Source organism: Henckelia pumila, chromosome 2 (assembly GCF_033568475.1).
Source record: "Henckelia pumila isolate YLH828 chromosome 2, ASM3356847v2, whole genome shotgun sequence".
Taxonomy (NCBI): domain Eukaryota; kingdom Viridiplantae; phylum Streptophyta; class Magnoliopsida; order Lamiales; family Gesneriaceae; genus Henckelia; species Henckelia pumila.
The window spans coordinates 133,010,865-133,062,620 of NC_133121.1; the positions used below are offsets into that span (position 1 = coordinate 133,010,865).

The 51,756-nt window shown below is 38.1% G+C and overlaps 2 protein-coding genes and 1 long non-coding RNA gene across 5 annotated transcripts; all 3 read right to left on the reverse strand.

Moving 5' to 3' along the window:
• Positions 1-12,529: 12,529 nt before the first annotated feature.
• On the reverse strand, positions 12,530-13,646 carry LOC140878443 (uncharacterized). Its single transcript, XM_073282045.1, has 3 exons — positions 13,449-13,646; positions 13,185-13,349; positions 12,530-13,066 (listed from the first exon to the last, which is right to left on the reverse strand). Exons 1-3 carry the CDS (start codon positions 13,644-13,646, stop codon positions 12,530-12,532), a joined length of 900 nt encoding a protein of 299 aa, XP_073138146.1.
• Positions 13,647-25,174: 11,528 nt separating this feature from the next.
• Positions 25,175-26,134, reverse strand: LOC140878444 (uncharacterized). Its single transcript, XM_073282047.1, has one exon. The coding sequence runs from the start codon at positions 26,132-26,134 to the stop codon at positions 25,175-25,177; it is 960 nt and encodes a 319-aa protein (XP_073138148.1).
• A 6,109-nt stretch (positions 26,135-32,243) lies between these two features.
• LOC140883654 (uncharacterized) lies at positions 32,244-34,431 on the reverse strand. 3 transcript variants are annotated; one of them, XR_012150439.1, is made up of 4 exons: positions 34,241-34,431; positions 33,975-34,042; positions 33,368-33,540; positions 32,244-32,538 (listed from the first exon to the last, which is right to left on the reverse strand). It is a non-coding gene; the product is annotated as an uncharacterized lncRNA (long non-coding RNA). The 3 variants fall into 3 exon arrangements; XR_012150438.1 differs by having other exon boundaries at positions 33,368-34,042; XR_012150437.1 differs by having other exon boundaries at positions 33,975-34,431.
• Positions 34,432-51,756: the final 17,325 nt, after the last annotated feature.

Sequence of the window (51,756 nt, forward strand, 5' to 3'; positions counted from 1 at the left end):
TAGAATAAGACATTATCAATAAATCATGTAAGATTATAAATATAGTATTTAATGTAGTTTTACCTTGTCAAAATATTGATATTGAAACCTATGCAATCATTGCAACTAGTGTTTTTTTATTATTATTCTTGTGCAATTATGGTTTGTTTCTTATCATGAATTCGTCTTATTTTCTAACTCATGTATATATGTATGTCAAGCAATATTATTTATTATGTATTTGTTAATAAGTGAGAAGTTAATTAAATTAAATATTTATTTTGTAATTTCTTATCTTATGTGTTGATTATTTATTTTGTGACTATTGATTTATGAAATTTTTTTTTAATATAGATAATACATTCTAAACCTTAATTTAAATTATTGCGCAATTATTTTTTCCTTTTATATTTTGAAATTTTATCTCTCACTTTTTTTTTCCATTTGTTCACATATTGTCAACTCCTCACCTTAAGTTGTGTAGTTTCATCAATACTAGTTTCGATAAAGTTAATAGTTCTTTTATCAAGCACATCTCGGTTTACTATGCACCATAAAAATTTTTCAGTTCTCCGTGCTTAACAAAAATGTCACCGACCAAGGTAGTCGTCAAAGGTTAATAAACCCAAAAACAATGACTCCATAAGAGCCCAACGACGAACACGAGTTCCCGGATACCTCACCACCTATAAGGTGGGTTTAGGACTTCCCTTTGAGACAAAATCTTGACAGAATGATCTCCTCTCAAGTACACACCAGTTAAGCATTACAAAGAACAACATACATCAACAAATACGTGAAAGATGATAATCATGCGAACGTCAGTTTCACGAGTATGTGATCCAACACCTCACGTAGAGACCCGACATCATGTCAAGTCAAAGACCTATTATGGCTACACTTCACTCGATTCAAGATCGTGATCTAACTAGGGACTCTTAAGATAAATTCTATTATTTTTCCACAAAATCTATTCTCGAACATCTTCATTACATGAATTCACTAGAGAGTGGGGGGCTTATGATGGGATGGAATCCCAATTTGTTAATTAATAAAATAAGCCCAAATTTATGAGCCTAAGACACAATGGCCCAAGCCCGCGAAGCACTCCTAAAACATCTATAAATAGATGCGTCTCTCTTATATTCAAGGTAGATTCTCATTTTTCTCTCTAACTTGAGCGTTCTTATTTTGGAAGATTATCATTGTACTCTTTGCTGACTTGAGCGTCGGAGTGCCTACGCCGGAAAACCGTCCGGCGCCTCTGACGTTTGTTTGTGACGCAAGTGACGATCCGCGAAGTTTCAGCTTACGCTACGCGTTCACCTTACGCTACGCGTTTACCTTACGCTGCAAGGCACACCTTACGCTACACGTTTATCTTACGTTACGCATTCACCTTATGCTACTTGTTTACCTAATGTTGCAAGGTACACCTTACGCTACGCGTTTATCACACGTTGCAAGATTCACCTTACGCTACGTAAGTACCCTATGTTGCAAGGTTCAATCTACAGACCTTACGTACCAGTACTTCTATTTTTTGGCTATATCAATATCTATCTTCTATCTATCAATTATTTCTAGAAGGTTTCAAGAAGGTTTTCAAGAATTAAAAGTGTAAGACTAAAAGGAAAACCTGAATTTTTCGATTTCAATATGTTTCCCAGAGATTAGGGGGCTGATGTGAATCCTTGGCTTCATGTTTGCAAAAGTTTACCCATACCCTTTTTTGGAGGAGCGAAGATTAAAGAGAATGAATGTTAGTGATTAGAGCTTGGAGCTCTTGGCTAAGTCATTTTCGGCCTTCAAGGCTTTATTTTTGTCAAGTTGTGATGGATTCAGTGATGATGGGCTCAAAGTCATTGCCACTTATTGCACGTAAGAGTAAAACCAGTTTTAGAAAAAAAATTTCTTGAATCTGTGATGCTAGTTTAAAATTTCTTTGGTTTCCTACAAATGTAAGTGTGTTTATTTGCATTTGATATGTGGCTTTAGATGCTGACTATTCAGATTCATTCAAAATTTTATCTTCTTGGTAATAAAACAAGGGTCTTTATTATGCTTTTAGTTGTTTGCAGAACATCGGTGCCTTTAGTCAATTCCTTTTTATTGGGATTATGTGAACTTATTAGCGTCATTGAAGCTATCAATTATATGTTTATTCTTGAAGCAATTATGTTAAATGATACTTGTAGTTGATGCCATTTGGCTTAATAAAATGATATCGGAAAGATCTGTTTACTGATGTGGCTGAGAAATAAATGAGGTAGTTTTGAGGTAAGGAAATTGGCTGTAAGATGTTTCTCCATTTTCTCATTTTTTGTTTGTCCGTTTGTTTGCTGTGGAGAACAGATGGATTCTAGTGGAAAGTTGAAGTGATCTTGCTTTATATTTTTGTTTTTAAGGTAAGGATATTATTGTTTTTCCTCTTTATATGAATTCATAGGGGGATTTTATTATTATTATTTTTTTTTTTTTTTTTTTTTTTGAAAATTCAGTTTTGATTTCTCCCAAATTTTGGGTCATTTTACTTGGACCAAATTAAAACTGAAGGCCAGCGAATAACAACAAAGGAGCTGTGAAATAATGCGAGGATAAAAATCTGTTGTTCAGCAGCCATAAAAGTTATTATTGGTCAATTTTTTTATAGGGATATCTCCTGTCATAATTTAAACTAAAAATGAAGGGAAGCTTTCACCTTTACTCATAATTTTGGATTTTCAAAGTGGTAGAGGTTTAAGTGCTGGAGAAATTGACTTGTCTTTGTGCACTATCGGAATCTGACTGTTGTAGTGTATTACTTGCTTGTGATAAGATCGTGTTTAGTTTTGTAGTTTCCCTTACGGATATATTTTTTATTTTTATTTTTTTAAAAAAAATAATTTTATATAAGGTATGCTTGTAACAGTGATGCATTAACCTTGAGTGTCATTCATGGCTATCAATTGCATATTTTGTTGTGCTTGTGTAGTAATTGCATGATATACAAGTCAATTATCACTTGAGCATTTGTACCGAATAAACTTGGAGCAGCAAGAGGTTTTTTACTGGATAATATGTTCTCTGTTCCTTCTTGCTCTTGTTTTATCTACGTTTGCTTTTAAATTTTTGTTATTAGAACAGGAAGCGCTTGGATTCTACTCTCCAAGATTTAGAAGAAAAGAAAAACAACAAGAAAGAAGCGGTTTGTAACCGTCTAACTTTTCAAATTAATTTGAGTTCTATAGGAGTGTTTATATCATTTTTGTTTTTTCACATGCGATTAAGCTTTCTAATTTGTTAATTCATCTCTTACTTTTGTTCAGTTTTGTTTTTTCTCCTTATGAATTAGATTGCATAAATGTGTTCTATATATCTTCAATTTGCAGATATTTATAGTAAAACAAAAAAATCCAATCTCTACATTGATGAGTTTAGGTGTGAAATTGTACTTGATGCTCGATTAGAATAACAGTCCTTGCAATGAACTATCATTTTGTAGGTGACTAATGATAATTGAGATTAAATATGCATCCATGAAATGACCGAGTGGTAAATACTTGATAATTTGTTATGAATGGTTTTGATAATTTTTGTGTTATAAAGGACTTATCCTTCAATTTTTCAAGTAAATACTCAATGATTGGTTCTTCCTGAATTTTTTGACTATTTTTCATGTGAAAAGGACTTATCCCCGGGGATCATTTGTTTTCTGGGATTGGTTTTGGGAAAATGAGTCCAAAAGGATTGATTTATAGCTTTGGTGCTAAAGGGACTGTTGTTCTGGCCGAGCACACTGCTTATTTAGGAAACTTCAGCACAATTGATGTACAATGCTTGCAAAAGCTTCCTTCTAACAGCAGCAAGTATACTTACTCATGCGACGGTCGCAAGTTCAATTTTATCCTTCTAACAGCAGCAAGTATACTTACTCATGCTTGCAAAATCTGTTACATTTATTCTTTTTTTTTAAGTTTACTTATGCAAACTATGTTCTAAAGGTTGAGCAGAGGCACATGCAATACCATCACCAGATGTAGATTTAATTTCTTTGTTCAAATAAGCAGGTGGAATTGGATCTACAAAGGCAGGTTTAGCCATAGATCTTTAAACAATCTCGAAGTAATTCCGGTGTATAAATTACTCAATACTGGGCCAAATCAAATTTGCAAGCAAAAGTTTAGGTGAAGAAGACAGCTTTGGGACATGATGAAAGGTTCAAGACTCAAGTAGGTTGATAATCAGATTCGACATCAACGGACTTCCAAGTATATCAAGATTGATGAATAACTTTTTTCTAGTGTTAATTGAGTTAGAATTCGATTATTTTATTTTGTATTGTCTTTTGGGTAGTATGATAAAGAAACTCGTGTATTAACTCTACGAGTTGATTAGACTTTAAATGGTGTTTAGTTTGTTGTAAAAACTTGGTTCTTCATTTGCATGAATGAAATTGAAAGTTTGTGTTTAGTTATTCGTTTTCAATTCTTCGTTTAGTTTATTGAAGTTTTTGTTACATTTGCATCATATGAAGCTATGTATGATCAGATAATGTGGTACTGTCAGCAGTTTTGCACAGCGTGCGTTTTGAGCTGTTGATATCTCTTTCCGCAGCGTGCATCGCCGACTGTTGATGGTACTTTCCGCAGTGTGTATCAAGCGCTGCAGATGGTACTTTCCGCAATGCGCAGGTGCATGTTGCGGATGTGACTTTCTGCAGCGCGCAGATGCACGCTGCAGATTGTACTTTCGCAACGCGCATTGCACGCTGTCAATAACTTCTACTATCAACAGCTTTGAATTTTGCAGTATGCACTACGCGCTGCCGAAAGCAAATTTGCCCGCTGCGGAAAGTAGTTTTTGTTGTAGTGAATTCTATCTATCTATCTACTATAATAGTTGAGTCCATCATAAAAAATATTTTTAGTGTGGCAAAACACACCAAATATCCTTCCACTTTTACCTCCATTATGCAATAAACAACTGTGTGCTTATTTATTTATTGACATTTGACACTACCATAACACAAATCTCAATTCCCACTCTTTCTCTTGCATTTCACGGGGCCGGCGGTTTAATAACTCCAATTTCAAATTTTGAAAAACTATTTGCGTCAAACAATTCATACCACACAATCTCATGTTAGTTTTAATATTTCATTTTCATTTATTTATTTTAGTTTTTGTGATGGGTTTTTTTTTTACTCCAGTTAATTGTCAAACTTCTCTTATATTTGAAAAATGGACAAGAAGATTACAACGAGAAGAAAATTAAGCACCCTCATTTCCTAGACTTGCTATACCCACGTCAATATTTCTCTTTTTTTTCAATATTTTCATGTGAAATCTTCATACGTGAGTTCTTACAGCATTTGCGTAATACATGTTAATTATTTGGATTTTGGCTATATTTTTTTTATTCCTTTTTCTTTGACCAAAATTGTTGCTTGAAGTTTGATGTTAACGATTGAAAGTAGGTCAATTTGCACACCAGTTGTTTGATATAATGTGTCAAACATACAGTATAACTAACAAGTCTTCCTTTATTTTGACAGTGTGTAGAGTGTACGTACCAGGAGACTTTAGAAAGCATTTGTTATTAATTGTGGTGTTGACAAAAGGTGCACAATTTTTTCTTAAAAAAGAAACACTCATTCTTACAAGAATTCAGTCGTTTTTTGTCCTTCCCGAAAATTGAAAAGAAACCATTCACGTTAGGATCGTAAACAGATAACTCTAGACTCTGCCTTACGTAAAGTTGCCAGAGTACAATGATATTCCACAATCAAGACAATTGGCTGAATCCCGTGAAACCATTTCATAGAAGTTCATTGATCAAGTTCCTTGCCAACAACTATCGACTCCGATCTCTTTTCATTTGTTTTGGGTATCACCAAACCTAGTCTTTGTCAATCACACTAAAGCAGAGCACCCAATTATGGAAGAGCCTCCTTAAAGGAGGGTAGGTTAGTCAATCCGGCCCGAGACGCGTTCGTTGACAACGTAGGAATTCCTACCTTTTCATATTATCTATTAAGACTTTTGTATAGTGCAGACATGAAATCGAATAGAATGAAACTACAATGAAGTTTTTCTCAATGTTGTTTGCAATATGCAACTCTATCCGTTTTTTTCTTAGTTTTCTTTGTTCAACATACTTTATTCAAAAGGCTTTTAATGTATTTTTCTCGGTGTTGGTGTCTTTAATTTATGTCGTGTTGAGGTTCTCAATGTTGTTTGTTCAACCAAAGGTTACTTTGAGGTTCTCTCTCAGATTTGGTGAAGTTGAACTATCACTAAACACTAGATCGCTGGATATTAATTTGTTTAAAAAATAAATAGGCCCTGGATTTGTGGGCGATTTTTCGTTACACTTTAGTGAGACACAAGTTTGTAGCTTCATTGTATTCAAGAGATGGTTGGGATCGAAACAATCGGAAGAGAATCTTGCATGGAAGCCAAGTTCCGGAACTTTAATTACTCTCGAAAAATATGAACATAGGGATTTTGTGGGTTTTCTCACAAGATATTTATTGTATAAAATATAAGGATATTCAATAAATATATTGTATAAAATCAATTTATTGTGAATAAAATTTTAATTTTATCCATGGGACAGTTTTTTTGTATTTATTTTTTCTCAAGTACAACAGCAAATAGAAAATATTTGGATGTTATATTCTCATTTACGCTGTTATTAATTTTTGTCATTATTCTTTCCAATAATTTTAATCAAAATTCGAATGTTTAATTGTTTTTAGTGTTTAACTGTATTATTTATGTAGATGTAGAAAAATTAAGTTATTATTAAATTTTTTGATTTTTGATTATTTTTATTAACTGCTTGGGTGTTTTTTTTCGTTATTAATTCACATGTTTGAATTTATATAAATGTGTGGTGTTTATATAAATACATGATAAAGTTAAATTATTTATTTATAGAATCAAAATTTTTTAAATCAGTGATTGATTGAGTCTTGACTCTTGATTAAAACAAATAAAGATTAATATATTACATATATAATCCAAATAATTAACAAAAACTCCACATTAAGATGGGGAAGAAAACATCATCTACATATATTTTACACCCTCCCCCAATTTACATTAGTCTTCTTAGGCCAAAAATTCCAGTCAAAGCCCTCCATCATATATACATATATTTACATATATATGCTTGATTGGTATATGAGTTAATGAGCCTTCTTAAAAATTCATGTTTTCGATTAACCAATATTTATTTTTAGTTTATAAATTCATTATTACATATTAGATACAAATTTTTATCTCCTAAATATTATGATTATTAATTAATCAATTTAAATATATGTCAATATTAATTTGATAAAAAAAATGTAGTGTTACATGTCCAATTAAAGTTATGACCGTTTTCATAATCTCGTTTCTTGATAATTCAGTATGTTGAATAATGTTTGAATTTAGAGAGAATAATTTTTTTGTTCATTAGCTTTTCTTATTTTAGTTTTTGATCAATTAAGTTTTCAAATTTTGATACAAATGCACTATCTTTGTTCTTGAAATTAGGCTTTCCGTTCTATAACTGGACCAGTAGGCGATCCCGTTAAACATTAAAAACCGTCGCTCAAAGCATACATAGTATGGCTTCATGTATGGTTAGTTTGCAAATAGCCGTGAAAATGTAGAGATAACAATGTGAGCTCTCATTTTTGTATGCAACTCAAACATGGTGATCGAGTAACGAACAAGGGCAAACGCCATATTGCAAATATATTTCCCGATCTCATTAAGCAAGGAAAGCTCTACCCCTCTACCAAACATAACATATCTTCTTATCAGCTTGTGTAATATTTGACATCAAATGTAATTGATATACCTCAATAAAGTGATTTCCTTGGATGAACTGAAGAAACGCCTCCAACAAAAGATGAACTGCTGCTGACCTGAAATCACGAACAAGAGTGTTAAGGGGGGGCCGGAAGGTGTTCCGGCGTATCCCCTCCGACGCTCAAGTCAGATGCTAGGATAGCGAAATATAGAGAGTGGTGTGTGCACGCGAGTGAAAATTAGGATTCAAATAATGAAAGTGAACTTGATATTTATAGGAGAGAGCTCCGTATTTACCGCTTACCTTCCTTATCTAGAACCCGAGAATCCCAGGATCACGATCCCGAATATCTAGGCTGAGATCTTGCCCGAATCTTGTTTTAAACACTGATCCTAACATCCTAGCTGGCTCACCAAGGTTGCCAAACAAATCTACCGAGCTATCTCCCTGCTGACATCAGAGCTGAGCTCCCGAAATTCCCGACCTGCCATGGCCGAGCTGAGCTCCCAAAATTCCCGACCCGAGCTGGTAATGATGGTGGAGGAACTTGGCCGAGCTCCCGAGCTGAGCTCCCAAAATTCCCGACCCAAGCTGGTAATGATGGTGGAGGAACTTGGCCGAGCTCTCGAGCTCCCGACCCGAGCTGGAAATGGTAGAGGAGCTTGGCCGAGTTCCCGAGCTGGACTCCTGAACCGGTTTTGGTTGATTAGAGATGTTCCTTTTATATTAGGGTCATCGATGAGCTGAGGTGGTTTCCTATTCTCGGTATCACAAGTCCCTCCCATAAAAGTCGAATTGAGGTCTAAGACTCGAAATTTGTTTTATTCTGAGATGACCCTAAAAGAATGCCGACCTAAGGTGCCTGCTGAGCCCTGCTGTCATTCTGACAATCATTAACGGTAACTTTTTGAATTCCAATGAGTCTGAGCCGTACACCTGTCCAAATTCAACGGCTCGATTTAACCCGAGCTTTCTATAAATAGCCTCTTGCTGTCAAAATTTCATTTTCACTTTCTCCACTTCTTCCTTCTGTAAATTCTCTCTTGAATTCTTTTTTTCCAAGCTTTTCCGCCTTCTTCCCTTTTTCCAAGTTTCCGAGCTTTCTAAGTAAGTATTCCTTTCATGGCTACTTCTTCCCGAGCTCATTCTGGAAGCTCTGACGAAGTATTCCGTGAGGTGGATCGATTTGATTCCCTCGCTCTAACTCCCGCAGGAGAGCCTTTAGGCCAGGACCCTGCTCATGCTTCCCCTTCTGCTCAGGAATGACCTGGGCAATGACCCTGAAATCCCCGTGATGCCGTGGTTTGAGCAATACCCATCCGAGCTAGATGCTTCGGATGAGGACAGGATAAGAGCTCTCTCCCACGCCACGGATAATTATGAATTCATCATTCCTGACCCTGAGGCCCGAGCTGACCATCCTCCGGAGGGGTATTATACCTTTTACTTAGATCAGTTGGAGGCCGGTCTTAGGTTTCCTCCCCACCCCCCCCCCCCCCCCCCTCCACTTTCAATAGCTCAGCCGTTACTATGAGCTTCATTTAGGGCAGTTCACTCCCAATTCCTTTCGCACTTTGTGTAGTTTCGTTGTCCTCTTTAGGACTTTAGGATATGATGTAAATTGTTTTACCATTTGTAATTTTTTGCTTTCCAAACGTTCTGAGGAGGGCCCCTTCTACTTTTCTTGCCGACCTAACTGCAAGTTTTTTAAGGGTTCTCCCAACTCTAACAAAAATTGGAAAAACTCTTTCTTTTTTGTTCATCCCTCCGATGATTGGGATATATGCTCAACTTGGAGGGATGCTCTCCCCCTCTTACCTGTTCCCGCCCCGGGCTTCCGTAAAGGGGAATTGTTTACTAGAGCCCAAAGGGCTATAGGGGGAAGGTGCTTTGATACTTCTGCCCTTCTGGCAGAAGATCTGCTCTGTCACCATGGGCTCAGCTCGGCCGATGTTTCGGTCCGAGGAAATTTAGGTATGGCCCTTCCCCCGCCCTTGCTCCTACTTGTTAGTCATATTACTATCATTATTTCCTGAACTGACCTTTCTTTTTTTATATATATAGAAAAAAGAGTCATGGACGCTGCCATGAAAAGAATGCTGGGGAAGAAGAAACGGCTGCCCCACCTGGGAGCAAGACTGAAGGGAGCTTCGTCAAGCCTAAAGCCCTTTCACCCCAAGCTGCTAGTAAGTCCAAGCCTTCTGCCCCTCACTCCAAGGGCTCAAAAGGCGGGCCACATCCAGCCATCGCCCTGAAGTGGTAGATCTGGACTCTGGGAAGTCCTCTATTCCAGAGGTGGTGCCCCTCCGCCAGTTCAGGGCGGATAAACCTCAGACTCCCGTGGTCCGATGCAGGACCAATTTCTTTGAGATGTACCACGATGCCCTGCGCATCGTGGGGGTCGGCCCTACTCCAACGGCTGGATCAGTCCTCCGAGATATGATTTTCCAGGCTGACGCCGATTATGTGAAGAGCATTGGATGGGCTGAACTGATGCAACGCTCTAACACTGCCTCTGCTGAGGTAAATTTCACTTAGCCTTTATTTTATGTTCCTCATTTATGCTTGCATTTACCTACTCTTCTTCCTTTCCTAGGCTGTCGTCCTGAATGCCGAGATGTCCCTCCGAGCTTCCATTGCTCGCAAGCAGCTTTCTAAGGAAACCCGGAGTTATGAGACTCACGTTGCTGAGCTTACTCAGGCTGCAGAAGACCTGAAACTTGCTTCTGAGAAGGAAGTGGCCAATATCCGAGTCCAGATGGAGGAAATGAAGATGGGCTTCCAAGCTGAACGACTGAAGCATCAAAATGAATTTCGGGTCTCCGAGTTGCAGAAGGAAAATCTTCGGAGCGAACTCAAGGGGTCCCAGGATCAACTTGCTCAAGCCCTTCAAGAACTGGAAGAGTTCTGATCTGAGCTGTCCAAGGGAGCTGAGGGCTTCAAGGGGGCCTTCCTGAAGTCCGATGAATTTATGGACGAGGTGGCTGCCCAAGCTTATGGCTATCTATCTAAGGGGTTCGAAGGTTGTACTCAACAGTTCAAGGCGGCAGGTTACCCTCCTGAAGGAACTCCCTTAGACTTCCTGGACCCAGATGGGTTTGCTCTTTCCCTCACCTCGGCAGAAGCAGCAAAAGAGGGTGGGGGTGAGGATGAGCATGGTGAGGATGAGGGTGAGGGCGATAATGAAAGTTAGTTCGGGGTTTTTGTGAATGTAAAAATTTAAATTTTTTGCCTTCTTATGCCAGTTCATTTGCTTTACACTTTCCTTATTATTATCATAATTCGAACTGACCTCTTTAATCTCCTTCGGTGAGCCGAGCTATGCTCCCTAAGGGTAGGTAAGATAAACATCTAAACTAATACTAACACTCGAAGGTGAACTGAGGTGAGCTGAGCTCCTCAAGGGGAGCATAATAAACACAAAATAATACTAACACCCGAATGTGAGCTGAGCTGAGCTGAGCTGAGCTCCCGGAAGGGAGGCAAAATAAACACTTAAAAATGAACCAACACCCGAAGATTTGCTGAGCTGAGCTCCCAGAAGGGAGACAAAATAAATACTTAAAAATGAACCAATACCCAAAGGTGTGCTGAGCTGAGCTCCCGGAAGGGAGGCAAAATAAATATTGAAAATAATACTAACACCCGAAGGTGAGCTGAACTGAGCTCCTCAAGGGGAGCATAATAAAAACAAAATAATATTAACACCCGAAGGTGAGCTGATCTCCCTGCAGGGAGCAAGATACATACTTAAAAATAAATTAACACCCGAAGGCGTTGAGTTGAGCTGATCTCCCTGAAGAAAGCAAGATTCATACTCTAAAACAAATTAACACCCGAAGGCGTTGAGCTGAGCTGAGCTTCCTACGGGGAGCAAGATACATACTTAAAAATAAATTAACACCCGAAGGCGTTGAGATAATCTGAGCTGCCGGAGTCGAGCCGAGCTGCCAGAACCGATCTGAGCTTCTGTAGCCGAGCTGAGCTGCCGGAGTCGGGATTCTGACCTAACCTGACTTATGTTCCCAGATTGCCTGAATTGGCTCCCGACCTGACCTAGACGATGTTACCCGAGAGCTTGAATAAGCTCCCGACCTGACCTGGATGATGTTACCCGAGAGCTTGAATAGACTACCGACCTGATCTGGATGATGTTACCCGAGAGCTTGAATAGTCTCCCGACCTAACCTAGATGAGGTTACCCGAGAGCTTGAATAGACTCCCGACTTGATCTTCCCCTGCTCCAAGTACTAAATGTGCTCAAGTTGAAATGTGACTAAGGTGATGAGCTGAACCAAAGTCAGGGGCCTAAGAGGCGTGACTAAGGTGATGAGCTTAACCAAAGTCAGGGGCCTAAGAGGCGTGACTAAGGTGATGAGCTGAACCAAAGTCAGGGGCCTAAGAGGCGTGACTAAGGTGATGAGCTGAACCAAAGTCAGGGGCCTAAGAGGCGTGACTAAGGTGATGAGCTGAACCAAAGTCAGGGGCCTAAGAGGCATGATTAAGGTGATGAGCTGAACCAAAGTCAGGGGCCTAAGAGGCGTGACTAAGGTGATGAGCTGAACCAAAGTCAGGGGCCTAAGAGGCGTGACTAAGGTGATGAGCTGAAGACATGAGCTGAACCAAAGTCAGGGGCCTAAGAGGCGTGACTAAGGTGATGAGCTGAAGACATCAATATTTCTGAAAAAATAACTGCTTATAGATAAACATAGAAGGTATCTTGCATGGATTACAACTTAAAGAAAAATTGAACTTGCAACATTTAAGAGTAATATTTGCGTAAATTGTAAGCGCTCCAAGGTCTCTTCAGCATCTTCCCATTTGAATCCTTCAAGTAGTAAGCATCCGAACTGAGCCTCATCACCATCTTATATGGTCCTTCCCATTTAGGGTCGAGCTTCCTGACAGCCACCTCCTGAACTTTTCTCAGCACCAAATCTCCTACCAAGAAGCCCTTTCTGCGCACCCGACGATTATAGGACCGAGCTATCATGTTCTTGTACGCCTCCATTCTGATGGCAAAAGCTTCTCTCTTTTCATCCAGGAAGTCTAAGTCTTCCATTCTCTTTTCTCCATTCTTCTCATCGTAGAAAATGATCCGAGCCGGCTCTTCTCCAATTTCTGCTGGCAAGACCGCCTCATTTCCATAAACCAGACTAAATGGAGTCTCTTCGGTCCCAATTTTTGGCGTAGTACGATATGACCATAACACGCTAGGGAGCTCTTCCACCCAATTTCCTTGAGCCCTTCCCAAGCGTGTCTTCAAACTTTGTACTAAGGATCGGTTAGTCACTTCCACCTGACCATTGCTTTGGGGATAATGGACAGAGGTGAAGTGTTGTTGGATCTTCATCTCTTTACACCATTCTTGCACCCGAGCTCCTTGAAATTGTCTTCCAAATGAGCTTCCTAGGTACCCCAAATATGCATACTATATTCTTCCATATAAATTTCAGCACTCCCCCTTCAGTAATTCGAGCCATGGCCTCCGCCTCCACCCACTTAGAAAAGTAATCAATAGCGACCAACAAGAATTTCTTATGGGCTGGGGCCGAAGGGAAGAGACCCATAATATCCATTCCCTAGTGATCAAAAGGACACGCTGCCACGATTCCTTTCATTAACGCTGCTGGCTGATGCTGAAGTCTGCTATGTCGCTGACAACTGTCACAAAAAGTCACCAAATCTATGACACCTTTCAAAATAGTAGGCCAAAAATATCCCGCTAAGAGAACCTTATGGGCTAGAGAATAAGACCCCAAGTGATTGCCACAACACCCCTCGTGTATCTCCTTCAAGACATAATGAGCTTCCTTAGGGCCTAAACACTTGAGAAGAGGTCCAGAAAATGACCTCTTATAAAGAACTTCATCCACCATCACAAAGCGGAGACTCCTCTACTTCAACCGATATGCCTTCTTTGGATCCTTTGGTAACTCATCCTTCTCCATGTATTCCAAGAGCTCTTTTCTCCAATCACTCTCCTCCTGAGCTAATGGTACGAGCTCAGTAGAGGGTGTTAATTCCACTTGCACAACTACCTCCATGTTTTTCCAGTTATGAAGTGAACTAGTCATCTTGTCAAGAGAATCTGCTTTTTCATTGCTTTCCCTCGGAACTTGTTCAAACATTGCTTCATCGAAGAGACCCCGAGCTTCCTCTATTGCCCTCATGTATTCCTTCAACTTTTCATTTTTGACCTCATATGTTTCATTCATCTACTGAGCTACTAACTGCGAATCAGAGTAGAGGTGCACCCAAGCTGCCGCGGCTTGCTTTGCTGCTCGAAGACCGATTAACACAGCCTCATACTCTGCCTCATTATTAGAAGCTTGAAAATCCAACCTAACTGCCAATCTGATCTCATCTCCACGAGGGGAGATCAAGGGCACCCCCACTCCACATCCTTCCCTATTAGAAGAACCATCAACGTATATTTTCCAAAAATCCTCTACTTCCCTATGTATCGTTTTGGCCAGGAAATCAGCTAACGCCTGAGCGTTAATAGCTGACCTTGGTTCATACTAGATGTCATACTCACTGAGCTTCGTAGTCCATTTCACCAATCTTCCCGAAATATCAACTCGAGTTAATATCCTCCCAATGGGGCTGTTGGTCAGCACCACAATAGGATGTGATAGAAAGTAAGGTCTGAGCTTCCTTGCTGTCATAACCAAGGCCAACGCTAGCTTTTACACCTCCGAATACCAGAGTTCTGCACCCTTAAGGGCATGTGAGAAGAAATAGATAGGGTGTTGAGCTGCTCCCTCCTGCCTAATAAGTACTGAGCTGACCGACCCTTCCAAAGCTGATAAATAGATGTACAATGGTTCACCAGAAATTGCCTTAGCCAACACAGGGCGTTCAGCTAAATAGCCTTTTAAGTCATCAAATGCCTTCCCGCATTCATCATCCCATTCAAATTTCTTAGCTTTACGAAGCACTTTGAAGAAAGATAAACTTCTATGGGCTGATCTTGATATAAATCGAGACAAGGCTGCTATCCTTCCTGCCAACCTCTGAACTTCTTGCAAATTACGATGAGCAGACATGGATCGGATAGCCTGCACCTTCTCAGGATTGGCCTCTATGACCCTCTCAGTAACCATGTACCCCAGAAATTTACCTCCCCTAACTCCAAATACGCATTTCTTCGGATTGAGTTTTACCCGATACGCCCTCAAAGTCGAGAAAGTCTCCTCCAGATCGGCCAGCAATCTCACATCATCCTGAGATTTCACCAGGATATCATCCACATAGACTTCCACATTTCTGCCAATTTGGGAGGCGAACACTCTGTCCATTAACCTCTGATAAGTGGCCCCTGCATTCTTCAAACCAAAAGGCATCACTCTGTAACAAAAAGTTTCATGAGAGGTAGTGAAACTTACTTTGTCCTGATCTTCCTCCGCCAAAGAAATTTTGTGATACCCCTGATACGCATCCATAAAGCATAAGTACTGATGACCTGCCGTAAAATCAACCAATTGATCTATTCGAGGCAGTGGATAACAATCTTTTGGACATGCCTTATTTAAGTCTCGAAAATCAACACACATCCTCCACTTGCCTGAACTCTTAGGGACAAGGACCACATTTGACAACCAGGTAGGGAACTGCACTTCCCTAATGTGACCTGCCCTAAGGAGCTCATCCACCTCTTTCTTAATAACTTTATCTTTTTCCGGTCCAAAGTGTCTCTTCTTCTATTTTATCGGTCTCACTCCCGCAAGAGTGTTGAGTCGATGATGTTGGAAAACGTGTTCAGATCAATTAAAAATTGATACCCGGTGCAGCGGAAGTTTAAAATTTTATTTTATTATATGGAACGATTCCATATATGGGTATCAAAACTTTTACGATTAAATTTGTTCAAGTAAAAATAAAACACAGTTAAATTTTTACCTCGTCAAGCAAAGGCTTGATCGTGGACTCCAACAGAATTTAATCTGCTCTTCTTGTAAATCCCGGGAACCGATGACAGTCACGATCTATCTCCGAAATTAGATCCACGAACGAAAAACAAAAACCCTCTGATTGACTGCACTAGAAATCAATCAGAAGTTTTACGTAGAGAATAAACAGATATGATCTGTTAATTCGATTTGTAATTTTTCACAAAAATCACAAGTCGAATTTTCTCTAAAAAGGGATAGAGGATTTCGAAAATCCCCTTGAAAATTCTAGAGTGTATTTTTGAAAATTGCAATATACAATGTGTCTAATTTTCGAACCCAACACCTTTATTTATAGATAATTTCTAGTTATAATTGTATCAGGACTCTAACTCCTTAAAGCCCACAATCCATAACTTAATCCCAACAAGCCAAGCCTGTTGTTATAGAAATTAATATAAAATTCATCGTGACTCCGATTGATAAACTGATTTCACCAATGTGCACAGAAACAATTTCTGCATCTTTTAGAGTCAAGATAATTTTTCTGAATTCTAATTCAGTGATTTCCAAAAATGCTCATCCCTATGTCATTTTAGGAAATCTCACTCCCTTTAGTTAAGAAGTCCAACTTCTCTTTCATTAAATTTAACTATCTCTACGGGGTTTTAGTAATCCATTACTTGTGTAACCCTCAATAGTTTAGGAATACAGCTAGCCGTGGGCTCACAACTCCTTGTGACTCGGAACAACAATTTCCGACTTACCCATCGAATCATGGTAAAAGCGCCTAGCAACATCGCCCCATGATTCCCTAGGTATTACTGATAGTGACTGCAAGAACCAGTAGATTTTGGTTAGCATACAGTACGGTCCCTTTATTCAAATATCCCGATCGAATCAACAACCATTGGTGCATCGAGAGTCGTTCGAGATTCGATAACTATGCTTAACATCTTGAAGATCTATTAGTGACATCGCATGTGTTACTAGGAAAACCCATTAACCAAAAACACATCATGTACTCTGGCCAGAGATTCGTCACACTAATATCTCCTCAGATCGCATAGGATATCCACAATCGCAAGTATGTGGTGAATCCTTGACAACAAAGCATCGACTCCTATATGTGTCGTAACTGTACCCAATCCCGACACCTGATGACCCCAATAGAGTCGGTAAACGAGTCAAAGTACAGTACTAGCATATAGAGTCTCAATGGTGTTTCAAGTAATAAGGACTAATGGTGTACAACCAAAACCGCGGACTTTATCCACTCGATAAGTGATAACCACTTGGAAAGTCCGAATAGGGTAGTTCGATCATTCATCATATGAATATCCATTTGCATGCTTTGAACATCTCTATGTTCCATACCAATGAAACATGGTACTCGACATCGCAAATGCTAGTCTCAATCTCGAGCGATCCTTATCCTTATTTGCGGACGGCTCAATTGACTAGGAACAATTTAGAATATACAGTGACTATAAGATGTGTTTCATGATAGCCATCCCCATGTGCTACCACATCTTACATACGCTATAGTATATTCAAGGTCTTTATCAAAAAAACAATAGTACATCATAATATAACAATATGAAGAAACATAAAGTCAATGCCATTATAAAAGTGTAAATTATATTAAACAAAATATTGTTTTACATAGAGTCATAAAAGCCCTTAGCCACAAGTTGGCTAACCGGGCACCCACTCTTTCAATCTCCCACTTGCCCTAAAGTCAACTAGTCATACTACGTAATCCCATTGCTTCGCGATGTTTGTCAAACAATGGTCCTGGCAAGGGCTTAGTAAGCGGATCAGCGATATTGTCTGTAGAGGTCACTCTCTCAACACTGATGTCTCCTCTTTCCACGATCTCCCGGATGATGTGGTATTTCCTGAGTACGTGTTTGGACTTCTGATGAGACCTTGGTTCCTTTGCCTGAGCAACGGCACCCGTGTTGTCACAGTACACCGGGACTGGACCAACAGCTTCAGAAATTACACCCAACTCTTGGATGAATTTCCTTATCCAAACCGCCTCTTTAGCAGCAGCTGATGCTGCAATGTATTCTGCCTCAGTGGTGGAATCCGCTGTGGTGTCCTGCTTGGAACTCTTCCAAGAGACAGCACCGCCATTGAGCACGAATATAAATCCAGAGGTTGATTTTGAGTCATCCACGTCACATTGGAAGCTAGAGTCGGTATAGCCTTCCAACTTCAATTCTCTCCCTCCATAAACCATGAATAAATTCTTAGTCCTTCGCAAGTACTTAAGAATATCCTTCACGGCTTTCCAATGCATTTGACCGGGATTGGCTTGGTATCTGCTCGTGACGCTCAGAGCATAGGCCACATCCGGTATGGTAAATATCATCCCATACATGATACTACCTATGGCTGACGCATATGGCACGTGTGTCATCTTCTCTATCTCTTCGTCAGTCTTGGGACACATAGACTTGGATAGAGAAACTCCATGACACATAGGTAGATGTCCTCTCTTGGACTCATCCATAGAAAACCTTTTCAATATGGTGTCGATGTAGGTTGATTGAGTGAGTCCTATCATTCTTTTAGATCTATCTCTATAGATCTGAATTCCTAGAATATAGGATGCCTCACCTAAATCCTTCATCGAGAATCTACCTGATAACCATATCTTTGTTGACTGCAACATCCCTACATCATTCCCCATGAGTAGGATGTCATCAACATAAAGTACTAAGAATGTTACCGCATTCTTAACTACTTTTTTGTACACGCATGGTTCCTCCGGGTTCTTGATAAAACCAAAATTCTTTATCGTTTCATCAAATTTCTGGTTCCAACTTCTTGATGCTTGTTTGAGACCATAGATTGATCTCTGAAGCTTGCATACCTTATGCTCGCTTTCCATGGATGTGTATCCCTCAGGCTGCATCATATAGATCTCTTCCTTAATGTTTCCATTAAGAAATGCAGTCTTTACATCCATTTGTCATATCTCATAGTCATACCATGCTGCTATGGCAATAAGGATTCTTATGGACTTGAACATTGCGACTGGTGAAAAGGTTTCATCATAGTCAACTCCTTGTCTTTGAGTATAACCTTTTGCCACCAATCGTGCCTTGTAGGTCAATACCTTTCCATCAGGCCCAAGCTTTTTCTTGTAGATCCATTTGCATCCAATTGGAACAATTCCATCGGAAGGATCTACTAAAGACCAAACTTGGTTAGAATGCATCGAGTCTATTTCCGATTGCATAGCTTCAAGCCATTCGAATCCGCATCAGAAATTGCTTCCTTGAAGTTTCTTGGATCACATCCAATGTCGGGTTCACTTTGATCCCCTTCAAGAAAAAGACCATATCTAATAGGAGGCCTAGAAGTCCTCTCGGATCTCCTAGTAATAGGCGTGTCTTGTGATGATTCTTGAGGTGTAGGATCGCTATTTTGTAACTCGGGTTCTTCTCGAATTTCTTTGAGTTCCATCATCTTGCCTTTCTTATCCAATAAGAACTCCTTCTCCAAGAAGGTGGCATTCCTTGAAACAAACACTTTTGTTTCAGCAGGATGATAGAAATAATATCCGATTGAATTCTTCGGATACCCTACAAAATAACATAAGATGGATCGACTATCCAACTTATCTCCCACTGTCTTCTTCACGTAAGCAGGACATCCCCAAATCCTCAAGTACGAATACTTAGGAGTTTTGCCATTCCATAACTCGTATGGTGTTTTATCTACTGCTTTAGTGTGGACATTGTTTAACAACAATACCGCCGTTTCAAGCGCGTAGCCCCAAAACGAAGGTGGGAGCTCAGTGAAGCTCATCATGGATCGAACCATGTCCAACAAAGTTCGATTGCGACGCTCCGAAACACCATTAAGCTGAGGTGTCATAGGAGGAGTCCACTGAGAGAGAATCTCATTCTCTTTTAGATAGTCCAAAAACTCGGTACTTAAGTATTCTCCACCTCGATCCGATCGAAGTGCCTTAATACTTTTACCTAGTTTGTTTTCTACTTCAGCCTTGAATTATTTGAACTTTTCAAATGCTTCAGACTTATATTTCATTAAATATAAATACCCATACCTAGAATGATCATCAGTAAAGGTAATGAAGTAGGTGTTGCCACATTTAGTACCAATCCTAAATGGACCGCAAACATCTGTATGGATCAAATCCAACAGATTTTGACTACGCTCAGGTTTTCCTTTGAAAGGAGATTTAGTCATTTTTCCCTTTAGGCAGGACTCACAAGTAGGTAGAGAGTTAATATCAGACATATCAAACATGCCCTCTCCCACTAGCTTGTTCATCCTCCTTGAGGAAATATGACCTAGCCTAGCATGCCAAAGGTTTGCCGGATTTTGACTATCGTCCTTCCTTTTAATTGTTGTTACCGGTTTATCAACATAATTAATTGGAACGTCTTTTAATTTTAAGCTATATAGATCGTTTTCAAGTTGTCCATTTCCAATCAAACATTCATTCTTGTAAATATTGCAAATCACATTCACAAAATTGCAAGAAAAATCATCTCTATCAAGCATAGAAATAGATATAATATTTTTGACCAAATCCGGAACATATAAAACATCTCTAAAAAATAACTTAAAATTGTTCTGCAAAACTAAATAAATGTCTCATATGGCTTTGGCTTCGACTCTAGAACCATTCCCGAGCCTTAGCTGGGTCTCACCCATCCTTAGCTTACGACTTCTTGTCATCACCTGCAAATCATTGAAAATGTGAGATCTACATCCGGTATCCAATACCCAAGAAGAAGTATTAAGCAAAACATTTATTTCAATGTAAAACATACCCTTTGCAGTTTGCAATTGTTCCAGGTATTCCTTGCAGTTACGTTTCCAATGACCGGGTTTCTTGCAGTAATGGCAAACGTTTTCATCTTTTATCCCATTTGAAACCTTGGCCTTTCCCTTCTTATTTGGTACAATCTTCTTGGGCGGGGCAGAACATTTCTTACCCTTTCCACTTGGTCCTTTCTTAGAGTTAGAAGAAGAGCCAACCAAGAATACCGGTTTATCCTTCTTTAGTGTGGCTTCATATGTGACAAGCATATTGACCATCTCTTCAAGGGTGGCCTCTATTTTGTTCATATTGAAATTCATCACAAAACCGTCAAACGATGAAGGAAGTGATAGAAACAACAAGTCCGCGCTAAGTTCATGCTCCAAAGTCAAGTCGAGTGTTACCAACTTTTCAATGAGCCCAATCATGCGCACCCCATGCTCACGGACCGAAGTCCCATCTCGCATGCGGCTCGTCATGAGCTCTCTGACGGTGGCATACCTCTCTGATCTTGACTGAGCTCCAAAGAGTTCCTTGAGGTTCTTGTGAATGTCAGCAGCATTCACGGTATCCTCGAATCTCCTTTGAAGCTCATCAGACATCGAAGCCTGCATGTAGCATTTGGCCTTGATATCATGGTCCCACCATAAATCAAGTTTGGCCAACTCTTCCGTACTTGTATTAGCCAGGGCTTCCTTCGGAGGCGGCTTCTCTAACACGTAGAAAGCTTTTTCCGAAGTAAGAATAATTTTCAACTTACGGAACCATTTCGTATAGTTTGCGCCAGTCAATTTGTTTTGTTCGAGAATTGAAAACAGTGGATTACGAGAAGTCATTGTAATAGTATACTGAAAAGGAAACAGACAATAATCAATGATTGTTTAATTAATTTACTAAGACATAAAATATGGCGAATTTTAATTTTATGAACTACACTCCCACTATTTTAACGATTTCACTACCCTCTAGTGAAAATGGAAAACTGTTTTCCTTAGTGAGAACATGGAGTCCAATTGACAAATCATGATCCCGAATAATATCAGTCAACCATAATTTTCAAAAGGTAGAGCCCAATTACTTCCAAAGTAACCCCCATGTTTTTACCTCATGTCCAATAAGGGTCCAATAATATGACGTCGTTTATTGTGACATGTCAAGATAACCCATCAATATTAAGTTGTCATGGACGGTCGCCATGTGGATCCCCAATAATATGAGCCAATCCCATGGGAGTTCCACCCAACTTACAACATGTGTCGATCCAATGTACAACTTTTCGATGAACGGGCCCCCCCAATAATATGAGCCGGACCGTATCCGCGGGTAGCATCTCATACATTGATCGTTGATGGAAGGTAGGAATATTTAAACAATATTTAAATTCCCTTTTTATTAATCTTGATATCAATTTTAAATCATATTTAAAATGAGGGATTTTTAATTTTGAAAATTTGTCTCATCATGCAATTTATGTATGCTTGCGGGATTCATACAATTTAGTCTAAACATGCATACATCAATAATATCATATATTATTTAAGGATGATCGATCCCATTAACTAATCGACCCGTGGTTGCCAATCACGAGTCTAAGTCCAATCCTAGGTGATATGCAAGTATGCAATGCAATCCTATTACATTGAGCTTCCAATTTACATTTTTTCGGTCTTCATTGTCTGCTGGGCCCACCATTTCTTCAAATCTTTGTCTCCCACTAAGTCTAATAAATTTACAATAAATTTCGATGACAAATATGGGATACATTTTTAGGGGTGGGAACGGGCTATAAACCAGGCCCATTTTTATTACATATGACAATCATATTGGGCTATAAACCAAGCCCATTAATAAACACCAACAACAATAAGACAAATGTAAATCACCTAACATACACCTAAAATATTGGTCATGGCAATCGATCATCCTTTATCCATTAATTAATTCAATAATTAAATAATTGGATAAACATGCAAAGGCATCATAATTTAAAAGATAAAATCATATTTTATCTTATCCATCCATAAGATCATATCTTATCATCAATTGTACCAAAATAATTAATTTTATAAAATTTAATTTAACGGATAAAATTTATAAATTTTCCAAAAATTCAAATTTATCCAAAAATCAATTTTAAAATTTTCGGACTCGAACAATTCGATCCGATGCCTCGTGAACCAATCAAAAACAATTTTCGATCGGATCAAAAACTAGAATTTCAAAAAATTAAAATTTTAATTAAAAATAATTTTTCCGGGCTGCCCGGGACAATCCCGGGCAGCCCGCGCCCCAAAAAGGGGCCCGGGCTGGGCAGCGAAGTTCGCTGCCCTGGGCAGCGACGTTCACTGCCCGATTTGCCCATTAAAATTCAATTTTAAATTTTCGTTTTGTTTCAAAAACCGAGGCTTAAAAATTTTGTACAATCGATTAATTTAATCGTTTGATCTGAGCAACCTGTCTCTGATACCACTGTTGGAAAACGTGTTCAGATAAATTAAGAATTGATACCCGGTGCAGCGGAAGTTTAAAATTTTATTTTATTATATGGAACGATTCCATATATGGGTATCAAAACTTTTACGATTAAATTTGTTCAAGTAAAAATAAAACACAGTTAAAATTTTACCTCGTCAAGCAAAGGCTTGATCGTGGACTCCAACAGAATTTAATCTGCTCTTCTTGTAAATCCCGGGAACCGATGACAGTCACGATCTATCTCCGGAATTAGGTCCACGAAAGAAAAACAGAAACCCTCTGATTGACTGCACTAGAAATCAATCAGAAGTTTTACGTAGAGAATAAACAGATATGATCTGTTAATTCGATTTGTAATTTTTCACAAAAATCACAAGTCGAATTTTCTCTAAAAAGGGATAGAGGATTTCAAAAATCCCCTTGAAAAATCTAGAGTGTATTTTCGAAAATTGCAATATACAATGTGTCTAATTTTTGAACCCAACACCTTTATTTATAGATAATTTCTAGTTATAATTGTATCAGGACTCTAACTCCTTAAAGCCCACAATCCATAACTTAAGCCCAACAAGCCAAGCCTGTTGTTATAGAAATTAATATAAAATTTATCGTGACTCCGATTGATAAACTGATTTCACCAATGTGCACAGAAACCATTTCTGCATCTTTTAGAGTCAAGATAATTTTTCTGAATCCGAATTCAGTGATTTCCAAAAATGTCCATCCCTATGTCATTTTAGGAAATCCCACTCCCTTTAGTTAAGAAGTCCAACTTCTCTTTCATTAAATTTAACTCTTTAAATTTAACTATCTCTACGGAGTTTTAGTAATCCATTACTTGTGTAACCCTCAATGGTTCAGGAATACAGCTAGCCGTGGGCTCACAACTCCTTGTGACTCGGAACAATAATTTCCGACTTACCCATCGAATCATGGTAAGAGCGCCTAGCAACATCGCCCCATGATTCCCTAGGTATTACTGATAGTGACTGCAAGAACCAGTAGATTTTGGTTAGCGTACAGTACGGTCCCTTTATCCAAATATCCCGATCGAATCAACAACCATTGGTGCATCGAGAGTCGTTCGAGATTCGATAACTATGCTTAACATCTTGAAGATCTATTAGTGACATCGCATGTGTTACTAGGAAAACCCATTAACCAAAAACACATCATGTACTCTGGCCAGATATTCGTCACACTAATATCTCCTCAGATCGCATAGGATATCCACACTCGCAAGTATGTGGTGAATCCTTGACAACAAAGCATCGACTTCTATATGTGTCATAACTGTACCCAATCCCGACACCTGATGACCCTAATAGAGTCGGTAAACGAGTCAAAGTACAGTACTAGCATATAGAGTCTCAATGATGTTTCAAGTAATAAGGACATTTGGTGTACAACCAAAACCACGGACTTTATCCACTCGATAAGTGATAACCACTTGAAAATTCCGAATAGGGTAGTTCGATCATTCATCATATGAATATCCATTTGCATGCTTTGAACATCTCTATGTTCCATACCAATGAAACATGGTACTCGGCATCGCAAATGCTAGTCTCAATCTCGAGCGATCCTTATCCTTATTTGCGGACGGCTCAATTGACTAGGAACAGTTTAGAATATACAGTGACTATAAGATGTGTTTCATGATAGTCATCCCCATGTGCTACCACATCTTACATACACTATAGTATATTCAAGGTCTTTATCAAAACAACAATAGTACATCATAATATAACAATATGAAGAAAGATAAAGTCAATGCCATTATAAAAGTGTAAATTATATTAAACAAAAGATTGTTTTACATAGAGTCATAAAAGCCCTTAGCCACAAGTTGGCTAACCGGGCACCCACTCTTTCAGATGAACCATAATTTCCGCACTAAACCCTGTGATTTCTGACACAGACCAAGCAAAAACATCCTTGTTCTTCTTCAAGCAGTCAACCAATCTTTGCTTCACTGATGGGACGAGATCAGCAGCTAATTTAACAATCTGAGCTCCCGGGCTTAATTCCACCTTCTCATGACCTTCTTCAGACATCAGAAGAAACTTCTGACCGAACACCCTCGATGTCCGACCTACTGAAACCATTCCTACCTCCTCCTCTTCTTCTTTGCATCAAACTTGACCTCATTCACATAACACAACCGAGCTGCCTTCTGATCACCCCAAACAACTCCCACTTCTCTTCCACTTGGGAACTTTAACTTCTAATGATAGGTGGATTCCACGGCTCGGAAATCACTCAGGGCAAGGCGCCCCAATATTCCATTGAAAGAGAAGGGTGCATCCACCACCGTGAAGCAAGCCATTTTGGTTACTCTCTGCTCTCCATTTCCTGGAGATAATGGGAGCACTATCTGTCCCAATGGTTGCAAAGCATGACCCGTAAACCCATACAACTCCGTGGTAATTGGGTCCAAATCAAATCCTTCCAATTTCATTTGGTCAAGGGTTTCTTTGAAGATAATGTTCACCGAGCTTCCAGTATCCACAAAGATGCGAGCCACATCATAATTGGTTATGGTCAAAGTGACCAATAAGGGATCATTATGAGGTATCACCACATCCTTTAAATCTTCCATTCCAAAACTGATGTTTGGATCAGCAGGACAGCTGAGCTGAGTATTTACCTCGAAATTTTCCAACCTGCGCCCATGAGCTTTGCGAGCCCTTCCTGAGTCTCCATCTGTAGTGCCTCCTGAAATCATATTAATCATGCCCATGTGAGGGTGATTTGAAATTTGCTCAACTCTATCTTCCTGACCATTTCGCGGAGCTCTTCTTTGAGGATCAGGTTGGTTTCCCATTTCATTTTCCTGATTCCTCCACTGAGGAGCTCTACCCTGACGAGGAGGATTTGCTCTTTGAGTCAGTTCAGCCCTGATTCGAGCATCCTCAGAAATAATTCTTTGCACCTCCTCCCCTAACCTCTGGCAGTCATTAGTGAAATGTCCATATTCTTGATGAAAATTGCAAAATTTATTAGATGGAGGTAACCGTGGGCCTCTTTCAGCGTTTCGGGGTCTTGCAAGCACCTGTCTTTCCTCACATACCTGCATCGCTTTTTCCAAGCTTACTGAAAGAGGTACATAAGGATAAGGCCCCTTACCCCTACTTATCTCTTCTGCAACCCTCTTCCTTCCTACTTTTGTTTTCCCTTCTGCCATTGCTCCTAACTTGGCACTTGTCTTACTCCCAGCTGTTCCTTCCTACCTCATTTGCCTCTGCGCATCCTCCAAATTCACATACTTCTCAGCTCGACTAAGGATCTCATCGTAAGTCAAAGGAGACTTCTTGACCAAGGATTTGAAAAACTCTCCTCCCCTCAACCCTTGAGTGAAAGAGTTTACCAAGGTATCAGCAGTGGCAGCAGGTACTTCCAGAGCTAATGTATTAAAGCGCTGAACGTACTCCCTCAATGGTTCCACTTCAGATTGCTTCAGATTAAACAAACCGAGGGAAGTCTTCAAATATTTTTTGCAACTTGCATATTGGTGTAAAAAGGCTGAGCTGAAGTCATTGAAATTTTGGATGCTACCGGGCTGTAAGAGGTTGAACCATTGCTGAGCTGACCTCACCAGGGTAGTGAGAAAGACCCGGCATTTAATTGCATCCGAATATCTATGCAACAGGGCTGCATTTTCAAACCTTCCCAAATGTTTCTCTGGATCTGAGGTCCCATCATACTCCCCTAATGTGGGCTGCTTGAAATTCGCAGGGAGTTCTTCATCCAGAATAGCCCGAGCAAAAGGGCTTTCCCTCTGCATAGGCCCAGGACGACCTCAGACCTGCCGACCTAATCTCCTGATCTCTTCCCACACCGCATCCATTAGGTTTGGCTGACCTACAGGCGGAGGGGGAGGAGGTGGTGGATTTTGACCTATGGCCACTTGCACCGTTTGAGTGATGAACTGGCTGAGCTGATCCATAGTCATATCCGCCACATTTCCTCCTCCCCTTCCTCTTCCTCTTCCTCTTCCTGCCATATCAACACCTTACTTAAATTTCCCACGGACGACGCCAATTGATATATCTCAATAAAGTGATTTCCTTGGATGAGCAGAAGAAACGCCTCCAACAAAAGATGAACTGCTGCTGACCTGAAACCACGAACAAGAGTGTTAAAGGGGGCCGGAAGGTGTTCCGGCGTATCTCCTCCGACGCTCAAGTCAGATGCTAGGATAGCGAAATATAGAGAGTGGTGTGTGCACGCGAGTGAAAATTAGAATCCAAATAATGAAAGTGAACCTGGTATTTATAGGAGAGAGCTCCGTATTTACCGCTTACCTTCCTTATCCAGAACCCGAGAATCCCGGGATCACGATCCCGAATATCTAGGCTGAGATCTCGCCCGAATCTTGTCTTAAACATTGATCCTAACATCCTAGCTGGCTCACCAAGGTTGCCAAACAAATCTACCGAGCTAACTCCCTGCTGACATCAGGGCTGAGCTGAGCTCCCAAAATTCCCGACCTGCCATGGCCGAGCTGAGCTCCCAAAATTCCCGACCCGAGCTGGTAATGATGGTGGAGGAACTTGGCCGAGCTCCCGAGCTGAGCTCCCAAAATTCCCGACCCAAGCTGGTAATGATGGTGGAGGAACTTGACCGGGCTCCCAAGCTCCCGAGCTGAGCTCCTGACCCGAGCTCCCGACCCAAGCTGGAAATGGTAGAGGAGCTTGGCCGAGTTCCCGAGCTGGACTCCTGAACAGATTCTGGTTGATTAGAGATGTTTCTTTTATATTAGGGTCATCGATGAGCTGAGGTGGTTTCCTCCTCCGGGTATCAGTAATCACTAAAGTAAAATATACTTAAGCAAGTAGTTTTAATACTTCTATGTACACTATGTTTTTTGTTCGAGCGTCATCTTTGTTATGTATTTCAAGCCAATATTGAAAATAATATTCTTATATACACTATATCGCATATATGTGTGTTCTTGATAAATAGCATTAACGATTGGTCATCAAAGATTATATCATTACATATATTATGACAGACCTTTCATGATCTTATAATTCATCCGGAGAAGACCTCATGTTCTTGCACGTGAAGGTACTTGGAGGACTGCGAAAAAATTTTGATGTTTCTCGTAAGTTTTGTATTTCATGTTCATTTATTCCGAGCTAAGGTCTATAATTTTTTTTACATTCATTGGATCATTGATTATTTCGCTTGAATTGAACCAATTTCATTTACATATTTAGTCATTTCTTTGGAAGAGATAAGATAGACATAATAAACATGCGATATAATAAACACCCCATCAGCTAAAGTGAAGGATAACATAGATTCTTCAACTTTATTCAAACTGTTAGAAAAGAAAGCAGAGTCTTGTACAATAGCTTATACAAATTGCATAACACGAACGATGATCTTGCAATCCGGACACCTTGTAGACTCAACCGTATGCGAAAACAGTACTCTAATGCATCCCACAAAAGATTGCCTACGCAAGAATTGTTCGATAGCAGGATAATCTCTTTCACGACATTGAATCTCAAAATACATCTCACAGTGAGGATTGCATCCACAATCGGGACAATTGTAAGCCGAGCCAAATCGAGATTTAATAGATTTATTATGAATATTATGACCGCTCAAACCTTGCAAGCACAAAACATCCATCGATGCCCTTATATAGATAGGATAAACCAATAGGAACGTGAAATGACGAGACTCAATGAGCAAAGTAATTTGACAGTGTGTTGAATGGTAAACATTCATGCTTGTTTAATTTACTTTTAATTTTAATTAATGAAGACAATGGCCAATGACCGAAGAAGCCTAATATAATCTAATCCATTAATCGTCAGCTTTAATGAAGACAATGACCAACGAACAAAGAAGCCAATTTAATCTAATCCAGTCGTAAGGTTTAAAAAACCTACTATACCCCTAAGTCTCTTTGCTAATGAAAAGCAAGCATATTACAGTAAAAGGATATTAGTGATATTTCACCATTGCAAACATTCATGCTTTTATAAAGGTAATAATAATAAATAATAATAATAATTGCAAACATTCATGTTTTTATAAAGGTAATAATAATAATAATAATAATAATAATAATAATAATAATATTATTATTATGGGAAAATTGCTTTTTTGGTCCTGCATGTTTGTCACTTTGCGATTTCAATCTTTTATATTTTCAGATTTCAGTTTTAGTCTGCTATCTTTATTTTTTGACAATTTTAGTCATTTTTCCGACGTGGAGCTGACGTGGCACCGATTCAGTGCTGATGTGGAGCTGACGTGTACAATGTCACGTAAGTATTTTCGAATAAATAGGACCGAAATTGCAAAAAATTGAAACATGCAGGACTAAAACTGAAATATAAAAATTTAGAGGACCAAAATCGCAAAATGACAAACATACATGATCAAATTTGCAGTTTTCCTTAATAATAATAATAGATTTATATAAGTGACTTGTACAAAAACACAAGTGTTCCCTGCTACCCAACTTGAATCATTGCATCAATTATTTGAAAATGTGATCCAATTTTGATATATGTATGTACCGTGTGCTGCATTATATATTATATTTTCTCTTCATCACATTTTTCATTTTGATATATGTATATACTGTGTGCTCTCCAAAAAAAAAAAATCGAAGATGGGTTGGACATGTTGAAGAGGTGAGAATTAAATTATTGAACAGGTTAAACAGGTAAAATCTGTTTGTTTTAACACTAAATTAGATGGAAGGATTGAAAAACGAAGAACTATCACTGAAAACACGATGACCAAATCAGGAACGAGACCTAAAATTAGCGACTAAATTGAGAATTATCTCGAGTCAAAATTAAAATAAACTCATACAGTCGTTCACTTGCACCGGCTAAACAAGTCGTTCTGTCTATTTTAACAGCTAATTAGACGAAATGACTAATTTCGAAAAGCATTCTAAAATTGAAAAACCAAATTGAGTTAATTAAAAAAATAAGAGATGAGATCGGGACCACGTTAAAAAATGAGAATTGTCCCATCAAAAAATCATTTTCCCTCTATGTAATGCAAGAATATTTTGTTAGATTTTGCATTTATTTCTAAATACATTCGACAAATTTTAAATAAAAATAATTAATTGCATACAAAAAGATTCCTAGTTTTGTTTATTAAATATTGAACGATAGTAATATAAATCTAGTACTGTTATTCACTTAATTTCAAAAGTAATTTATAAGTGAAACAGTAATTTGCACAAAGTCTGGTAGTCTTCAAATTTCTTACTCTAAGTCTCTCCATCTTTATAATATAATAATAAATATTTTTCTTAGAAAGGATCATGAAACAGACGACAAAATATTTCCATTTATTCGCGATCTAGGCATTTGGTGGACCTCCGCCTTATTTTGAAAAAGAAAATGGCTATTATGTAATTGGGATCGTTTACTGCGACAATACATTTATATTTCATTGACTAACATTTTTTTAAAAATGAAATATATAATTAAAAAGTTCGATAATAGTAATACATAGAATTATTTTCTAATATTTTAAGTTTTATTTGTCGTAAATTTATAATAATTGTTGGACTTTAAACATTTGTGCTTTTATGTGAATGAAAAATTGTGCAAGAGATTGGACTTGTTAAGTGGATGGATAAGTGAACGAAATGATAAGTGTCCCACACTGAAAAATTAACTTGGAATATGTGATGTTATATTATGTTATATTTTATGAAGATGTAAGAATAATTAATTAAGATGCTCTATTTTCGAGGCCAGTGACACAATTTATTTTGAAGAACCATTTATTAATTTTTAAAATATATTGTATTGTTGAATTTTAATTGTCCCATAATCTCTCCAAGTTGAGTACATGGCATGCTATATTTATACGCCCACGCATTCAGATGGAACTTCCCTTCCAATTCAATGTTCATGCATGCTGAATTATATTCAAGTTTGACCTCCAATTTCATGCCATAATATATTGTGTTTCATGCCATAATGTATTGCATGTGATGTACGTGATATCAGAAACCTGAATTATTTATTCGTTGTTATATCATCATAATTTTTTCGTTGTTATATCATATTTTTTAATTTTATATCGTCATTTTTTTGATATCATATTAATACTTCTATGAAAAAAGTTCAAATTGTTCTGCATATGGAAAAAATTAAGGAAAACCGTGTATATGTGCGCACACATATACACATTTGAGTAGGCTTTTAGAAACACCAAAGTTATAATTAGAGTAAATTTGTAGGAAAAATAAGTTTTTTGGTCCATTAATTTGTCCATGTTTTGGTTTTGGTCCATTAACTTTTTCGATGTGAGTTTTGATATACTAACTTTGCATTTTTAGTATTTTTTGGTCCAATTGCATACGTGTCAACTTCTGATTGATCAAGTTAAAAAAAAACATTTATTATTCAAGATGAAAAATATTAGAGTAGCTAGGAAATATAATATTTTTTTTAAATTAACCTCTTTTCAAGTTTGCTTGAACTGGGAAGTAAATGTTATCTTCGGAGTACTTCCAAATTTATTATTAGAGGTGTCAAAATGGGCTAGGTCCGTCAGGTTGGCCCGCCCCGCCATACAAAATTGGTGCGTTTGGTTGGCAATTTCCCAACCCGCCTAAAAGATGGGCCGGTCTGCCCCGCCCCGCCTAACGGTGGGTTGTGGTGGGTTGCGAGTTGGCCCGCAAAAGCCTGCCAATTTACACGTGAGTCCGTCGGATTTGCCCGTCCCGCCACCTAAAATAGGTGGGTTGGGTTGATGTTTTCCCAACTCGCCTAAAAGATGGTCCGGCCCGCCCCGCCTCGCCTAATGGTGGGTTGCGACGGATTGTGGGTCGACCCGTCCCACTGACCCGTTTTGACACTTCTACTTATTATGTCAATTATCACTACAAGAAATTTTATTTTTTGCGACGTGATAGAACGTCGCCATATGTAAGCTATAAGCATCGCGGCATATTTGGTGACGCAAAAACGCGTCGCCACGCTGCGTTGCAAAATGTGCGTAGGCAAATGTCAGGTTGATCTTTCGCGACACCACACTTGTCGCGTCGCCAAAGGTGCTGACATTTCGTGACGTGTTTGTGGCGTCGCAAAATGTGTATTCACCGGACGGGGCAGGTGTTCGCCGGATGATATTGTAAACATTCCGCGACACTTGCAAAGCGTCGCGAATTGTTTTTTTTCTAGAAAAAAAAATTGTATTTTACATTTGCCGTCAAAATGCTTCATAAATGTTTTTTTTTCAATTAATATAAAATAAATCAATGAAATAAGCCAAATTTAATAAAAGTGCAATTTACCATTAATTAATCAAATATTTTTCAAATATAATCAATCATGTCCAAAAACACATTATTTGTCAAATAACCATTAATATGTTGCAAACGAGAAAAAACTTGCAAGAGGCTGGTGGAGGTAACAGAGGAGATCGAGACAAATAGCATGTTGGTGCAGACAAGAAAAATAAGCACGACCTGCCGAATATGCTGAAATAATGCCACAAATCTTTCATGTTGCCCACTATAGTTTGTTACTCATCATCTCTCATTTGTTGGCCAAATTTTTTCACAAGAATCCTAATGCTTTGAGCCTGAAAAAATTAATGAAACAAGTTAATATCATATAAATTGTGAAAAATATATATATATTGAAATAAAACTTACAACATGGATCTTAACCCATGGAAAGAATATATCAGATATTAAACTTCACTTCTGAACTAATACAAAGTCAAGAACTTAATCAAAATTTTTAAATGGATGAATTGAAGCTGTAAAGTGAAATCAAGTAGAAAGCAATGCTAAATTGCTAATCAAGCCTACCATAATAAGGCTCCGTTACCATACAAATTAAAACTACAATTGAATCAAAATTCAAGGGAGCGGGAGCGCCTAAACATACTTTATATAAGGATAGCATCAGTGTAATAAAACTAGAACCATTATACTTTGGTAGCTAATTAAGATGCTTAAAATGATCAATATATGTACAGTGCATTAGCATAAATTGCACTACAGTGATTATTGAAGACAACCAAGATCAAGAATAAAGTATCAAAATATTCTAAGTAAAAACAACAATTGAAAAAAAGAAAGGACAACAATAATTATATGATATCGTGAATCCTGAAAGTTTTAAAGGCTCAGAGCCTAGGATGTGGAGTTATTTCAGATTTTTTTGGCATGTGACATGCTCCATCACATTATACAGAACCAAACTTGAAATAGAACTGAAGATGAAGGATATTGTTCTATTGAAAACTTTGTTGTGCAAGGCTTTGCATGGTCATTGCCCAACATTCTACCAGAAAAATAACAAAAACAAAAAAAAAATTGTTGTTTACCGGTGCTTCAACAAGATTATAATGAAAAATAAGGCATTGAAAACAGAGAAACAGAAGTTAAGCCAATGGAACCTACCTCAGTTCTTTCCCAGCACGCTGAATCATGATCGAAACTAGCGTATTATTGGCCTATGTGGCTACTGCGGTGAAGTCAATGTTGTAGTACAATGAGTCTACAACACACTTGTGGAAAAACGAGCATGCAGAGGCAGCTTTACATAAGCATTGAGTATCAAGGGAAGAAAATACCTGGACAGTACATGAAGTTAAGAACTCAAATGAGTGAAAGGTGGAAATTAACTAATCAAGTAATATTTGCATCAACTTTGCCGAAAACCATCATAAATATTTTCTCTATCCCAAAGCACGGTAGCGTGTATAGAAATGCATTTGAATTTTGAACCACCACTGTTTAGATGACATAAATGAATCTAGACATAAGATTAATATAAGCCAAAAAATGTTAGATGACATAAATGAATCTAGACATAAGATTAATATAAGCCAAAAAATGTCCTCTTCAAGTAAAAATCACATAACCAGCGATTCATTTAAGAACTAGAATAATAAAAAACATAAATAAAATGTGTCTCAAATCTAGAAAATCAGCTCAGCGAATCAAGTTTCACGACAGTTATATGAATTCATTAAAAAAAAAGATGTAAAAATAGATTGAGCCTTACCTAAATATTTGGCAGAAGTTAAACGAATTCTGGCAGCAAATAAATGCACAATCTGTACAAAAGAAAACCTAAACCAACAAATAAATGAATTTTTTCATTTTTTCAAACCTAATTTCTGTAACTCGTCTTTATCGACATACCTCATAAACATAATGGATGAAAAAGAAGGAAAAAACAGAAAATTTGGCTTCTGTAAGAACTAATTTTTACACAAAAGATATAATCTGAATAAAACAAAACTTAAACAAAATAAATTTAAAAATTACCAGTAACAGAGGCAGGCGGCGGACGGCAGGGAGGGTGGCGGGAAAGGGGTATTTGCAAAAGAGGAAGCGATCGTTCTGGAGGCCATTGAAGGGGAGGAAATCAGGCGGTCGGTGGCCAGGGTGGGAGCGTAGGAGCACTTAATGGTTGTTGAAAATTTCTGGCGGAGAGATTTAGGTTGAAACATGGGCGAAGCCAGCTTGGGCCCAGTGTGGGCTGCTGCCAACATTGGGCCCAAAAAAAAGTAGTTGTATATATACGTGTATGTTCAGACCCAATAAATTATATATATATATATATAATAGAAAATTCTAATGCAATTTATGCAAAAACTAAATTTTTTTTGAAATTTATTGATGATTTGATATGTCATTAACATGATCTTATTTAATATATAGTGTATATATTATGTATAAATTGTAAATTCAAATTTATATTTTTAAATGCTATTATTTTACATGTTTAGTTATTCACATTAAATCCAAAAAATGTAGCGACCTAACCCGGATCCACTACCTAATCAGAGTTTAGAAGCATAATTAAACATGCATTAAATAAAGTGTTGCGGAAGACTTAAATAAAAACAGACCGGCAGAATACAACCGGTTAAATAAATTCGATTATACAACCCAATCGAATAAATAAGCTAAAGGTAAAGACCTACAGCTAATCCTGCTGTCCTCACTGGTCTCTGGCTACTCCAAGCCTCTGGTGCTCAATCCTGCACCTACAACTGCCCCGTCGAATGGGGTGTTCAGACATACAGAAACACTGGACGTGAGCTCTAAGCTCAATACGAAAGCAATGATATATATAATATATGCAACACATAAGTGACTTTAAAATCAAAGGTTAAATCACTTTGCTCCTGGCGCCTGGAATACAAAGTACCGGGCAAGAGAGCGACTCCGCGTGGTACTCGTATATTCCCAAGACACGAATCCTCAGGAAGAATCGCCTCGACTGATGGAAACTGTCATGACTCGCATCGTACTCGATGCAGTCTCCGTAAAAACATATGCATGTGCTAAAACCGTAAAACATGGTAAAACATATAGCACATACTCATGCAACATATAATATATATCATGTTGGACATCTCAGTCAGTACTTACGTACCTCACTACAGGCAAATCCTAGCAGTCCCACTCTAGGTTCCAAGCCTATCAACAACTCTACAATACAAATATCCATGCATCATTCAATAAGCTCTAAAAGCCTTAACTAAGCTATTGCGTACTCCTAAATAATTTAAGGAGACCATAGTTATACCTGCGTCCGTCGTCAGCCCACTGATGGCGACTATCCCGCAACTAGGGGCACACCCCTGCTGCAGATCCACAGCTTCGAGCACTGCTCCGCTACACGAGCACTGCCCCGCTACCATGTCAGACACTGTCTGACTATACTAAAATATATTTCCTGCTCTAACTCTAAAATAAGAGTACCCAAAGCCCAAAATAGAGCTACTAGGGCGAAGGAGAGGAATTCAGAATTGGCAAGAAATGAGAAGCTCGGACCCTATATTTATAGACATCGATCGGAAGTTCCGTTCCTCGATTGGACGTTCCGTTCGCCACGTGTCAATTCGGTCCACATGCAACCACACACCTGTCACCGACAGTCATCGGAAGCTCCGTTCTTGATCGGACGTTCCGATCGTCGATCGGACGCTCCGATCCTGGATCGTTGCTTCCGATCCCACTCGAGTCTTGGGACCCTCTAAACCAATTTCGAGTGTCCTGGATCCATTTCTGGGCTCCGTTAATCCTTCTGGAATTTCCTTAATCATGTTTTACTTAACTCAAACATGATTACATGAATAATTACTCACTAATCGTTAATCACGAAAACCTCGAGAACATATAAAAGACCCTTGCCTGAGTGCCTGGTCGTAACTACTTCCAACATACTCAGACTCTTGTTGAATCAACTTCCAACTGTATAAATGCTAAATCACAATAGCATTCTCCTAGCTGGAAACCACTGCATTACTTGATGACAATTATCCTCGCTTGACACTAACGTACCACAGCACTGATACGTCTTTCGTCACAATCACGATCTTACTGATCACAAAGCATACAACAATCTGCTTGATCAAGATTATCAACCCAAGTAAAATCTAAAACTGACTAAGACCAAGTCATAACCTGACTGGCTTACGATATTCGTCGAATCACTTAAACAATTCTAACCATCCACTGGTCCCCAAAAAGTTCTCAATGCCCAACACCTCTAGTTAGGAAACACTAATCCCAACACTGTGCTGACACAACAAAGCTCTAATTCTCTTCAAGAGAATCTAATTGACACAGGGTCATACTGCAACATAACTGCTTAACATGATTCCATAGACTGATTATCCTCCCCATGCCTCACCGAAGCAAAACAGCTTCCCAAGGGCAACACTGGGAACTCAGACCATCCAGTCTAGTACAAATCACAGTTCATGTTTCGTAGTATACCTCAGCACTCTGCTTATGATGAAAACATCATCACTCACCAATAATGATGCTACGTCATTTTCAGCCTCTGATGATCAACATCATCTCAATCATAGGTTATTCACCCATGGATTCCATCGATGGACATCCCCCGATAATTATACATACTCGCAATCACTGTATACAAATCAAGACTAAGGCAAGTTGTTGTGAAAATTTCCTCGCAAGCGTACGAGTGTCAAGTTTTAATATAGTGAATAATTCAGATATCGATCCCACAAGGAGTAAAATAAAAATAATCAGTGCTTGTAATTAAAATATTTTAAACTTTATCTAGAAAATCAATAATCAAGAATTTTGCAATAAAAATAAATAATCAGTAAAATTTTGATAGCACGCACACAACTTTTAGATTAAAATCAATCAGAGAAAAATGGTCTAGAGGTATAGATTTCACCTGGTTTTTCAACAACAATCAATCCTAATTAATTAATCTTCATGAATTTCAAAGAATTAATAGCCAAGAACACTTACATGTATTATTCCCTCTCCCAAGTGCCGAATAAAATATATCAACTATAATTCAATTCCAATATCCCTATTAAGAATCTACTTGCAGTAATCAATTCAAAACTATGTTCTCTTTAAAAGCTCTGTTAAAATTATACACTCTCCCGAGCGATATAAATAATTAACAGTGTATTTTCCAATGGTCATATTCAAAATCTCCTCTCCCGAGTGCCAGATTTCAAATAAATATAACAAATCAATTATTGATCAGATAATTGAAAAGACAATCAATTCTAGAAAAAACAATTAATCTAGAAGAAACTCAATTCAATAAAATCAAAAATTCATGAAAGTGTCTACACCAGGTTCCATCCGACCTCTAGACTCTAAAAAATTAGTTCATAATAAAATTCTGAAAACAATAAATAATAAATTCAAACATGTTCAGAATTAAATAAATAAAAAATAAAGAAATCAAATCCGTCGTCGACGTCGTGTCCGATCGATCAGACTCCGTCTTTGTTCTTCAGATTAAGCTCCAAATTCCTTCCCAGAAATTCGCGATCAATCTCTCTGATGTGTACTGTGTAATTGTTGTGGCGGCCCTTCTTTTCATCTGATTAGAAATCCCTTTTTATATCATACACCAAAAGCCCAGCAAAAAGCCCAAGAAATATAAAAATTTCCTTTCGCTAAAATATGGCGACGCGCGCCCGCCTCATAATTCACGCGCCCGCGTATAGCCCTCTGGAATAAATTCTTCACGCCTCTCAGAACTCTGTGCGTTTGCTCCTCTCTTAAGCGCTAACGGGAAGCGCTGAACTTTTAGGCCCATTAAGCCCATCACTGTTCCTTATCGTTTCTTTTCTCTTGTCTGACTTTTTTCTTTTCTTCTTTCTCTTCTCTTCCTTTCTTTAATTCTTTTCTTCATTTACTCTCATAAATCTCATTTTTCTTCTCTTTTCCAAATAAATCTTCATAATCTCCTACAAACACAAAAATAATAAAACACCCACATAAATCTGCTCGAAACAAACAATCAATAATTAAAATCATATATAAATTAAGTGTATAAAATACACTTATCAAATACCCCCAAACTTAGACTTTTGCTAGTCCCGAGCAAAATAATTAAAAACAAAAACTAAAAACTCATTCTCTCAAAAACTCACAAGACTAGTCAAGAAATATTATGGAGCAATGGCCTCGGCAATGATTTCAAAATTATCAAATCCAATCATATCACACCCAACTAACACTTGAAAGTTTCAATCATAACAAAATAACCGCATAAACTCACAATCTCCGCAACTCAAGTTCAAAACACCCTTATCCAAGTTCAATTCAAACATTCATAGATCATGAGGACTTTTTAAGGTAGAATAGGATCAAAAATAAGATATTGAATCAAAAACACTCACAAATAGGTAAATTCAAAGAATAAGCGTGTGTGCGTGTTTAGATCAAAATTCATAATCATTAAAAGCATCAATCAACAGTCCATAGGCTAAATTCTCGCAACTCTTCTCCACTAGTATATTGGGCAACTGAAACTCAGTCAATAGGACTTAATCAGCTTATAATGTAAGGTTTGGCTCATGGCTACAAACGAAGGAAAAGAATTCAAAATAAGGAGTAATTTATATTTATGCTTAAACTCTAATTACGAATCCTTTTTCATTCACAATTTCACATTCTTTCTTCTTCAATTCACTTCATTTTTTTTTTCAACTTTCTTCATTCTCAACCACAGTTTTTTTCAACTTTTTCACACCCTTTTCAACTTTCATTTTTTTTTTCTACTACCTCTTTTCATTTTTTCTTTTCAAATCTTCCACCACACCATTCCCTTTTTCACAAATAAAACTAGGAGCATATCACAATTAGCATTTAAATTACTCCCTTAAATGTAGAAAATAGTATATAAGCTATCAGGTAGTCAATGTAGGACCTTGAAATAATGACGAATGGGGGTTTAATCACACGTTTACACGCATACCATTCGATTTTCAAATAAAGCTCAAAAAAGGTACTAGGGATAACATATTAATAGGTAGCTTGAAAGGCTCAAACGCATTCAGAAAAATCGCCTAAATCATTTCTAATCTCATTTTTGCCCGTATTTAGCCTCGAAGAGTGTCCGAACTAGTTCTAGACATGTCTCAATCCACAATTAATTCATACAAATTTCAATCAGTGCAGAAAAAATAATCATCAGCAGTTAACGATGATTTTCACAAAAATTTCAGATTTTTCGTACCTCAATGTACTAATATACGCGTAATCTCAAACAGGCAACTAAAGATAAATTTTTTCAATAAAATCAGGCCCAAAAATTTCAAACAATGCCTCAATCATGTTTATGTCTGTATGTCTCAAAAATCAGATTCAGGTATTAATCACAGAGTATATAAGAAATTGTTCATCTAATTGGTTTCATTTTTTTCAAAAAAATTTGTCAGACAGGTAAACAATCATGGATTTCAGTTATAGCACAAAAAATAATTTTCATCAGCCATGCATCCAATTATTTTTTTGACTTCTCTTAAACTCAACTCAACTCAACAAAAATTTTATCTATGAATGCACACTAAAAAAAATTCAACTACTCAACTATCAACTAAACAATTAATCTGTGAAAAATTTCTCGCAAGCGTACGAGTGTCAAGTTTTAATATAGTGAATAATTCAGATATCGATCTCACGGGGAGTAAAATGAAAATATTAGTTCTTGTAATTAGTATAGTCTAAAATTTATTTAGAAAATAAAATTTTGAGAATTTTGCAGTAAAATAAATAATCATAATGATTTGATAGCACGCACACAACTTTCAGGAATAATCAATCAGAGAAAAATGGTCTAGAGGATAGGATTTCACCTGGTTTCAACAACAATCAATCCTAATTAATTAATCTTCATGAATTCCAAGTAATTAATAGCCAAAAACACTTAAGTGTATTATTCCCTCTCCCGAGTGCCGAATAAAATATATCAACTACAATTCAATTTCAATATCCCTATTAAAAATCTACTTGCAGTGATCAATTCAAAATTATGTTCTCTTTAAAAGATCTATTAAAGTTATAAGCTCTCCCGAGTCAGATAAACAATTAATAGTGTAATTTCTATTTGTCCTATTCAAAATCTCCTCTCCCGAGTGCGAGATTTCAAATAAATATAACAAATCAATTATTGATCAGATAATTGAAAAGACAATCAATTCTAGAAAAAACAATTAATCTAGAATAAACTCAATTCAATAAAATCAAAAATTCATGAAAGTGTCTACACCAGGTTTCATCCGACCTCTAGACTCTAAAAAATTAGTTCATAATAAAATTCTGAAAACAATAAATAATAAATCCAAACATGTTCAAAATTAAATAAATAAAAGATAAAGAAATCAAATTCATCGTCGACTCCGTGTCCGATCGATCAGACTCCGTCTTTGTTCTTCAGATTAAGCTCCAAATTCCTTCCCAGAAATTCGCGATCAATCTCTCTGATGTGTACTGTGTAATTGTTGTGGCGGCTACTCTCTATGTCAGACAAAATTCCTTTTATATCGTATATGAAAAGCCCAGTAAAAAGCCCATGAAATATTAAAAATTTCCTTCCGATAAAAATTTCCAAGTCAGAATTGGCGACGAGCGGGCTCTCCTCAATCCAAGCGGGCGCATTCAATCTTCTGTTCTCCTTTCTCACGTTTCACTTAACAAGCGCGATAGCTTTCCCTTGAGCGCTAAGTTTTAGCGCCATCAAATTTCTTAGCTCATTAACAAAAAGCCCATGACAATTCTTATCTCTGTACGTTGTTTTCTCTTCAATTTTCTTTCTTCTTTTCTTTTCATTTTCTCTTTTAATTCTTCTTCCACTCCTCTCCAAATAATTCAATAATTATTCTTTTCTCCACAAAATTCCATAATTCACTGTAAACACAAAAACATTAAAATACCCACATAAATCTGCTCGAAACAAATATTTAACAATTAAAATCATAACTAAATTAAGTGTATAAAATACACTTATCAAATATCCTCAAACTTAGATTTTTGCTAGTCCCGAGCAAAACAATTCAAAACCAATAACTCCTAAAAACTCATTCTCTCAAAAACCAACAAGAATAGTCAAGAAATATTATGGAGCAATGACATCAACAATGATTTCAAAAAATATCAAATCCAATCATATCCAACCTACTAACATTTGAAAAATTCAGTCAGAACAAAATAACCGCATAAACTCACAATCTCCGCAACTCAAGTTCAAAACACCCTTATCCAAGTTCAATTCATACATTCATAGATCATGAGGACTTTTCAGGATAGCATAGGATCAAATATAGGACATAAATAAAAAACAATCACAATTAGGTAAATGCAACGAATAAAAGTGTGTGCGTGTTTAGATCAAAATTCATAATCATTAAAAGCATCAATCAACTGTCCATAAGCTAAATTCTCGCAACTCTTCTCCACTAGTATATTGGGCAACTGAGACTCGGTCAATAGGACTTAATCAGCTTATAATGTAAGGCCTGGCTCACGGCTACAAATAAAGGAAAAAAATTCAAAATAAGGAGTAATTCATATTCATGCTTAAACTCTAATATCGACTCCTTTTTTCATTCACAATTTCACTCTTTTTTCCTTCACTTCATTGATTTTTTTCAACTTTTTCACAACTTCTTTCACAACTCTTTCATCTCTTTTTTTTTCCTACTACCTTTTTTAATTTTTCTTTTCAAATCACCACCACACCATTCCTTTTTTCACAAATAAACTAGGAGCATATAACAATTTAACATTAAAATTACTCCCTTAAAGGTAGGAAATAGTGTTTAGGCTATTCAGGTAGTCAATGTAGGACCTTGAAATAATGGCGAATGGGGGTTTAATCACACGTTTACACGCATGCCATTCGATTTTCAAATAAAGATCAAACAAGGTACTAGGGATAACATGTATAAAAAGGTAGCTTGAAAGACTCAAATGCATTCAGAAAAATCGCCTAAATCATTTCTAATCTCAGTTTTGCCCGTATTTCGCCTCGAAGAGTGTCCAAAATAGTTCTAGACAAGTATCAATCCACAATTAAATCATACAAATTTCAATCAGTGCAGAAAAAATAATCATCAGCAGTTAACGATGATTTTCAACAAATTCAGAATTTTCTCGTACCTCAATATACTAATATACGTGTAGGCTCAAATAGGCAACTAAGGATAAATTTTTTCAATGAAAATTAGGCCCAAAAATTTCAAACAATGCCTCAATCATATCTATGTTTGTATGTCTCAAAAATCAGATTCAAGTATTAATCACAGAGTATATAGGAAATTGTTCATTCACTTGGTTCCATTTTCTCAAAAATATTTTTCAGATAGGGACACAATCATGGATTTCAGTTATAGCACAAAAAATATTTTCATCAGCCATGCATCCATTTATTTCTCAACTTCTTTTAAACTCAACTCAACTCAACAAAAAATTTTATCTATGAAGCACATATATGAAACTCAACTACTAATCAACCAAATCATTGCACAAAATGATTCATCCCCCCCAAACTTAACGTAATCATTGTCCCTAATGATTAAAAATCAAGAAAATGAACAAGGGACTCATACCTTCGACACCGAGCATCAGGACTCGGCGTCGTCAAATTTCATGTAAAATAATTCGCAACCGCAATAATTGGAGAAGGTGGTGAAGATATACGACTGAGCATCCAATTCAACCTGAAAAGAAGACATGCACACGATTAAAACACAAACGTAAAGCCCAAAGCAATATACGACACTTCAAGCATAAGAAAAAAAAAGCTCGCGCGTATTAGATGTGGTTGTAGGACTCGATGCAAGATTGCTCTTATTTGTGCGCAAGTGGAGATGGTTGGCATAAGATGAAGCGTGATTGCTGCACGAAGTAGAAGCTAGAGCTGCACGATTGATGATCTTATTTTCACATGGAAAGAGCAGCTGGAATAACACGATCACGCATGGGATTGCTACTGTGGAGTGCTTGTCGAGCATGAAGTGAACCTTAGAGAAACTGTTCAAAGTACAAGCTGCACAAGATGTAGGAGGTTGGTTGCGCATTTGCATGAGAGGTTGCACAGATGTGGATTTGTTAGCGCAGGTAGTGAAGCTTGCGCGATTGCTCTCCGTGAGGCGCTGATGAGAGCTGGTATGGCGCGCGATAGCGCTTAGTCAAGCGCTAAGGAGATGGCTGGAAGCGCGATAGCGCATGGAGGAGAGCTGATGGGGAGCGCGATAGCTCTAAGAGGAGCGCTGATGGCAAGATGGATGGCGCTATCGTGCGAGTTGGAGGCTTGGGAAGTGCGTTAGCGCATGGTGGGGAGCTAACGCGCATGGTGAGGCGCTATTCAGTAGTGCGATGGCGCAAGGCGTAGCGCTGTTCGTGTAGCTTCAGTGCGTAGAGTGGAGGCGGACGCGCATAAGCCTCTGATTTCAACTCCCAAATCTTGAGCGGACGCCTCAAATCTTGGGCGAGCGCCCATAATGCGCTGCAAGAAGACCAAAATCCTGAAAAATAATTCAACAATTTTAAAATTAGGCCTCCAAAATTATCAACAATAATTCAAAAATCATAAAATTAACTAATGAGCAAAAATAAAAATAAAAATTAAAGCAAAAATTTAAATAATAAAAAAATAAAAAAAAATAAAAAATAAAACAAAAATTTTGGGTTGCCTCCCAAAAAGCGCTTGGTTTAGAGTCGCCAGCCCGACTTTCAAAGTATTAAGTCTTCCCTTTCTCTTTCACGCGCCAAATAAATTCCACGAACCGCCTTTTAAATTTTGCTTTTTTCGTGGCCTTCTTTGGTGGTTTTGGCGCTCTCTCATTCTATGAATCAACCGCAATGTCGGCTCTTGAACGACCCTCCAACTTCATAACCGGCTCTATCAAGCATAATTTTTCAATAGGGGTGTTAGATGACTTCATGAATATATTAAAAATTACACTCTCACCATCCACACCCATCGACAATGCACCTCTCTTCACCTCTATCTTGGCATCGGCAGTGGCCAAGAAAGGTCTTCCCAATATCAGGGGCATGTTTGCATCCTCCTCCATATCTAACACAACAAAATCCGCTGGAAAAATAAATTTATCTACTTTTACCAAAACATCTTCAATGATTCCAAGCGGATATGTGATAGATCGATCAGCCAACTGCAACGCGATCATGATGGGCTTCACCTCACCAAGTCCTAAGCTCCTAAAAACAGACAAAGGCATTAGATTAATGCTAGCTCCTAAATCGCAAAGTGCATTATTAAAATAAGAACCACCAATTGTGCAAGGAATAGTAAAACTCCCTGGATCCTTAAGCTTTTGTGTCATCTTCTTTTGGAGCACCGCACTACACTCTTCTGTCAGATTGACAATCTCGTTCTCTAGCAGCTTCCTCTTCTTGGACATCACCTCCTTGATGAACTTCGCATAATTCGGCATTTGCTCCAAAGCTTCAGCAAAGGAAATGTTGATGTGAATCTTCTTAAAAATCTCCAAGAACTTGGAGAACTGCTCATCCAACGCCTTCTTCTTGAACCTCTGCGGGTATGGAAGTGGAGGCTTGTACATCGGTTTTGGCTCAGATTCAAGCTCCTTCTCTTTCTCCTCAACTTTTTCCTCAAGTTTCTTATCCGCAACAGTAGGAATTTGAACTCCAACGTATTTGGCACTCCGCACTTCGATGGCATTGCACTGCTCCTTGGGATTCACCTCAGTATTGCTAGGGAACTGGCCGCGGTTATTGTCCTTCAGTGCGTTCGCCAACTGACCAATACTAGTCTCAATGGATTGCAACACCCGCGCCCATGTTGGCCATGTGCGTCTCCAAACTGTCAAGGCGAGACTCAGTTCTCGCCATCCTCTTACCTGATTCCTGCACAAAAGTACTAACCACATCCTCCAAAGACTGCTTACCCTCATCCTTGTTTGTATTGAACCCCGGGGGATTCAACACATTTCTATTGTTAGCATACGAAAAATTTTCATGATTACGCAAGCTAGGATGATAAGTATTGGGGACAGGGTTACCTCTATAGCCTCCATATCCTCGGTAGCCATTCAGATTTATATAATTAACTTCTTCTGGTGTATGTGATCCTTCAACTCCAGTTGAATCTGCAACATTAATTTTATTCAAAGAACCTACATGTGTAGTCAGTGCAGATAATTGAGCAGTGATGGACGTGAGAGGATCCACTGCATACACTCCAGCTGGCTTCTTGACTCCCGCACGCTCAGATGGCCATTGAAAACTGTTTATCGTCATCTGTTCCAGCATATCATAGGCTTGAGCGGGGTCCTTTGCAAAAATAGTTCCTCCAGAAGCAGAATCGACATTCATCCTTGTAGGTGTATTTAGTCCGTTGTAAAACCACTCAATCTGTTCCCAATCTGCAAAATTGTGGTTTGGACAACGTCTTAATAATTCTTTGTACCTTTCCCATGCCTCGTAGAGCTATTCGGTGTCTATCTGCCGAAACGTGCTGATTTCAATCTTCAGTTGGGTGGACTTGGCAGGTGAAAAATATTTCGCAAGAAATTTTTCTGTCATCCCCTCCCATGTAGTGATGCTTCCTAAAGGCAGTGATTGGAGTCAACTTTTGGCTTGATCCCTGAGAGAAAACGGAAACAAGTGTAAGCGAATAATATCTTCAGGAACACCGTTAAATTTTACCGTATCAGTAATTTCTAAGAAGGTCCTGAGATGCAGATGAGGATCAGCTGTGGCACTCCCATTAAATTGGTTCGATTGAACCATGTTGATCAAGGCCGGCTTCAATTCAAAATTATTGGCGTTAATGGTCCCTCGAGCGATTCCAGAATAGTGAGTCTGGATCGTCGGCCTGAAGTGCTCATTGATAGGCACCAGGGGAGCTTGATTTGCTTCTTGTTCAGCCATACTTTCAATTTCTTCTCTTCTAGCTCTTCTCAAAGCACGTACAGTGCGCTCGATCTTTGGATCAAACAGTATAGAATTAGAACTTTGAGATCATCGCATAAACTGCAATAAAAAAATAAGAAAAAATCAATTAGTAACTTAAAAATAAAATAAAAAAAAACTTTAAATTAAAATCTAGACTAATTGGTAACAAGACTAAAAAAAATAATCAAATTTACTCCCCGGCAACGGCGCCAAAAACTTGTCTGTGAAAAATTCCTCGCAAGCGTACGAGTGTCAAGTTTTAATATAGTGAATAATTCAGATATCGATCCCACAGGGAGTAAAATAAAAATATTAGTTCTTGTAATTAGAATAGTCTAAACTTTATTTAGAAAATAAAATTTTGAGAATTTTGCAGTAAAATAAATAATCAGAATGATTTGATAGCACGCACACAACTTTCAGGAATAATCAATCAGAGAAAAATGGTCTAGAGGATAGGATTTCACCTGGTTTCAACAACAATCAATCCTAATTAATTAATCTTCATGAATTCCAAGTAATTATAGTCAAGAACACTTAAGTGTATTATTCACTCTCCCGAGTGCCGAATAAAATATATCAACTACAATTCAATTCCAATATCCCTATTAAGAATCTACTTGCAGTGATCAATTCAAAACTATGTTCTCTTTAAAAGCTCTATTAAAGTTATAAGCTCTCCCGAGTCAGATAAACAATTAATAGTGTAATTTCTATTTGACCTATTCAAAATCTCCTCTCCCGAGTGCCAGATTTCAAATAAATATAACAAATCAATTATTGATCAGATAATTGAAAAGACAATCAATTCTAGAAAAAACAATTAATCTAGAAGAAACTCAATTCAATAAAATCAAAAATTCATGAAAGTGTCTACACCAGGTTCCATCCGACCTCTAGACTCTAAAAAATTAGTTCATAATAAAATTCTAAAAACAATAAATAATAAATCCAAACATGTTCAGAAATAAATAAATAAAAAATAAAGAAATCAAATCCGTCGTCGACGCCGTGTCCGATCGATCAGACTCCGTCTTTGTTCTTCATATTAAGCTCCAAATTCCTTCCCAGAAATTCGCGATCAATCTCTCTGATGTGTACTGTGTAATTGTTGTGGCGGCTACTCTCTATGTCAGACAAAATTCCTTTTATAGCATATATGAAAAGCCCAGTAAAAAGCCCATGAAATATTAAAAATTTCCTTTCGATAAAAATTTCCAAGTCAGAATTGGCGACGAGCAGGCACTCCTCAATCCAAGCGGGCGCATTCAATCTTCTGTTCTCCTTTCTCACGTTTCACTTAACAAGCGTGATAGCTTTCCCTTGAGCGCTAAGTTTTAGCGCCATCAAATTTCTTAGCCCATTAACAAAAAGCCCATGACTATTCTTTTCTCTGTACGTTGTTTTCTCTTCAATTTTCTTTCTTCTTTTCTTTTCCTTTTCTCTTTTAATTCTTCTTCCACTCCTCTCCAAATAATTCAATAATTATTCTTTTCTTCACAAAATTCCATAATTTACTGTAAACACAAAAACACTAAAATACCCACATAAATCTGCTCGAAACAAATATTTAACAATTAAAATCATAACTAAATTAAGTGTATAAAATACACTTATCACAAGCTCCCACCAATATACTTGACTGGAACATTTCACAGTACACAGACATATGGAAACGCTTCCTATACCGTCCCGAAATTCAGCAGTTGCAAGCGTCTGGTATAACTCGACTCGGAGTCTTTGATGATACCATCATTGCATACCAACTTTCCAAGGTTAATCACACTGATCATGGGACTAAATCCCAACGGATTCTCAATAGTCAAATAGCTTCCCTTGCTGAACTCATCAGGCTCAGCAATGAAAAGACTAATTCGTCGATTCCCTAGCCGATCCTGGGAAACACTTGTCCTTTAATAACTGGTCACACAACGCTCCTGAGTGTCGTCATAGCTGAAACGTAATACCTCTGACAAACAGTATACACGGATGTGACTTACTAACTTGAAAGAACAAAGTCGCTGCATCGCTGTCTTGCGAAGTCTTAAATTCCCACAACAATCTTGTTGACTACTAAGTCGATCAACGACTGCTTCGATCATTTCCAAGATCTCACGCACCACATGCTAAAATTTAGTGACACCCCCTGCTGGATCTCGAAATTAGATCCCAGCTAATGTCACACCTCGCGATCATACAACTGATGTCCATATGAGTATCCAATCCTCGTTGGATCCCAAACTCCAATGGTACACTTAAGACATCATCACAACAGCACTATCCTGGAAGTTACCAATTCCTTCACTTGTGTCTCCTGCCAAGTTAACCCCTAACTTGACCCTTCAAGTCAATTGAAACCCTTTGGTGAATTCATCTCCGGCAAACCTATAGATTCCAAGCACCACCTGCTCCGAGACTGTACCAAGTACTCATCTCTTAAGCATTGAACGACAAAATACTATCCCAAGTATTTCTCTATTGCTACATCCAAATCATCACCGATTGGACTTACTAATCGACCTCGTTGATTTACTGATTGATACTCACACTTATCAAATCAGATAACCACTGATCGTCAACACCTAAGTGGCTCGATCAATTACTCTTGACTCGACTTTTCCAAGTCTACTATTCCAAACACTGGATTACTCAAAACTCTCTGGTTTCAACAAACCCGCGCTTGGTAACCGAACCATAGCTATTAGTAATCTAATGACACAATCTCGTGTCTTATTACTGACATCTACCTTGTACACTGACTTAATCAATCTAACTCTGACAAAGTTAGCCAATAGTCACTAGTCGTCATTAGCACAAATCCAGCGCTGTCTTAGCACTACTACTTGTTGTTTTGTTCACTCGAGATGAACATCATGATTCGTCAAGTTCAAGAAGCATAACTAACGAATACCAAAGATCTTCACAATCTTCGAACATGCTCCGGATCAAATCCCTTGCTAAGACTGTACGACAATTCAAGACTTAGGGTAGCTTACCTCGATAACCCACCTGGACAACCACCAAGGCTTCACGGGTATAGGCCATGCTTCCCTCAGATCTCAATAATCCTTGTACAATACTTATCATATGATCCAACACTTGATTAAATTCAATCATCATGAAGTAATTCTCGTATTCGAGTCGAAGTCTCGAAACTGCATCCCATCCTGGATCCTGGATAATTCCTATCATAAGGAAACTTTATCCACAATTCTGATGACAACCACAAGTCATTGCTGGTAGAATTCCATCCACCTACTAGATCCACACGTCTAGTAGTAATCATCGGTCAAAAATTAAATCTATCTGCTCAGAGCACACACTTGTCAAGGAAATCCCTCCAAGACTGGTTCTTATAGCAGAACACTATTACTGATATCTCTGACACACCAGACGATATCGAACCATCAATATCAAACCTGTGATATCTAATCCAAGGTCATACCCTGTTGTGACTATCACCAAATCCCTAGACTGAGTAGCCTTCCCACCGCCATCTCCTGAAGCACAAAAAGGCTCCCAGGTAATCCTCTGAAGTGCAAAGACTCCCAGAGTAACACTGGCATAAGGTCGCGCCCCATCACGTCTAGTCATGGTCATAGTCCACAACACTCGGCATATACTTGACCTGGCATCCTGATGAAATCCTATCATCACAAGTCTCAACCTAACAAAGGTCAGACAGTACACTGTTCTAAGGAAACAACCTAGAACAAAGCCCAATGTCCGAAAACGAACAATATTCCCATGCCTCTAGATGAGTCCACCCATCGCTGGCACTATCTTAGTCCACTGACTAACTAGGTCAATCATAGGAAAACACCTAGACTAACCGCAAGTCAACAATCACCGTTGGCCCTACTCAAATCCCATGAGTCACCACAGCTGAACACAAATCAACTAGGATCAATGCTAAACTTAGCAAAACATCCAATCATCCACGAATTGCAAGATTAATAAAACATGTATCATTGCTTCAAGTTATGTACAATTTCTTTATTACAATCCCATTTAATACATACAGTATTCGAAATACAATGAAAATTGTACAACTCAACTATTGACATGATACAATCAAAGTATGATGATTCTTTACAACTGAAATACTGTTTACCATTACAACAATACAGTATTTAAATCATCGTACTAGTCTTCGTTCCTTGAGCATGAAGCTTCTAATAGACACGCGCATCGATACAAGCATACTTCCGTCCAAGTCTCTCTACATGTCCTCCCGCAAAGAACTCCGGAGAAATGGCACGTGTTAGCTAACCAGCTATGCTCTGCGTCAGTGCATGTCAATCGACCTCTTCTGCTCACGATCTACCGTCAGCTTTCTTCTTGTAACTAAATCATGCTTTTGAACATTAAGTTTCCCGTATGCCTACCGAACGCATCGATACACGCATACCGGCAAAACTATGTTCTGCATGAATCAAACGACAATCTCTCCAAGTACGAGTGGAGAATTTCTTCGGACTGGAACCACATGGGTTATTACACACCATTCGTTCCAAAAAGCCCTCAGAGATATCTGACGTGATATTCTCTTTCTTCTCTCCCAGGCTTCTCCTGCTGGAATTCATATGTTCTTCGATCAGCATCCCAATGCCTCAGATGATGAACTGTAGTCGGCATATTCATGCTACTACCGGTATTCTCATCACTGTTGCATTCCTTATAGCGAAGACTTATGCTGCAAACCTTGGCAATGAAGAACCAAATAATCCTTAGGTCTCACCATTCCTACAAGGATAATCCAAAGTCTCAGTACTATATCCCAAGTCTCTTGCATGTATATGCTCTGATACCAATAAATGTAGTGACCCAACCCGGATCCACTACCTAATCAGAGTTTAGGAGCATAATTAAACATGCATTAAATAAAGTGTTGCGGAAGACTTAAATAAAAGCAGACCGGCAGAATACAACCGGTTAAATAAATTCGATTATACAACCCAATCGAATAAATAAGCTAAAGGTAAAGACCTACAGCTAATCCTGCTGTCCTCACTGGTCTCTGGCTACTCCAAGCCTCTGGTGCTCAATCCTGCACCTACAACTGCCCCGTTAAATGGGGTGTCCAGACATACAGAAACACTGGACGTGAGCTCTAAGCTCAATATGAAAGCAATGATATATATAATATATGCAACACATAAGTGACTTTAAAATCAAAGGTTAAATCACTTTGCTCCTGGCGCCTGGAATACACAGTACCGGGCAAGAGAGCGACTCCGCGTGGTACTCGTATATTCCCAAGACACGAATCCTCAGGAAGAATCGCCTCGACTGATGGAAACTGTCATGACTCACATCGTACTCGATGTAGTCTCCGTAAAAACATATGCATGTGCTAAAACCGTAAAACATGGTAAAACATATAGCACATACTCATGCAACATATAATATATATCATGCTGGCCATCTCAGTCAGTACTTACGTACCTCACTACAGGCAAATCCTAGCAGTCCTACTCTAGGTTCCAAGCCTATCAACAACTCTACAATGCAAATATCCATGCATCATTCAATAAGCTCTAAAAGCCTTAATTAAGCTATTGCATACTCCTAAATAATTTAAGGAGACCATAGCT

Bases quoted from the DNA above. Each gene is read 5' to 3' on its own strand.
- LOC140878443 (XM_073282045.1), bottom strand. From the start codon at position 13,646: ATGGTGGATGAAGTTCTTTATAAGAGGTCATTTTCTGGACCTCTTCTC. The intron at 13,350-13,448 runs GTGACTTTTTGT...TTTGATCACTAG, and splicing joins TGAAAGGTGTCATAGATTTG to GGAATGGATATTATGGGTCT. The intron at 13,067-13,184 runs GTACCTAGGAAG...AGCAATGGTCAG, and splicing joins ATATAGTATGCATATTTGGG to GTGGAAGTGACTAACCGATC.
- LOC140878444 (XM_073282047.1), bottom strand. From the start codon at position 26,134: ATGGCAGAAGGGAAAACAAAAGTAGGAAGGAAGAGGGTTGCAGAAGAG.